The 72,089-nt window shown below is 37.6% G+C and overlaps 1 long non-coding RNA gene across 1 annotated transcript; it reads right to left on the minus strand.

Moving 5' to 3' along the window:
• Positions 1-3,019: 3,019 nt before the first annotated feature.
• Positions 3,020-49,132, minus strand: LOC150077585 (uncharacterized). The gene is made up of 3 exons (XR_016547673.1): positions 49,039-49,132; positions 23,952-24,014; positions 3,020-3,151 (listed from the first exon to the last, which is right to left on the minus strand). It is a non-coding gene; the product is annotated as an uncharacterized LOC150077585 (long non-coding RNA).
• Positions 49,133-72,089: the final 22,957 nt, after the last annotated feature.

The raw sequence follows: 72,089 nt of genomic DNA on the forward strand, positions 1-72,089 counted from the left end.
TTTTTTTTCTCTTTTTCACTCTTAATTTGTATTTATTTATTTATTCATTTTTGCTGGTTCCCTGGGTTTGGACTGCCTGATGGACAGGATTTTATTATCTAGTTTTTATTATTTTCTTAGATATATATATATATATATATATATATTTTTTTTTTTTCCTATTATTTATTTATTTATTTATTTATTTTTTGCTCTGATATTAGGGCAGTAAGAGCTGGTAAACCAGGGAGGTCGCGATACATGCGTAGTTGTGGCCTACCTCCCCGTGGTGTAGACGGACACTGAGCAGGCTTTCCAGGTGATCGCCTGCCTGGTGACAAAACGGCCAGAAACAACTAAACACACACACACACACACACACACTGCACGAACATAATGTTGCATACATTTCTGGCCTTTTACAGTGCTTTCTGTAATCATCACAGTGTACAAAGGAGGAGATGAATTGACTTTCAGGTGCCGTCCTACATAAGATACTATACATGTCTACATCCCTTATATCTGTGTGATACCACGTCTCTGATAACCTAACAATGTTCGCATTTGATGTCTTGACCAGCACTTTAAATTCATCAGATTTATTTACTATTCTCCTAGCATTGGTATACATGCAAGTATACATGTACCTCTTCTTACTCTTAATTATTCTAACAAAGCCCTTGTATTTCCTTGTTCCAAGATGTTCCACAACAGGCCTTTAAATCCCCATTCCTTTGCTTTCCAGGCTGCTCATTCTAACTGAAGTCATGCAAGAATCACTTTCACCTCTGCCTGCAGCTACTATTAATCTATTAGTCTGTGTCTTCCTCCCTCTCAACCTACCTAACACTGCCTCAATAGCATCATCAAATATCCTTGCACCCATTCTGTTTAAGTTTATCCCATCCATGTAAAAACAATCTCATCTGTTAACAAGCACAAACCACATTGAGAAAAATTCTACCCTATGAGTCTTGCACTGTCTCTCTAGGGGTTGTTGTTGTTGTTATTTGGTTTTTAGGAGCATTAGCAACTAAGGCCATATTGCTCCGCTCTCTAGGGGCAAATTGATTGACGAGTCTCTCATCACATACTCCCTCCTATTGTGTCCGAGCAGAATTGTAGACACTTTCAAATATAACCCTAACTCGTGACCTGTACTTGTTAAGGAAGTCCACAGATGTTCTACTCTTAATGTCATTAGTGCCAAAGTATATCACATTTTGTGCCCTTAAAAAGACATCTGCTCTACAACATAATCAACTTTTGCCCCAGGCAAATATACCCTGGTCAATTTTTATATCAGAAGCGGAGGGTAGCAGGATAGATGTGTGGCTATTTTCTCCTAGCCTGGGAGTAACTAACTTTTGGAATAAGCTTCCAGCTGGAGTTGCAGAAATGGTTTGTTTGAATTAATTTCAGGAAAGGCTGGACAAATTATTAGAAAGGATTGCAAACACGATGGATTTTTTTTTTTTCTGATGCCATAAATATATTACAACTACAATCACATCTGATCATACAAGGTCATCATAAAGTCCTGCAATTTAAAATTTTCATAACTTCCCTTCTATACATGATAAGACCAATCTGTAAAAAACGTTAGAAATGTAATTTAGTGAAGTTTAGTATGTACTAAGAGTGACTCATTTATTTTATTATAGTTTAGCAAAAATTTTATTATCATTATATATTGTTTTTTGAAGAATTAGGCTTGACCAAATGGCTTCAATAGAAGAGAAAGTAAATTGGTGCTGTGATTGGCCGAGTCTATAACTGCAGTACAAAAAAGATTTAGAATCCATTACAACAAAGATACACCACACAGGAATTCCATAACTAACTGGATGAAAAAGCTTAAAGAAGCAGGTTCCGTCAATGATAAGCCACGATCTGGAAGGCCAAGCCAAGTGTAAGTGAGGAAAGTGCGGCATCTGTTATTGTTATTTGTTATTGTTATTTGGTTTTTAGGAGCATTAGCAACTAAGGCCATATTGCTCCAGGGATATGTGGTGGTCATTCCCTAACCTTTCCGCATCCTCCGTATTTGGGGGTCACGGGCTCGAACCCTGGTCTAATCAAGAAGCGTGTGCTACGCACTGCTGCTCCTACCCACCTGGCTATGGAGGCACCAGTGTGGCATCTGTAGAACAATCCTTTACTGCAAGTCCAAGGAAATCATTAAATTCCCAAAAATAAATGTATGTATAACTGTAATAAATTCTTTCACTTACCCTTTTTACAGATTGATTTTATCATGTATAGAATGGAAGTTATATAGTATGAACCAGAGCTGTAATGCTCAATACGTTCTCTGTTGATATCGATATTTGTAAAATAAGAGGAGTTTACCTCGATATAGTACGTAGAACACTCCCATATGATACTCTCCAGAAATTAAAACGAAAAAATTGAAAAACTTACATTAGAGTAACAATATAATTAAAAATCAATTTAACACAATTAAAAATAAGAAAATTAATTAAAAGCATTTAATGAAAAAAATTGCAAAACGATTTTCCTTCCTGGAGCTGACAACGACCGTATATCGTGATCACAGGAATGAAAATTCCTGTATTTTCATTCCTGTGATCATGACATACTGTCGAAAAGCGTTGTCAGCTCCAGGGAGGAAAATTGTTTTGCAATTTTTTTCGTTAAATGCTTTTAATTAATTTTCTTATTTTTAATTGTGTTAAATTGATTTTTAATTGTGTTTATTTGTGTTAAATTGATTTTTAATGTAAGTTTTTCAATTTTTTAATTTTAATTTCTGAAGATTATCATATGGAAGTGTTCTACATACTATATTGAGGTAAACTCCTCTTATTATTTTACAAAAAAGAATGGAAGTGATGAAAATTTGCTTAAGGACTTTATAATGACCCTGTTTTTAAATATTACTGTGGCAAATCAGTGAACGGTAATGATGTTTGTATAAAATATTAATTACAGTTAATTAAATATTGATATTATATTAATTATATATATATATATATCTCATTATATATATATAACATAATTAATACCAAAAATATAATCACCTTACTTTGTCAGTTGATTTCTTGAAACAAAGAAGTGACCGTCGTTCATCTTTATATTCTTTCTGAAGGAAATAGGAATATGAGAGACGAGGAGGCTGTCTCTTTCCAGTTTTCTCAACTTCATTTTCCTGATTGATAAAAAGTAAATTTCACAGTTTAAAAGTATTAACAGATTATTACTTCTAATAATAAATACAGTACTATAGCTATTGTTAAATTTTGTATGTGTGTGTGTGAGGGAGGGAGGGAGGGAGGGAGGGAAGATTAAATAGAGAGGGGGAAAGGAGAGAGAGAGCAATTCAAAGCATTCCAATTGTGATATGAAATATAATTTTGCAAAGAAAAACCATAATAAATTTATGCATAATACAGTCAGTCCTCGTATAGCACGATAGCTGTGTTCCTAGAAACTCTCATGCAAAGCAAAATCGTGCAATATAAATAACAGGCCCTATGGGAAAAATAGGGTTAGGTGCTGACCACCCAAGGTTTAACACACATTTGTAACCAAAACATTACCAAACACAATAAAATATGTATTTTATTACAACTATTCCGTAATAAAATATTGCTAATGCTTTTGCTTCTATCATAAGCAAACTTGTTCTTTGTTTGATCTTCTATCCAAACAGACGTTCCATCTCTTCCAATTCTTTGTGTCTTGATCTAATGGATTTTGTTACACTTTGAGTTGTTCCTGCTATGGAAGTTGTTTTCATTTTCTCTGCATTCTTTCTAATTCTCGGCATTGCCTCATTTACGCCTGTAGCACATGCAATATCACATGGTCTTTCATTTCGCTCAAAGTGTTTCACAATTTCATATTTTTTCTCTATCGACAGAGGCAGACTGGCCATAAGCCTTACCGGGGAAATCCCGGTGGGCCGGAGGCCGGTGTGATTTTGGCCATAAATGCTAGTATGAGGCCACTACAAATTTTCCCAGGTAAGGATTTTTGACCTAGTCCGCCTCTGTCTATCAATATTGCTTTTCTTTTTCTCTCTGAATCTGTAGCGTCTTCACCAGGACTTTTCCTTTTCACACCTTTTAAGTATTTTACTCATTTTCAGGGAATAAAGCACAATTATAAAATGAGGAGGCACGCTTGATATACATAAACAAAGCTGCACGTGTGTAGCAACTGAATAAACAACACCATAAAAGCAGAGACACACTATTAACACCTCACTAGCTCACATTTTACTAAAGCACATTTCTGGGAGTTACTACCACAAATCAATAAAAACAATTTCCAATTGCACTTCTGCTAGTGGAATCTGTTATAAACTGGTAGTAAACTCGATCTAATTGCATTTGTGATAATACCAATAGCTGAAATTGTGTGGGTTTTTAGGTTATTATGGTGAAATGTGTTTCCCCTTCACTGATATAAAAAACAAATACATTTTCAGAATCTTCTCTTCATTCTTATCATGTTGCCTTCAGTTCGGGTGATTCCACGTTTGACTGCTATTTCTTGTAAACACAAAGGCGAATCATGCATAAGCAAATTCGGTTCGCGTTACATACGATATCGTTCCCCTTTTTATAAATCGTGTATGATCGAATTCGTGTAATGTAAACACGTGTTATACGAGGACTGACTACTTCTAACATAAGAACAGAAGAGCATTTCTTCAATCATGGTATAATAGTATAATGGTACTTAGTATTAATATCAATAGTGCCAATGATACAAGCTTATACAGCATCAAACAAAAAAAATAAAAACTTCGTTTATCATCCCCTTTAATAATTTGTCTAATTCTTAATGTTTATTCAAATTACTCACTTACTTAACACCAGACTGTAGTTTGTTCCAAAACTCAATTACTGATTACTCTTGAACTGAAAGCAAATGTTTGCACATCTATCCAACTTTTTCAATTTATGTCCCCCTTTTGTGTGTTGTCTGAGAAAGAGTAAGGATTCCATCAACACATAGTTTGCACAATCCATTTAGAACCTTGAACACTTAGTAATGGAAAAAGACACATAAAAGCAAGCTTATACAGCAATATTAAAAAAATCCCATCCTACTTCACCCATAAATCCCCTACAGTAGTTTGTCTAGTTCTTCCTTGAGTTTATTCAAACTTTCCACTTCCAACAACAACAAATGAACTCTTGTTCCAGTAATCAGCTACCCTTGGACTGAAAGTAAACTTCTACACATATTTATTCTGTAACCATCCTTCCTCAATTTGAATTTATGTCTGCTCATAGGGATAGTTCAAGAGAAACAATCCCATCAGCACTGAGTTTGCTCCAACCATTCAAAATATTTCAATGCCTTAAATACCTCAATCAGATCACCTTGCAGGTGTCTTGTCTCCAGATGCTATAATTTGCAAAACTGAAGCCTTTCTTGGTAAAGAGCACCCCTTTATTCCCTCACCAATCTCATTACCCTTCTCTGTAACTATTCCAGGAGCTCTACATCCTTCTTAAAATGAAGCCTCCAGACCTGTATGAAGTACTCAAGATGAAGCTGACCATTCAGATGAAGCTGCCATTGCAGATGAACTCAACAGTTATTTTGCATCGATATTTACAAATGAAAAGCCTTTTGTGGCAATGGGAAATTGTGGGAGCGAAGTTAAAAAATATGTAATTAATGATATTAAAATTTCGCAAGATTATTTAATGAAAACACTTTGAGCCTACAGACCAGTAAGGCTCCTGGAGTTGATGGAATATACCCTATAATCTTAAGGGAGGCGGCAAGCGAGTGCATTGAACCATTGAGGCTAATTATGCGAGCATCACTAGACTCTGGGGAGATTCCCTTGGATTGGAAAAGTGCAAATACATAAGGGTGGCTCTAAAAGTGAAGCTGGAAATTATCGACCAGTCAGTCTGACTTCAGTAGTAGGGAAAATCATGGAGGCAATGATCAAGGGTGGAATTCTGGATCATTTGGATCGAATTGAAATTCTCAAGGATACTCAGCATGGTTTTGTAAAGGGAAAATCATGTTTAACAAATCTGGTTCGCTATTTCGAAAGGGTCACTCACAAGCTGGATTTAGGGAATAATTTCGACATTGTTTATTTAGATTTCAGCAAAGCTTTTGACTCAGTCCCACATGAGCGGTTGCTTTATAAACTGGAACAGGTTGGAATCACTGGGAAAATCCTTACATGGATAGAAGGATGGCTTCAGGGCAGGAGGCAGAGGGTTGTGATAAATGGCTATTCCTCAGATTGGGTTGATGTAAGAAGTGGGGTTCCCCCAAAGATCAGTATTAGGACCACTTGTTTTTAATTTTCATAAAAGACATTGATGAAGGGATAGAGGGCGTGATGTTTAAATTTGCAGATGATGTTAAAATTGGTAGAATAGTTAATAATCACTGTCAAGCTGAGCTTCTTCAGAGAGATCTAAATAGACTTCAGGAATGGTCAAAAAAATGGCAGCTATGCTTTAATCCAACAAAGTGTAAGGTATTACACCTGGGAAACAGTAATCCCAAAATAACTTATTCACTTGGTGGAGTTCAACTAAACCCAGTACTGGAGGAAAGGGACTTGCGTGTTACGATACGGTCAGACATGAAATTCTCTGAGCATTGTAAACAGGTTGCAAGGAAGGCCCATGGTGTCCTATCGATGATCTATAGAACTTTTGCAAGTAGAGATAGGGACGTGATAATCCCATTATATAAGGCTTATGTTAGACCACACTTGGAATACTGTGTTCAAGTATGGAGACTGCACCTAAAGAAAGACATCGAGCTTCTTGAAAGGGTGCAAAGACGGGTAACTCGCCTGGTGAGATCGGCAAAAGGGCGTCCTTATGAAGAAAGACTTCAAATATGTGGGTTGCAGAGTTTGGAAACTAGACACCTTAGAGGAGATTTGATTGAGGTGTTTAAAGCTCTGAGAGGCATCAGTAAAATGAATGAGGACGAAATTTTCAAGATTATTATAAATGATGCTAGAACTAGGGGACATAAATTCAAGTTACGGGGGGAAATGTTTAGATTGGACTGCAGGAAGTTTTATTTTAGCCAGCAAGTTATAAATTACTGGAATAAGTTGCCTTCGTGGGTGGTAGAGGCCAACAGTTTGGGGAAATTCAAAGGTCATCTGGATAGTACTTTCGGATAAGGGAAGCGCATAGGATGATAGGTTTAATTTCCTTTTTTTTTTTATTAATTATTATTATTAATTTTTATTTTTTTTTTATCATTGTTTTGTTTGGATTTTTTTTTTTTTATATAGCCATTATTAAGCTAAAATGTCTGTAATTATTGAAGTCATCATCCTTTCATCTTCCTCTGTGAATTGGGGATATACATTTGCACATTTCCAGTCCACAGGGGTGTTCCCTGAATCCAAAGATACTGTCATAATTATGGCTAAGGTTTTGCTTACCTCCTTTGCTGCCTCCCTTAATATAACTGGATGGATTCCATCCACTCCAGGTGTTTTTTTTATGTTTAACTTCAACAATTCCTCTTCCACTTTCCTCTCACTTATAACAAAATTATTTAGCTCTCTGTTAGAGTTCAATAAACTTCTGGCATCCACTTCCCTAAAAAAATCCTCCTGTGGAAATGTAGAAGAAAAATACCTATTCTGTCAGTATTAGTAGTAGATGCAAAATATCTATTCAGTTAGTATTAGTATTGGCAATGGCCACATGATTCAAGAACGTCTAGGCCCTTAGGTCCTTGAGCTTGTGTCGCAGACATTCTCTCAGATATACCAGACAAGCTGTGCTTGCTACCTGGGAATATAAAATGCTGATGAAACTGATATTTGAGTGACACTCAAGTCAGGTGGACCTACTTTCGGCGAAGTCCAGCCAGGCTGTGACAGCCAAATCCTCTGCTTGCACCTTCACGATGGTGGGACTATTAGTAATCCTAGATATATAACCCCCATGAGCAAGCACACTGTGGGTGACCATCCAAGTGTAAACCAATGTAAGTAGGGGTTGAGGTGTGGTGCCACCACCACACTGTGGAATGCCGCCCCTCTGTGTTACCAGGCGATACTAGGTGGTAGATGACTCTCATCAACCAGTGCAATACCACCACTATGCTTATTGCAGGCTTGAAGAGGTGGAACCCAAGTTTAGTCTCCAGAGCTAAGTTCCGGTCAACCCTTCCCCATCTCTTCCATCATGCAGTATGACTGATGACTTTTCAGATTATGATGAACATCAGGGTGAGATCCAATCTTCCTTACATTTAGAGGGTACAGCTCTAAAACAGTGTTCACAGGCCGACCACTAGTTGTCCCTCAAGGTTCAGTTCTTTCCCCCACTCTTTTCCTCTTGTATGTTAATGACCTTCTTTCATTGACTGGAAATCGATGATAGCCGATGATAGCACATTGCATTCCACTTTCCATTTTGAGAAACCTTTCCCTGCTCAATCAGTTTCAACTTCTCGAAAATCTGCTACCAATTCCTTAAATGCCGATCTTCAGGTAAATCTCCAGCGGGGCAAAGACAACTTAGTTGATTTCAACCCTTCTAAAACTCAGTCTTGTCTTATATCTAGCAAAAAGGATTCTTCTGCTCCTATGCTTATCTTTAGTGACAATCCGATTTCTAGGCAAAATGATATATTTCTTTTGGAGATTACCCTGACTTCTACTCTCTCTCTTGGCACAAGCACATTACAAATATTGCTTCCTCTGCATCTAAAAAACTTGGTTTTCTCTTTCGCTCTCGGCGTTACTTCCAATAAGCTGCTCACTCTGTATAAATCGCAAATTCGCCCTGTCATGGAATATTGTTCCCACATCTGGGGTGGTGCCTCCAAAACCTCTCTCAGGCTTCTTTATTCCATTCAGAAGAGGGCAGTTACATTAATTAATGATTCATCTCTAACAGAGTCTCTCCACTCGCTGTCTCATAGACGTACTGTTTCTGCTGCATGACTCTTCTACAGACACTTCCATGGGCACTGTTCTTCTGAATTGGCTTTAAAAAATTCCCGTTCTCTCTCTCTCTCTTTCAAAATAGTCCAAACACGTGCCACCACCAGCCAACATCCATTTACTGTCCAACTTCAAACTCACAGAACCAACTTTTCATCTTCCTTGTTTATTCATTCAACTGCCGTTTTCTGGAAAAACCTTCCTTCATACGTATTTCCTGAAAATTACAGTCCACAGAAGTTCAAGTCCAATGTCAACAAATATCTTCTTTCGTCTTCTCAACCTCCAACCCAAGCATGGTACTAAGTATTATAGGTTCTAATACCTCTCGTGTTTGGGGTTTAAAAAAAAAGACATAAAAAAAAAAAAAAAAAAAAAAGTCAACTGTACGAAAGAAAAAAATCCTTCACTTTACCCCTGATGGTAGTCACATCGTTGAGTAAATCCCATATCAGTACACTGTGATCACTGCCACCTGGTTCATTTATCTGTATATTTTTAATGCATGAATAATCACTGTTGATAACACTAGACAACAAAAAATATTTTTTTCATACCTCCGCAATGAAAATATGTGATACTGGAGGAAATAAATGCGCTGATTCCGAATATCACCATAAAAATCTCTATCACATCTACATTAAAAGATGTACCAATGTTTAATGGTAAAATAAAGGGATATTATAATATATAAATAATAATTAATAATATAATATTTTTTTCCAGTTGTACTACAACTGTAAAAAACTATTATATGTTCTCTATAACTCACTTACCTTTGGAAAAAACATAATTAATCATTGTGAAATAGTTATATTTCAATAATATATAATCCACATACCTGTAATTGTCCTTAAAAATGTTTGTTACTAAGGGATTTTCCCTTGTATTCTTGCTTATTCTCTCTCACAATGAACTAACAGTAATCCCCCACCATTACAGGATTCCTGTGCCCTTGGTACTGTTTTCATCGTGGAAATATCTTAATGAAACCGCTCCCCTTGTTCATCACTCACACCTCCCAGATTTTCAGGGGAAAATTCAAGATAGGAATGAAGAAAATTAATTTTCAACCACATTTGACAGCCCATGTTTTTGTAGCACTCGAGTAAATTAGACACCAACGTTTCATAGTTTTCTTCTTTCCTATTATCCAAAAAACCATGTACTACTGCCTTAAATGATCACCAAGCTGCCAATTCAACCTCCTTTAAATGGGTTTCAAACATGTTGTTTTTCAGGAGTTTCCTAATTTGGGGTCCTACAAAAATTCCTTCCTTAAGTTTGGCATATGTTAAATTAGGAAACACACTTCTCAAGTATGGAAATCCGTTACTTTCTTTATCTAGTAATATAATAATATAATAGTCCCTTCATGAAATTTGTCATCAATCCAAGTTTGATGTGCAGGGTTGGAAGAAGAACCTTGTTTTATTGCACTAAAGGAATATATTTGATATCACATTGTCCTGGGATCAACTCATCCTGCTTGTCCCAATGTTGCACAACATAATGTTCTTCTGTAGCATGGCTGTCCCACAAACACAAAAAACAACAATATTTTGTGAACCTCCCCCTGCAAACCAATAACTTTAAGGTCACTGCATATGTTCCAACCATAATCCTGGTATTTTATAGCATGTAGAACCTTAAGACGTGTTTTCATGACTAAGTCCAACTGAATGAAACAGAAATTGATGGAAATTTGTTGCCATTATGAAGCAAAACTGCTTTTAAACTTAATTTTGAGGCATCTATGAATAAACACCATTCATCTGACTTATGCACGATCTAGTTCTTCCAGAAGTTCAATAATGTCTTTAAAAAAACATATACTATCCTCTGTAGCAAAATATTTCGAAAACTTTGTCTTTTTCAAAACACTGAAATCTTTGTTCCTGCTGCGAATATATTCCAGTGCTGTAACCTAGAGCCTAAAAGTTCAGATTGTTCTTTCAGCAAATTTAAGTCTCAAACCAAATAATTCAACTCATCTTGTTTGATTAATGTACCTCACTACCTGAACTTACTGGCTGATAGTCCACATCTTGTGAAGTGATAGAGGGCCACACCCTCCTACTCTTGAGGGGCTGTTTATGTTTGGAGGATAGAATTACAACCCTGAGAACATGTCACAATCAGTTAATACTTGAAAAACCTTGGCACAGCCTATGAAAATCCTCACCAAAAATGCTAAGTGTGCTCTCTTCAAACTGTAAATTGCTGCATCACAATTTGAACCTAAGAACCATAGGTAGAACTGTGGTCTGATTGTGTTTATCACAGGCCAAAATCAATTGCTAAAATTAAGAGAATTAGCTTATATTGCTAATTAGAATTTAGAGAATTGCTAAAATTAAGAGAATTAGCTTATATCTGTTAAAACAAATCAGTATGTCAAAATATGCCAATTTCACTAGATTATGTGAAATTGGCATATTTTGTAAAATATAATTCCCTCTATAACTGTGATGTGATGTGAAACTATCATGGTGATTTTCAAAATCTATGCATAAAAATTGCTTAAAAATAGCATTTAGGTTCTTGGAGGTAAAAATCATATTGGCTAGTGTAATCATATCAAGAGATCAAGACATTTATAGCATTGAGTTATCATATACAGTAGGCTGTATATGATAACTCGGCACCCCAAGTAATGGTACATTCAAGAACGGATGTTTACATACAGCGCAGATGTCTTGCAATGCCGAAAAAAAAACGGCAAGTCACATGATTACTTTATTTGTTAAATTTGTCATTTTGAAAGAGTGAATTCTGTACTGATATCACGGATTATACCACCGTTTTATATTTATTTTAAATTAAAATCTCCTCACTATGGCTCCGAAAGTTAATAAACTTCATACAGAGAAGAAAAGAAGAATAATTAAGAACATTAAAGCTTACTGATAAACTTGATATAACAAAGGAAAATAGAATGGGCATAAGTAGGAGTGTATTAATGGCAGAATCTAACAGTGGATTGTCAACATGCTTGTTTTTTATGTGCAGTTAATGAAATTGCATTCTTAATCTCTCTATTTCTTATTTAGCCTCATTATTTCTGCATTAAATATATTAAAAATAAAACTTTCTAGATAATGGAAAAATCAAAATAATGGCATGGTGAATCCTTGAAGGTGCCATTATTCTGAAATTCTATTGTACAATAAACTCTCATTATAGCACTTTTGAAGGGACCAAAAGAATGCTATTAGTAGGACCAACTCTCACTTCATAGCATTAACCATGAGACTAGAAAACAGCACTAAAAGCAAGATAGCAAAGTAGGAATGTTATAATGGGATTTTACTTTAATGTCTTTTATGCTATATGAACTCCAGTTTATAAATGCTATGGGAAACCGTATCACTTAAGAAAATCTCTATCTGTCTACTAACTTCAATCAACAAATTCAATATAATATGATTTTTAACTTGAGCTATTGATCTAATTTTTAAAATGTTCATCACAGTCCTTTTATTATATTTTAACTGCAATCTTTTCCAGCTCGCTGAAAAAATCAAAGTTAAAAAAACTCAACCTGTATTGCATCTTTAGCACATCATAAACTATCATTCATGGGTCTATCATTCATGGGTTAGTTAGACTTCAAAGGAACAAGTATAAAGTTATAGAATTCTTATAGTACCGTGATAATACACTAAATATAAAAATAGCGAAATGCAATTTCACTATTTTTATATTGAATATAATCTGCAAGAGTTTTATGAAAAGACTGATGGCTAAATATAAGGTGGAATGGTTAAGTTAATGCATTAAGGTGGGGTGAGATTTAATTTAACTGAATTTTAAAATAAGCGCAAGGAAGCAGTAGTGCACTACTCCATCTCTGGTTGTCATAAAGTTGAAAATAGTTAATCTGGAACATAAAAGAATTGATATTGCCAATAGTTGTGATGACAGACTTTCGTTAAGTTATAACGTCTTCAGTTGGCGGTGTTAAATGAGAAGTAACGCATGCTGTGTTTTAAGGAAATTTCTATACTCTCGTGATGCTCTTTGGGACACGTGGGAATCTCAGATGTGAGAGATTCCAAGCCGAGGAAAGGTGGAAGGGAAGTTTTGCGTTTAGGATGTTGAGATTAGTGTTGTGCCGAAACCATTCAATAATGAGGGCTTCGTATTGAAGAATTTTGTGGCTGGTTTTAAGTCTTATAATGGTGATAGCGGAGTCAATTAAAGGAGTGTGACTGTGGGTTTGAGCATGAATTGTGAGTTCTGTACTAGCTTGTCCCAATCTAAGACTATTATAGTGGTAGTACAAGCGAGTGTTGGAGATTTTTATATTTAGTCTATTATCATGGTACTATAAGAATTCTATAACTTTATCAAGCTGAATATTCCAGCTTTCTGTTAGATTCTGCAGCCTGATACTAGTAGGCCGAATTGTTCTAGATTTATTTGCATTATGGGTTTTCCATTGAGGATTATGCAACAGTGGCCAAACAGGATGAGTAGGCAGGCGTTTAATTTTAGCTGAGTAGCTCATTAGCAACATCTTTCTTCTGATGCTAAGTGGAGGTTCATGAGCCTCAATATAAAGACTTTGAACTGGTGATGTTCTATATGCACCTAGGGCTATCCTAAGAGAAGAGTGTTGGAATAGGTGCAAAATGGGCCAAGGTGCTCTCCCTAGCTGAGTCATAAACAGGTGCTCTGTAGTCTAGCCGAGATCTAATTAGAGATTTATATAAGTGGAGCAGGGCTAACGATCACCACCCCAAGATGTACAGGAGATGACCTAAAGTATATTCATTTTCTTTGTGCAAGTGGTACTTAGATACTTGGTGTGCTCCTAGAAGTTTAACTTCTTATCAAAAATTAGCCCTGGGAGGCAAATACTGTTCACAATTAGCATTAGCATTTAGCATTAGTAGAGGTATTTGATGCAAGAAAGCAAGCTTATGCAGCATCAGCCAAAAAAAAAAAAATAAAGTAAAATAAATAAATAAAAAATAACCACTTCCACTTCACCCCGCTGTTCGTTCGAAATACCTGTCCAGCTGAGCCTTAAACTTATTTAGGCTATCAACTTCCACGACAAGGGATGGAAGTCTGTTCCACCTACCAACCACCCGCTGGCTAAAGGCAAATTTCCGCACATCTATCCTACATCTGTCTTTCCTCAATTTGAATTTATGCCCTCTCAGGTGATTATTCTGAGCAAGAGGAAGAATCCCATCAGCATTGAGCATGCTCAAACCATTCAAGGCTTTGTACACCTCTATCAGATCACCTCGCTGGCACCTAGTCTCCAGACACTGTAATTCGCAAAACTTAAGCCTTTCTTCGTAAGAGCACCCCTTTGTTCCATTCACTAATCTTGTTGCCCTTCTCTGTACTCGTTCCAGCAGCTCTACATCCTTCTTGAAATGAGGCCTCCAGACCTGTATACAGTACTCTAGGTGTGGCCTGACCATTGCCTTATACAAGGGAATAATCACCTCCTTATCCCTGCTAGAAAAATTCCTATATATCATTAACAATACACCATGAGATATTCTTGCAGCCCGTCTGCACTGCTCAGAGAACTTCATATCTGCCTGCACAACCACCCCCAGGTCCCTTTCATTCTCTACCACTGTCAGTGTAGTACCACAGAGTTGATACATTGCTCTGGGGTTGCTGTTTCCCATATGTAGTACTTTACATTTGTCAATGTTAAACTTCATTTGCCACCTCTCAGCCCATCTGCTCAACCTTTCCAGATCCTGTTGCAGCAGCATAGTGTCAGTAGTGTCCTTGACAACCCTGCCAACCTTCGTATCATCTGCAAACTTGGACATTAAGCTTGATATACCATCATCAATATCATTTATAAATACAGAAAACAATAAAGGACCCAATACTGAACCCTGAGGGACTCCACTAATAACATTAGTCCATGATGAGCAGTGTCCATTAATTACCACTCTCTGTCTTCTCCCCCTCAACCACCCCTTTATCCATAGCAGCAATTTGCCTCCAATGCCACACTGCTCCAATTTGTGCAGCAGTCTTCCATGTGCAACAGTATCAAAAGCCTTTAGGCGCCCCCGTAGCCAGGTGGGAAGGAGCAGCGGTGCGTAGCACACGCTTCTTGATTAGACCGGGGTTCGAGCCCGTCACCACCAAATACGGAGGATGCGGAAAGGTCAGGGAATGACCACCGCACATCCCGGAGCAATATGGCCTTAGTTGCTAATGCTCCTAAAAACCAAATAACAAACAACAAACAATCAAAAGCCTTTCTAAGATCCAAGTACAGTCTGTCCTCGTATAGCACGATAGTTGCGTTCCTAGAAAACCTCGTGCAATGCAAAATCGTGCAATATAAACAACAGGCCCTATGGGAAAAGTGGGGTTAGGTGCCGACCACCCAAGATTGAACACCATTTGGAACCAAAACATTACCAAACACAATAAATAATCGGGTAATTTTAATCGTTATAAAATACTTACGTATTATATAACGATTAAAATACGTAATAAAAATAATATTATATTATAATAAAGTATTTTTAGTATTTTTTAATACTAAAAAAGTATTTTATACGAATAAAATACGTATTTTATTCGTAAAAAATTTATTATATTAAATAAAATAGTCGTAATAAAATACTTACGTATTTTATAATACGTAATACGTAAGTCGTAATAAAATATTGCTAATGCTTTTGCTTCTATCGTAAGCAAACTTGCTTTTTGTTTGATTTTCTATCCAAAGAGATGACATCCGGTCCATCTCTTCCAATTCTTTGTGTCTTAATCTAATGGATTTTAATTACACTGAGTTGTTCCCGCTATGAAAGTTGTTTTTATTTTCTCTGCATTCTTTGTAATTCTCGGCGTTGCCTCATTTAGGTCTGTAGCACGTGCAATATCACATGGTCTTTCATTTCGCTCAAAGCGTTTCACAATTTCATATTTTTTCTCTATCGACAGAAGCGGAATGGCCATAAGCCTTACGGGGGAAACCACGGTGGGCCGGAGGCCGGTGTGATTTTGGCCATAAACCGTAGTATGAGGCCACTATAAATTTTCCCGGGTAAGAATTTTTGAGCCAGTCCGCCTCTGTTTATCCATATTGCTTTTTTTTCTCTCCCTGAATCTGCAGTGTCTTCGCCAGGACACTTCCTTTTCACACCTTTTAAGTATTTTACTAATTTTTAGGGAATAAAGCACAATTACAAAACGAGGAGGCACGCTTGATACACATAAACAAAGCTGCGTGCGTGTAGCAACTGAATAAACAACACTGTAAAACCCGAGATACACTATTAACACCTCACATTTTACTAAAGCACATTTCTAGGGGTTACTACCATAAAACAATAAAAACATTTTCCAGTTGCGTTTCTACTAGTGGAATCTGTTATAAACTGGTAGTAAACTCGATCTAATTGCATTTGCGATTACAGTATATCGATAGCTGGAATTGGGTTGGTTTTTACGTTATTATGGTGAAATTTGTTTCCCCTTCACTGATATAAAACACATAAATACATTTTCAGAATCTCCTTCATTCCTATCGTGTTGCGTTCAGTTGGGGTGATTCCGCGTTCGACTGCCATTTCTTGTAAACACAAAGGCGAATCGTGTATAAGCGAATTCGGTTCGTGTTATATAAGATAACGTTCCCCTATTTATAAATCGTGTATGATCGAATTCGTGTAATGCAAACACGTGTTATACGAGGACCGACTGTATATAATATCAAAGTTATTCCCTGCATCCAGTTCTTTTGTAACTGCATCATAGTATTCAATCAAATAGGTCAGGCAAGACTTCCCCTTAACAAAACGATGCTGTGTCCGAGCTATAACTGAAGTCTTATCTAGATGATCCTGCAGTGCTTCTTTAACCAGTGCCTCCATTAATTTTCCAGGAACAGAAGTTAAACTCACAGGTCTATAATTACTTGTGTCAGCCTTTGATCCTCCCTTGTGAATTGGGGTCACATTTGCACATCTCCAGTCCATGGGTACCTCCCCTGAGTCCAAGGAAGCTCTCATAATTATGGCTAAGGGTTTGCTTACTTCCTTTGCTGCCTCCTTTAATATAACTGTATAGATCCCATCCACCCCAGGTGCCTTTCTTGTGTTTATCTTCAACAATTTCTCCTCCACTTTACTCTCAGTTATTACAAGATTCTTTAGCTTACTGCTAGAGTTGAGTACACCTCTGGCATTCCCCTCGCTGAATAACTCCTCATGTGTGAATGTCGATGCAAAATATTCATTTAGTTTGTTAGCTACCTGAGCAGGGTCATCAACAGTTGACCCATCGATATCAACTGGACCAATCTGATTCATCCCCTTCCTTCTAGAGTTTACATAAGTAAAGAACTCTTTGCTGTTTTTCTTCGCATCCCTTGCCAAGGATCTCTCGTAATCTGCCTTCGCCTGCCTAACCTCCTTTGTAACTTGGTTACAGATCAACTTGTATCTATCATAGGCTTCTGTGTCACGTGTTAATTTGTATGTATCCCATGCATTTTTCTTCTCTGCCATATGCCTCATTAGTTCATCTGACATCCATTTAGGCCTAAACCTTGAATAATATTTCTTAGTTGGTATGTAAAGCCTAGTAGCTTCCAAGATAAGTTCTTTGAATGCTTCCTATTTTGAATTTGCTGTTGGTAACATCATCAGTTGATCCCACTGTATAGAATTTAAATACTGTCTCAGTCCATCGTAGTCGCCTTTACGAAAGCAATACCCCTTCCCTTTACCCCTAATGGTAGTTACCTCTTTGAGTAACTCCCACTTCAGAACACTGTGATCACTGCCACCTAGTGGTTCATTTATCTGCAGATTCTTAATGCATGAAGAATCACTGCTGATAATCAAATCAAGAGTATTACTCCCTCTAGTTGCCTCCCGAACATGCTGATGTAGAAAACAATCATTCAATAAATCCACAAAAGCCTTGCTAGTGTGTGAGTGACCAGCCCCCAAATTCCAGTCAATATCTGGGAAATTAAAATCCCCCATTATAAGACTCTCTGATTTACTGGCCCACTCTATTTCTCTGTATAGTTTCTTATTATACTCATCAGAGTAATTAGGCCTATAGCACACTCCTACTCTCAATTTTGATCTCCCAATGCTTATGTCACACCAAACTGACTCGACACTGCACTGTCCAGCAATGTCGACTGGCTTCACTTCCTTGGATTTTATGTGTTTCTTTACTAATAGCATAACCCCTCCTCCCTTCCTATCCTGTCTATCCTTTCTGTAGACATTGTACTCCCCAAATTCCAGTTCTGCATTCCTTATATCTGTGTGACACCACGTCTCTGAAATCCCAACAATATCTGCCTTTGATGTTTTCAGCAATACCTCAAATTCATCAAATTTATTTACTAAACTCCTAGCATTGGTGTACATGCAAGTATACATGCACCTGCTCTTCCTCTTAGCCACCCTAACACAACCCATGTGTTCACTTGTACCCCCATGATTCCCAGCAGTCTCTGAAATATCCTGCATCTTATTTTCCAGGCTGCTGCTCATTCCAATAGAAGGAGTGCAAGAATCACTTTCTCCTCTGCCAGTGGCTACTGTTAATCTATTAGTCCTTGTATCCCCCCAATCTAGCAGTTTTCCGACCCACCTAACACTGCCTCGATAGCATCAGCAAACATTCTTGCACCCTTTCTATTTAAGTGTATCCCATCCCTGTAGAAGCAGTCTCTCCGGTTAACAAGTACAGACCAGGCTGAAAAAAATTCTACCCCTTGAGCTTTGCACAATCTTTCCAGGGCCCAATTGATCGGCAGGGCTCTCATCATATACTCCCTCCTATTGTGTCTGGACAGAATTGCAGACACTTTCAAATTCAACCCTAATTCACGGCTTTTTTGGTAGAGGATGATTGACCAAGTGCAACTCAGGTTCAGGATGCATTCTGCATTTGGTGCAGAAATGTATAGTTGTAGATTTGTGGCTTGACAGTTTGTATCCATTTTGCACCATCCATAATTCAATGTTATTAATGAATATTTGTAGATACCTCTCAATATAGTTCATATTCTGGGAATGGCAGCATATGGTAAGATCATCTGCACAGAGATACGAGTCAACAGTGTTTGGAATGGTTTGTGATGTTATTTAGTTGTATTGCAAATAGAGTGGCACTAAGACTGAGCCTTGTGGGACTCCTTCTTGAATGTATGTTTGAGATTAAACCTGCTGGTACCTCATTTGGAAAGATCTGTGCTGAAGGAAGCTGTGAATAAAATATGGTAAATGGCCTCTCATATGAACAGAATGGAGATCTCTTAGGATACCATAGCACCATGTGGTATCAAAGGCCTCCTCTATATCAAGGCATATCATGATGAGATGTTGATTTCTGATGAATGCATTTCTTATGTTGGATTTGGCTTTGGTCATGAGGTGTAGAGAAGATCTATTCTTCCAAATGCCAAACTGATTATTATTGATTATGTTTTCGGATTTAAGGTACCAGGTGAGTCAATGGTGAACCATTCTTTCCAAAGTCTTACTCAGGCAGCTGGTTAGAGAAATTGGTCTATAGTTGTCAGGAATCGAATGGTCTTTTCCAGGTTTAGGTATGGCTATTACATAAGAATGTCGCCAGGAAGTAGGGAATATATGTTCTGAGAATATTCTATTGTAAAAGTTCAGCAATGAAATTAGTGATTTCTGATTGAGGTGCTGAGTCATTACATTGTAGATTCCATCAGGGCCAGGAGAGCTATTTCTTGACGTATATATAGATTCTTCCAGTTCAGATATTGTGAGTGGTTGGTTATAGGGAAAAGGATGTGTAGTTTTGAAGTTTAGTTTCCTTTTCTCAGCTTCAGCTTTAATTTTTAAAAAAGATGGTTGATATGCAGTTGAGGTGGACAATTCACAGAACACCATTCCTAAGGCATTGGCAATTTCATCAGCAGATGAGATCTCCTTCCCATTCCAATTAATAATAGGAGAAAGCAACATATGATATTTACCATTTAGTTTCTTTATTTTTTTCCAGATTATTCGGGTATCAGTATCTTTGTTGATTGAGGAGGCAAATTTTATCCATGAGTCTTTTTTCGCTTTCCACCGGATATAACAAGCTTTGGCTCTCGGTCTCTTGAATTTAATAAGGTTGGCGGTGGTGGGATGTTTCCGGAAGGTGTTCCATGCTGCGTTTTTTTTTTCTCTTCGCTTTGTTACAATCATCATTCTACCAGTGATTGGTATGCCGATGGTTTCTTATTTGAGACTGTGGGATGGCAGCTTTTGCAGCTGTTAGTATCTGCATTGTGATATGATTGGTGACAGTGTAAATAGTAGAAGACTGTCTATGATGTCATCATCAAAAGATACATGACTGGTAAATTTCATCCAGTTTGCGTTGGAAAATTCCCATTTTGTTTTTGTTTCAGTTTGTTTGGAATGGGTGGTTTGAATCTACAGATCAGTGAATAGTGTTCACTGTTTAGAGGATTGTCATGTACTGCCCACTCTATAGTTGGCAGTATCGAAGAGCAAATTGAGAGATCTATTGCACTGGTTGACGCAGTAGGAAAATGGATATATGTCGGTAAGCCAGTATTCAATAGTGTCAAATCCTCTCGGTCAAGTAACATTTCAATAAGTTCACCACGTCCGGGCGCCTCCGTAGACAGGTGGGCAGAAGTAGCAGTGCGTAGCACATGCTTCTTGATTAGACCAGGGTTTGAGCCCGTGACCACCAAATACAGAGAATGTGGAAAGGTCAGGGAATGACCAATGCATATCCCAGGAGCAATATGGCCTTAGTTGCTAATGCTCCTAAAAACCAAATAATAAAAACAACCACATCCGTCTGAGACCAGAGATCCCCATAATGGATGATGCCCATTAAAATCTCCTAGTAAACAAACAGGAGGTGGTAAGGAGAAATTAGATTTGGCAGTTGCTGAATTGTACATGCTTGGTTTGGCAGATGATAAACTGAGGCCAATGTTAATGTGATACCGATTACTATATGGGTAGCAACAGATTCTAATGGTGTTTGCAATGGAATGTGCCTGGAGGGGACTTGTGATTCCATTAGTATAGCTACTCCTCCATGGGGGTTGTTAGTTTCAGATCGATCTTTTCTGAAGATATAGTTTTTGACTGAAACGGATATTTTTGTTGTTAGATTCGTTTCTTGCAAGCATATGGCAGCAGGATTGTAACAGTGAATTAGTTCATAGATGTCATCAATATTGCTGCGAAAACCTCTACAATTCCATTGTACAATTTGTTACATTATTTGGTTTTGTGAGCAGAAGAGGAGTCTGTTTGCTTTTTGTGAGTGGCTTGTTTATATCTGTCGTGTTTTGATTTTTCTTTTCTTGAAAAATTTTGGCAGCTTGAGTCATTGCCTTCTTCCATATCATCATTTGCATGTATGTCAAGCAGATCTTCTGAGTTGGTGGTATCATCTGTGTCCATGCTTGATAGGAGAGATTGCATCACCTCAAAAGGATCAGATTTCTGCAACTTATCCACTGCTTGACAACGGGGAACTGTTAGTGGTGTATTACTGCATTGGTCTACTACATTTGGTGGAGATGGATGCTGGACCAAGAGGACTGATCGAGCCCAGTCTGAGATCGATGTGTCTGGAAGGGATGAACACTTCCGTCTGACATGCTACTGCTTGGTGACTGTAAGTAGCAGAAGCATAGGTGCATTTTGCATACTTAATTTTATTTGTTTTCTTGCCTCTTGGCAGGAAACTTTATTTTCAATTTTATACATTTGTATTTTTTTCCCCAACTTCCAGAGGTCGCAGTCTTTGGAATATGCCAGATGGTTGCCCTTGCAATTTGGACACTGAGGGGTTGTAGCCTCACATTCTGTTTGTGTATGAGTTTTACACCCACAGTTTGCACATGTTGCGTCTCCACGGCATGCTGTCTGAGAATGGCCGAATTTCTGATATTTAAAACATCTTATAGGGGGTTCAGGATATATGGCCGAACACGACAGTTTAAATATCCTGCCTTGACTGAAGCTGGTAGGTTTGAAGAACTGAAAGTTAAAATTATACTCTGGGTAGAGACTAAACTGCCATCTTTTCAGATCATGATCCTCTTTGCCTGAGTAACTTTTTGTTCTTTAAGTTCCTGGACTATTTCATCTTCAGGAACGTTCAATAGATCCCATTCAGTGATCACTCCCTTTGAAGAATTGAGGGTGATATGTAGTGTGATTTGAACTGGGATTCCACTCAAGAATGTCAGAAGTAATAATAGTTCAGAGTGTCAAGAATTGGTGGTCTCTATTAATAAATCTCCAGATTGGAGACGTTCCACCATTTTGGGTGCCCTGCACCATTTTCGAGGCATCTCTGAATGATGAAGGGGAAGAGCTTGCTCACAGGTTGTGCTGACAGAGAATGTATTATCAGGAATGCTGGTAATTCCTGTCTGCCAATGTCTTTTTTCATTCCCTTTGAAAGAGAGAAGTCATGGTCAGTGTCATGGTTATCATTTAGTTGAGAGCTCTTTGGCTCTAAACGTGGAAAGTCATTTGTTTCCATCTCTGCTCCTTTTAGCCCTGAAGGTTGGTTTATCCTCCAGGTTTATTTCTTGATCTCCTATTTCTTCTTCACTAGTAACTGCTATCATTGGCAGTTATTAGCATAGTCTTGACACAGGCTTTTTGTCATTGCTTGATGTTTCCAAATTTGATACAGTAACAAATAAATCACTGCATTTTGCAATTAAGATGCTTCTTCTTGTTTCTTTGCCAATTTTTTTCTTTTTTCAGATCCAATAGGATATTTATGATTCTGGTCTCTATCTCTCTTGCCCATTTTACTGTAAATGCAAAAAACTTTTTTTCAATTTTCATATAACATATGCAATAATATTATTAAATATCGTGCAAATGCGTTTTCGATCATCACACTCGTGGTATAGTCATTCGCAGATTAAATAATTTATTAAACATAAAATAACACTTTAACTTACCAAATTATAACAATCTATATATATGGAATATAGGTGGAACGAGGCAGCCATCATAAGAGGAGCCACATTGGTGCAAGAGAAAATTTAAATAAGCACTATGAATAAATAACAAAAGACAGGTATTTATTAAACCAAGTTCAAAAACTTAAGCCACTTTGGAGGAGTTACTTAAGACACAAAAAATTCTTCAAAAGACTTTAACTGAGCCAATGCATGACAAGTATAGACCAATCAGGGCATTGGTTCGTATCAGTAAGCACCAATTAGCAATTACCACATAGCCGACATATCGATCAATCAGAGACTGCCACATCAAACAAGAACAATTCTTTCATTTCTTATTAATTTTGTGCAAAATCATATAATTTATAATAATTACTTCATTAACCATTTTGTTAATGAAGCTCTTGAGCTAGAATTAACCAGTTGAGGGTTACAGGTGTGGAAAGACAGTAATCGTAATCACTATGCCAGCTGCACAGACACATAAAAGGAGTGGAATACATGCTAATCACCAATTCTTATAGCTTTTATTGATTTTTAATTCTAAGCATATATACTACAAATTAAAAGCCAAAATTGAATCAGAAACTGTAAAGATAGCTTCAAACATTACAACAACTTTCACCAAATATAGTAAAAAGGTAAAAAGATAATGGAGCACATGAGAAAACACATCATTATGTATAGTGGAAATGTGTATATTTAAAAAAATGGAAATTTTTTTTAAATATAAAGTAAAAGTAAAGTCTTAATCTAAACTTTACTCTATATTTAAAAGCATTTTACATAATAAACATTCTAATGCAATAATATATACAATGATATATCATCTCACTATGGTAAAAAGAGTCTAACCCTACATTCAGGAAAGATAGCACTTTCAATATTTTTGGTAGCCTTTATTATAATTATACTTAAAATGAAAAATAAAACTAAAAATATATTGTGGGCCACGTCTTTTGAATCAACTTAGCTTGATAAGATTAATAAGAATGAAGGATCCATATAAAGTTTAAGGTATTTCAATTAATAAGTTTAATGCATTCAACATACCTTTGCTACATCAGTGACGATATTTGCTATTTCTAAGGTTACATCATCCAAAATAAGTCTATCCTAAAATGAGAAAAAAATATGAAATTAACATTAAAATAAATGAAATTTATATCAGAAATTAAATTATACTATATGGTCACTTTCCTACAAAATATTTTGATTTTTTTTTTTTTATATGAATACCCCCCAAAAGAGGTATTGGAACCTATAGTACTTATACCATGCATGGGTTAAAGGTTGAGAAAATGCAAGCAGATACTTTTTGATATTAGACTTGATTTGCTTGTAATTTTCAGGAAATCCATATGAAGGGAGGTTGTTCCAGAAATCAGAAGTTGAAGGGATGAATGAGGAAAAAGAAATGTTGGTTCTGTGAGTTTGAAGTTGGACAATAAAAGGATGCTGACTGGTTGCAGCATTTAAAGTTGATAATTATTTTATCATTATCAACTTTAAATGTTGGATAATGTTAATTTTCATTATATTAATGCTGGAGGTAGGTATAATTCTTTAATATTTTCTTTTATGTAATTCTGTAGGTGTATAATTAATTTATATATATATTTTTATTAAATTTAATATAACACAATATATACTGATAGTAATTACACAATTACATTAATGTATCCCACAGAAATTAATGTGATCTCACAACTGTGGTCCTACAATTGCTTTATACATAATACCATTGTACTTGGAGACCACACCAAAAATAAGACAAGTGCTGGGCTTACATTTGTTTTAGAAACACATTTTTATCCATGAGTCAACCAAAAATTACCAATTTCATCAAATAACATTACCAAAAGAGACAAATTCATTATTCATTAAAACATTTTAAGGTTTGGTATTTTAATGTTTACTGACTTTAATTCTTACTGGAATCTAAGCAAGTGGTGCAATGAGCAACTTAACGCTGAACGGTGAATAATAATTCAAGTCTAAGTCAGCAGCCAAGTAGTGTGTGGAAGAAAAACTTCTATTTAACCCATAACTAGTTGTGGGAAAATTTGAAATTCCTTTGTGCGATCGAAAATTGAAAAAAATCAGAAAAAAGAGACTCAAAATTATTCATTTTTTTGATACCACCTATATTTTCAATATTTTCTGAACCCAATTGGGAAAAATCCATGTTCTATATTAAAAACATATATTTTAATTAATCTCTCTCTCTCTCTATAATACAAGAATTTTTTTTTGGCTGGTGCAGCATAAGCCTCACGCTTCCTTGCACCATATGGCTAATAATAATAACATGTACATATAATTACGTTTAAATTAATTATGAATTTTTTTTCTAATTGTGCAATAATTAACAGATATTTCTAGAATTTTCTGTGGAGAATTCAAAGAAAATATTTTCAAAAACAGCTATTAGGAGTTTCAGCTATGTGAATGGAGTAGCACAACTTTCTGAAATATTGTCAGGACTGAACTGACTACGTACAACTGATTGTAGGTTAAACAAGTAATAAAAATTACTTGTGAATATAACCTCTAGTACTGCATTAGTCCAAAACAGCAAATTAGCAGAGGAGTGGAATTTTTTATTTCAATACAGAAGTTTGAAATAATTCAATAATTAATGCTACTTCTGTATTATAATTCTGTCTTGCTGTCTGGGCGATGATGCATTCTCTCTCCTGAGAGGACAGCAGGTTTCGGTTCAACATAAATTAGCATTTTCTTGTTTTAGAAATTACATCAATCACTAGTCAACCTAAAATTACTAATTTCATTTTTAATCAAATAGCATCACCAAACAAGGCCAAACCATTATTCATTAAAAACTCCAAGGCATCATTATAATGCAGAGATAGTGTTAATTATCAAATTATTTTACTCCTGCAGTGAAATAAAAACTTGCTCCTTTATTAATCTATTGCCTAGCGCCAACACAGCTCCATAGAAATGAGTTATACTACCTCGTAAGTTTTGTTTACTTGTTTAATTGGAAGTTTTTCTTTTACATTCCACTTGGCTACTCACTTAGACTCAACTTATTATTCACTGTTTGGCATGAATTTGCTAAGCGAGACCACTTGCTATTTGATGGGATTTCAGTGAGAATCAGAACAGTCTCAGAGCAATGTTGATGCTTTTTGTTGATGCTATTCCATTGAAAACAAAATTACTAATTTTAGGTCAACTCATAGATAGCATATGTCGTCTGGAATGTATGCGAGCCTAAGCTTGTTGTCACAGGACAGCAAGACAGAATTATAGTGTAGAGGTAGTGTTAATTATAAAATTGTGCTGTACTATTATTGCTGGGAAGACTAATTGTGTGTTACAAATCTTGGTTAGGTATTTTCTGTAAGACAGGTGATTGATTCTGGGCTCAAGACATGCCCAAAGGTTCAAAACTGAGATAATGCCATATTTCTATTTCTCACCTGTTAGAGCTTACAGAGATCTAGGTATTGTTTCAACTCAACAGTCTGGACAGCTTAAGCCTGTATACTGGAAGCTGTTCAGGTGTTTTGTGAAAAGTACTAGTCTCGAGAAAAAACACCGTGGCTAATGACAAGGAAGTTTTGTGGAAGGCAATTCACAGCCTGGGCAGGTACCAGTTGAGGGTGGATAATTGGCTTGAATGCACATAGCAATCATCCAGTTAGAGCAAATAAGAAAAAAATTTAGGGATATAATTAGTGATGGTTTATACATATATAATTAGTGATGGTTTATACATATACTGTAGGATCAGAGAAACTAAGGAGCATGCATTCTATTAGTGTCCCATTGCTAAGTTGATCTGGAGTAACTTAAAGCAACACTTCCCAAGAACACAGTTATTCCTGACTCAAATTTTGTTCTCCCAGTTTCCAACTCTGTTTATTAGGAAGGACAGTATTATATATATCTAATAGGAGAATTGATATATTATATCTAAAAAGTAAGCAGGTGTTCTAGGGAAAGGCTAGTTTGGGAGGCTTATGAAACCCAGGGTCCTGAGCTGAATATCATCATTCTTCTCTCTCTCTCTCTCTCTCTCTCTCTCTCTCTCTCTCTCTCTCTCTCTCTCTCTCTCTCTCAGGGTAATGTGGATTTTGTTTTTTTTTTTTCCGCTGGTGCAGCATAAGCCTCAGGCTTCCTTGCACCATATGGCTAATAATAATAATAATAATATAGTGAGGTCTGTGCTGTCTTCAATTTAGTGCTTTTGATGGACAGAAAGAGAAAGAATAGTTGCTCCAAGGTTTTAGAAGTTATGATGTGTACTACCTATTTTGTGTCAAAATTATTAATTAGATTTTAAGAGAGAGTAGTTTTTAGCAGTTTAGGTTATTTTAGATGTTTTAGGCAGGAAACAAATCATGTTTTAGGTTCTTGGAGTTTTAGAGTATAAGTTGGGGGGTCGCTTATCTGTGGAGTGTGAGTCATAGGCTAGTAATCCCTGGTCTAATCAGATAGGCAGCCTAGAGAATGAAAGAGGCATATGGTTCATGGACTGGGAAATAAGCCAGACCTACTCCAAGCAGCTATTTCTGTGCAGTCTTCTCAAGACAAGCACCCCATAGAGTGGTAGGCATGTGAAATCAATCTGGGCATTAAGACCCAGTCTGTGAGGGCTGTGCCTGCTAACTTCAGGAATGTGAGAATTGTGTGTGTGTGGCCTCTTCCATTTCAGATGGCTTCTTCACATCTCATGTCTGTCTTTCCTTTCTGCAAACTTTGTGCTTTTGTCTGTCTGAGACCTTCTAAGCCTTGGAGTCATTTTCATTCCAAAATCAAAACGATGCTGTCTGGGTGGTGGTCAGTGGCGTAGCTACCCTTTTTCGGGCCCGGAGGCAAAGAACACGTTCGGACCCCTACATAATTAATGAAAATTGCAAAAACAGGAGTAAAAACACGAGAAGATTAAAAAAAATTGAAACCATCATAATTCCTCCTCTGCCTCTGTAGACACCGTAATAAATACAATGAATACATTTTTTAAGGTACTGTATAAATGATGTATTAAAAAATAAATATCGAATTATTTATGTCAAACCCTATTTTTTTATTATTGTAAAACAAAACCCAATAGCTTTAATTTCAGATTAAGATCAACAGAAATACATACAAAATGATCGGTGAGAAAAATTTACTGTATATTTACGAAGTAAATAATGCTAACTAGGCAGTAAGCAATCTTTATTCACATTAACAAAAATTCAAGCCTTAAGTAAATGAATAATATCTATAAATAATAAGATTTGAATTAAAATATGCATGAAAATGAAACCTCAGTAACAATAATAAATATATACATATCATGTACTACATGCAGATATAAATGACAAAAAAAAAATACATAATAAAATATACAGAAAAGTAAATAAACACCACAGGAAAAAAAATACACATACACACATATAATAGTTTTGGAGTAATTTTAAAACAAATCATTGTAATAAGTAACCAACTCTTAAATCTAGTCTATTTACACAAAAAAAGTTTTATAACAAATATTTTAAACTTTAATGAAAATTTTGTCTCCTAGCCTTTTTAGTTGAAAAAATATCTATAACTTCGTTGAAATCGACAGAATTCGCTACACCGTTTTCTATGCTTACGACGGACAAATCGCTAAGTCGATCTTGACCTACTGTGTTCCTTATATATGTTTTAATTTGTTTTAATTTTGAAAAACTCCTTTCAGCACCAGACACAGTAACTGGCAAGGTCAAGAATATAAAACATGCCGTTATAACGTCTGTAACAAATGCAGATAACACCGTGGTTTTAATTAAAATAAGGTTGCACAAGTCCCAAATTGAATTAATTTTTGAAATTTCTTTCCTAAAGATGGTCTTAAATTTAATAGCTGCTGTGGGAAGTAATCAGAAATATCTTTATTGTATCGGTTTTGAAATTCTACAGCCGCTTGTTGCAGAGCTTCATCGCTAAACGATAAGAGTGTTTCTGGTTGCAAAATTTTAAAACTATCTACAACATTTTTTGTATTAAGAAATCTAGATTTTAATTGATGTATCACAATGTCTATTGTTGCATGGTATATATCAACTTTAAACCGTCTTTCAGAATCTTGAAGTCGTTCGTCTTGAGCTAAATCTTCAAACATTTTTTTTTAACTTTCCTATTGCGTTTGTCACTAAAATTTAAATTTATTCCCCAAGATCTTGCTAAAGAAAACGCAAAACTTTTACTTTCTTCATAATTATCTCTTAGCAAAACCATAGAATTTAAAGACGCCTCTAAATGATACATTGCCTGGCAGAGATATAGATTTTTTTGTTGCAGTGACTTTGAAGTTAAATTAATTGATTGCAATATTTTGTAATTTAATACCAAAAGGAAAACAAATTCTAACATTTCCATTTTTTTTTTGCTAGCCAATTGCCTGGCATATTTCGTCTTTTTATTTTAGACACATATTATTTCTGTTAACGTTTTTAGGACATCGGTAAATCTATAGCGCAAAGCTAGTAAACAATCAAATCTTGATGACCAACGCGTTGTACACAATTTCTTTAGAGTAATTGCTGATATAGCACTAGCGCTATCATTTGCATCTACATTCTCTTTCTGATTCTATCGATCCCATCGTACAATACTATCCACAAAAAATGAGTAAATATTTTCAATTATGTCATAAAATAAAGACACGTCAGCTACTTTTTTCAGAGCATCATTAATTACTAAGTTTAAGTTATGTGCCGTGCAATGAACATAATAGGCATTTGGAACTTTTTGTAATATTCTTGATTGCACACCGCTATATGCCCCACTCATTGTTGTGGCACCATCATATCCTTGACCTTGGCAGTTCTGTAAATCTAGCCCTTTGGATTCGATACAGTAAATAATGTCACTTTCAATTTTGCTAGCTAATTGATCTTTTATACTATAAAATCCCAAAAATCGCTCATTTATAATGATTTCTGTTGGTATATAATTTTCTGTTTTTACAGTAACATAACGAAATATTTGACTCATCTGATCAGTTTTTGTGACATCCAGGGTAGTGTCCATGATTAAAGAGAAAAACGGCGCAGACTTTATTTCATCAATAATAACATTTTTGACTTTCTCAGATAAAAGACAAATAATTTCATTTTGAATAGTTGGACTCAAATATGTTGACCAGTAATTACATTCTGAAATTAATTCCTTTAATATGGGATCACAGTTTGATAGAAACTCAATTATAGACAAAAAAATTCCACTTTTTATCATTCAGATTTTCTCGGTGACCTCTGAATGTAACATGAATAATGCATTTCAAAACTTGTCTCCAAAATTTTTTTTTAGTTATACTGGTTACTAAATCAGCATCAATTGTTTTATTTGTGCACCAAAATCGTATGTTATACAAGCAGAAATGTGAACAGAGGAAGCTTCGTGCAGATAATTGTCTTTTAATTTTATTAAATAAATTTTTCCAGTCAGATATGCCGTTTATCCAAGATTTTTTTAAATCTGCATTAGAGCGATCTCCAAATAACCAACATGGTTCACAATACACGAAATCTGATTTTTGAGAATAACATAGCCATGTAACTTGTACTTTAAGACCAGCTTTTGTTGTTTTACTATAATAAAATTCAGACTTTTAAAATTCAGAATTAAAATAAAATTCAAAATAAAATTATTTTGTACAGTAATCGGAAAGGGCCCTTTAAGCTGGCATGGAACTGAAGCTATTAGTATTAGTAATGGCCACACAGTGAAAGGAAGCCTATAGCTTATGCTGCACCAGCCTAAATATAATAATAACAAAAAAAAAATACAAAAAATAAAATAACAAAAAATGCATAAAATAAAATAAAAAGAATAAAAACAAATTAATAATAATAATAATAAAAATTAATAAGTGCAAAGGAAATGGACAACCTATGCATTTCCCTCCTCCCTTAGGTAATTATCCAGCTGACCTTCGAAATTCCCCAGACTGTAAGCCTTTACCACCCATGTACGTAACTTATTCCACTAATTTATAACTTGCTGGCTAAAATAAAACTTCCTGCAATCAAGTCTAAATAACTCCCCCATAACTTGAAATTATGGCCCCTAGTTCTGGAATCATTTATAACCGTGAAAATTTCGTCCTTATTCATTTTGCTTATGCCTCTCAGAGCCTTAAACACCTCAATCAAATCTTCTCTAAGGTGCCTAGTTTCCAACCCACATATTCGAAGTCTTTCCTCACATGGATGCCCTTTTGCCGATCTCACCGGGTGAGTTACCCGTCTTTGGACCCTTTCAAGAAGGATGTCTTTCTTTAGGTGGGTCTCCATACTTGATCATAGGCAATGCTTCGAGACTGTAGTATTCATGCAAGATGGTGCACCTTCCCGCACTGGTCAACAAGTGAAGGTACTACTCTGTTCAACATTCAGAAATGATTGCATCATTTCTAGGGACTTTCTGCAGTTCTGGCCAGTCCTATTACCAGATCTCAATCCCAGTGATTTTTGGCTATGCGGACACCTGAAAGATAGAGTTTAACGTGGTGGCATACAGACACTTGTCAATTTGAAAGCAAGCATTGAGCAGCATGTAGCAAACAACATGATGGTGGGACTGTTAGTAATCCTGACTATAACCCCTATGCGCAAGCACACTGCAGATGACCACCCAGGTGTGAACCAATGTAAGCAAGGGTCGAAGTACCCACAAGTGCCCACACAACATGGAGGAATGCCACCCCTCTGTGTTACCAGGCAATACTAGGTGGTAGATGACTCTCATCAACAGGTGCAATACCACCACTTTGCTTATTGGAGGCTTGAAATGGTGGAATCCTTGTTAGTCTCCAGAGCCAAGTTCCGATCAACCCTTCCCCATCTCTTCCATCATGCAGTATGACTGATAAGACTTTTCAGGTTATGATGGACATCATGTCAAGATCCAATCTTCCTTACATTTCGAGGGGGACAGCTCTAAAATGGTGTTCGCAGGCCGGCCGCTAATTAATACACCGGGCCGGGGTAGTCCTCTTTTCTCCTTCCCTCTCTTCATCTTATACAAGTTTTTCTTTCCTCCCTGGGAAACTTGTTCCCCAAGGGAGGAGGGCACTGATCACTGCTTCCAGGTAGCCAAAAGGCCAAAACACATCACACTACAGAACACACACATAAGCTCACAAACACAGTTTTTCTTTCCTGTCACTTTCTCCCGTGCGGGACAAAATTTTTTTTTTTTCTCTCACTCTCTCTTGGCTTCCTTTTTCGTCTGTCTTCATCCAGCATGGGATATTCCTATGTGCTATGTGGAATGAATTTTTTTATTTTTATTTTTATTTTACATGACACACACTGCCTTACCTTGACAGAGTCTGTAAAAACTGAACAGAGCAATGAAGTGGAGATGAACTTTTGTTCTAGGAGCCGCCCATACAAAAACACAAAAATAAAAATAATAAAAAAAAATTAGCATTATAGCTCTAAGTCAGCTTCATCCTAAGATGCCGAAGTTCTAATAAGGCCGATTTTGGTCAGGTGCAAATTTGAGAAAAAAATCCACTTTGCTTTACTGTAATTGTTTCAGGGAACAATATTTAGCATTTTTACTTTCTAACAATATTTTACATTATTGCTCTGTTACAATATTTTGCTTTGTTGCTTTATGTAATTGCTGTAGCCAACAATGTCGGTATGCAGGACGTTTCATCACAGATGTTGAAGTTCTAATTAGTCAGTTCATCCTAGGATGCGGAAGTACTAATAAGTCCGATTTTGGTCTGGTGTGAATTTGAATGCAAATAACTATGCGGTTACTTTCTTTTGAGTGACCACATGTTTTTGTCTTGTACAGATACTTTATTGTGGATACTTCCTTCCAGTAAAATCATTAGTAGTAGTGCTTTATTGTACTAAAGTAATTCCTTATGTTTGGGGAAACGGTTTTTGCTCCTAATTGATGTAACACTTTCAAATTCTCGCAAAGTGGATCATCTGAACACAATGTAAATTAGAAGGACAGTAAAAGAGTTGATAATTGGTGCCATTGGTGGGCAGCATTTCAACAAACAAATTTTCTGTTTATACTCCGGGACGACCCTGATCAGAGGAGATCCCAAAATAGAGAGAATACAAGAAACTGCACCATGTTTAGCAGTCACGGATTGATTGTGTGAAATTATACAATGTGCCAAAAACCACAGTAAAACAAGAGAAGTGATGGGGAGAAAATCTATTTTTCAGCGGGGTTTTTCTTTTTATTACAGCTCAGAACAGCATATGACCTTGGATTTATTCGGCTTCTGTACTAAAACTGAATTTATCCCTTTGTGATGACATCAAAGCGTAACAGGCAAATATTTTCTAATGATACTTTTTGAGCAGCTGTTAGTCGCAATCTGTTAGCTTTGTATTGTTAGAAAATATTGCAGTTTTGTGAAGAAGACACATTTCAAGAAACAATCCGTTATTCATAGCGGATGATTTTTTTTTCTTCTTTTGCACACAAGTTTTCGAAGTTTATAATGCAGCTATAAATACAAATATTAAATATTTTCTTGAAATTTCGTTAGAAGATCAAATATACATCCAAGGAAACTGCTGTTCCAATATTGTTCCCTAAAAACAATTACAATAAAGCAAACTTTTTTTTTGATTAAATGCACATTGCAGTGTTATCAGTTTTACACCAGTTTTTTTCCCATTTCCAGTGTGGCTTCCAGTAGATGAATTTACTTGATTTTCTGTTAAATACCTTTCCTATTTGTTTTCCACACACAAACACATAACTAAGGAGGTCACAAATTAATATGAAAACAATTAAATAAAATTAGTCAAAGATGCCGGGCCCCCAAACAGCCCGGGCCTGGAGCTTTGCCTTGCCTGCCTACATGGTAGCTACGCCACTGGTGGTGGTGATGGTCATGGTCATGGTGGTAATGAAAGTACTCTATTGAGAATAAGTAACAGCAGATTGACTTCTCTAACAGGGATGCATTTCTTATTCAAAGTGTATGGGGAAGGAATCTCATTGTGAAGGATTTGACATGATATGTTAAAATAATGATGCTTAAAGTACAAACTCTGGTTTATCTTAAAATTCATCTATGTAGTAATGATTGAAATTGTACTAAGCAATGTCAGAGTTTGAATGTTACATAGTTTGAGGCTTTCTGCCCAAAAATTTATTAGTTCAAGAAGTACACCTTTTGGCATCTCTCACAACTGGGTTGTCAGCCACCTGCTCACTAATAAGAAACAAATATTTTGAAACAGTACCATTGGGTGGTGACAGTATTCAACTGACAACAAACTGCTCTAATGGAGAAGTGTTACTTATTTGAAGTATAAGTGGAAGGCAAGTTGTTGTGTTGGACCATCACAATATGAGATTTTATAATAATGATGTCTAACCTACAAACTTGGTTTGTTTTAAAATTCAGCTATGTTGTGCACTACACAATGTTGCAATTGCACTAAATGATGTCATTCCTCTCAATAATTATATAAAATATATAATCATATAAAATATAAATATCAAAATGCCAACAACCCACAAAACACATGTAATGATGTGAGAAAAAGGAAGCACTGAAGAGGATAAACCCCCTTTGTTCAGTCTCTTGTTCTCTTTGCATGCAAGTAGTTCTAGCTGTCTTGGGCACCAAATATTTAAATTTGAAAAACATTCTTTTTGCTTTGATTTGAAGAACACTGATGTGCCATTTCTAGAGCCACAATATGCCATGAGTGGCACATGTGCTGCATGTTGAGCACCCCTGCGGCAGACAAAAGATATCCTACATCTAGTAAGCCACCAATACTAATTGCTTCAAATGCAGCTGGGTGTTCTGTAGAGGCAGTGGCAAATTCAGGGTAGGGGCACCAGGGCACGTGCCTCCCCTGTTGTTTTTCGGAAAATATTTACCAATCTTTTAAATTCCCTTTATCTACAAAAAAAATATATTTTTTTTCATTGTTAACATAGGATTTTATCTATTTTTGCATTGTGGCTCAGCTATTTTCAACTGACTACAGTTGGCAACACTGATGCCATTGCCATTCTAGTTCGAGGTGTCACGCAGTTTGGCCGTGCGTGATATTTACTTCAAAGTAATTCAGACTTTAGCTGTGTGCCTGTGTCTGCCAGTCACATTATGTTTGAGTGTCATATTTGTTTTATTCTCTGCATTATTTTGTGCCTTGTTTGTGCACAAACAAGGCACAAAATAGTGCTCTCCTGTCACAAATGGTGCCCTTCCTGTCAATTTTTTCTGAATCTGCCACTATGTAGAGGAATACCTTTCTTATTGAGGGAATAAAAAAATCTGCTTTGGCAGTTTTCTAGCACACCTCATTGTAGAAATGCAACAGGAAATTGTGATCAACAGTATGCAATTTTTTTTCTAAAATTTATAATACCAGCAAATGCAGCACCTTTTATAACTGTAAATTATGAATAAAAACTTCATTGAATCCTAGTGTGACAATGGTAGTGCAGATGCATTTGGACCCAAAATGAACAAAATTGATAACTAACCAATGCTGATCAACAAGCATGTTGTTTGCTAATAGGTAAATTTTTTCTGCCCACCTTGATCAGCAAAGAGAGTGAATAGAGGAGAGCTGGCCAAGTGGGCAGTATTACAAATACTACAAAGACAACACAGTAAATAGCTGAGAAGAATAAACAGTGACAAAAAACATTATGCAAGGCTGAACCTTAACCTTTAAAATGACTGCCTCAGTAGATTATGAAGTGGCTGGCTAGTGTAATGCAAAAATGTAATCCATTAAAGAAATTCATGCTGCCTAGTTAGTGACAACCATGTCAGGTTTTAATGAAAAAGTTAAAAACATAAAATTATAATTCATGTAAAATTAAAATATATTGAAAATGGAATCAATGTATTTTACCAGAAAGCAATGTATTTTACTATAATTTTGATTTAAAAAGAAAAAAAAAGTGGAAATTCTGTTCCTCATGATTTTAAACATTTCTAAATGCAATGGAGTTCTCTTGCTGGTCAGCTAGATGGTCATTTCTAAGAAGACAAAAAATACACAACCAATGAAAAAGTTCAGTCCCTTAACCTTATTTCACAATAAAACATATTTTAAAAAGTTAAAACTTTTACAGCAAATTACTATGTTTATAAATAATATCCATCCAGGAACTTTCATTCAATTGTATGAAGTTGGAGGATTTCCTTGTTTTATATCTTTTAGCAGAACAAACTCTGCCTTCAGAAACAGTTGCCCTAGTTAAAAGGTTAATCTGACAGTTAGTTAAAAGAGACCACATGCTACCTAATCTAAATCCTGAAATAGGCTGTCATTTTTTTAAGCAAATGGCAGGTTTACTTTTTTGGCAATGTCATTTGTGTGAAAGTAATGCAATACTGAGCCAATTCATTATGAAAGCAAAGTATATTCTACTGTGAGTGATAAGACCAGTGTATTAGCTAGGCAGCTGAAATAGTACGGGCTGCAAAAAATACATGATGATTAAAAAATTAGACTGCTTTTTTTTCACATTCCAATTTGTCCTTGGTTAAACCCTCTATTGATGTGGAGAGGTTTGTTAATGGTTTTGCTTACTGTTCTATGCTTACATAAAACATTTTTGAGTTAAAATTCAAAAAATTGCAATATATGTATGTATGTAACAACTTTGTAAGCTACTGTGGGGGGGGGGGGTATTTATTTATTTCTTTATATTTTTTATTTTTTATAGATTATTTTAGACCTTATTTTAATCTATCCCTTAGCTATTTCTTTCCCCCTTTTCCTTGGAACCATAAAGGCTGTTGTTGTTATTTTCTTTATTCCTTTGAACAGGGGGGGTCCTCACTTCCCTTCCAAGACCCACAAGCTATCTGCTGCGCAGTTAATCGGCACCCTTCTTACTCACTCCTTTGTCATTAAGGTTTTTTTTGTATCAGAAGATCCAAGTTGGAGGAAATACTAATTTTCTCTTATTTGTGTTATTATCTCCCCGTGCTAGAATAGTTCCCGTGACTTACAGTTAATGCTTGGTGTCAATATCACACATAAAGCTCATGATAAAACAAACTAGATTTATTTACTTGTTTATACAAGATATTTACACACACTATATAATTCATAATATCCAAATTCTTACAACTAATTATTAATATACAAGGGGTGATTCAATTAAGTTTCACCTTCATCCTATATACTCTAGAGAGGAATGTTCTACAGAATAAATATTATACACTGTTATTACTAGTTATACATTCCATAAACTTGGCCCTTTTCAGGTTTAACAACTTTCCTTATTTCTCAGATACTTCTAATCACAGATGAGTAACACTCACACACTTTCTTTCTCTCTTTTTCCCTAGTTAGTGACTCTAATTTCTATCACTTACGATAGTGTTCATCTGGTTTCAGTTCTTTACTGACTGTCCTGTCCATTACTTTTTCTTTCGTTTATTTCTTTATAACACCGTTTCTGTTAATAAATATTCTACATAAACTTACTTGCTTTCCTTTTCTACCACCTGGATGAGTTTTCCTTCTTTGCTTCTTCAGCTATTTCCTCGCTGGACTTGGCCACCGCAAACTCGCTAAGATGTGCTCCCGGCTCAACCTCAGACGTTCCTATTGCGCACAGGATCTTCCTCCAGGACTGTTGTTTTTTTTCCTCAGTGGATAACTCGAACGACCTTCCTTACTCTGACCCTTCCGCTTTTTTTTTGCTATTATTCTACCCACTATACTTCCATTTTTTCGGAACTTTCTATATGCGCTTCCCGCACTCCCAAAAATATCTTTCCGCCACTCTCATGCCTCTCCCCGGAATTTCCTCCGGATCCTCCTTCCAGGCTTCGGGACTCTGACTTTCGGGCTCTCTCCCGTCTTCTTCCTGCATCCGAGTTTTGTTTCCAACTCTCCCTTATTTTTCGTCCAATCATATTTTTCTCTCTCTCTTCATCTTTAATTTCATTCGCTTATTTTTTTTTCTCGTCGTCCGGACCCGCGTCTGGTAGGTCGAGCTCCCTTCTTTGTGTCGAGAACATCCGGGCACTAAGCAATCTATAGAACTATCTTTGGGATGCCCACTACCACTTATCTCTTCCGTCACGCTTCCTTCCAAGACACCGCCTGTGAAATTTGTGAGAGTGCCTCCCGTGTCGGCCTGCTTGTACTTTGTTTACAGCACGGACACGGTGAGCTCTCTGATCTGGGTCTTCCCTTTGGATGGAGTACCGAAACCACTTTAGGGGTGTGGCCGTTCTTTTGTCCCCCGTTACCGTCAGCAGGCCACAGCCCTTTTTCTGTACACACGAACTGTGTCAAACTGGCCTACCTATTGTATCACCGTTCGGTCAGCGCTCCCCCTGCTGTTAAGCTAATCTCTCAGTATTGAAAAGTGCACCGCACAAGCAAATCTGCTGAGTGCTTATCTGTTAAAAACATTAGATATTGTAAATTATAAATTCCAAAAAAAATATATGTAAGAATAGTTCTTACACTACAATTTTTCATACTTGTAAAACACCTCTTTCCTCATCTGTCTTGGGATCCAAATATTGTTTGTACACGCCATATATATTTTATATGGCTAATCATAATTGAAGTACATGTATTATGCTTCTACTACTACTATTATTACTACGGTGTATTTCAATAAGGTCAAATAGTATAATGTATTTTAAAATTTGGAAGTTCTTTGTATAGTTCATTTTAAAAAATTAAGTAACCTTACATAAAACTGTACCTTTACAGTTTTGTCTTTATGATTTTATTGTACAAAATAATAAATACATGAAATATAAAATAAATAGCATACAGAAGAGCAAAACTCCATTTTTTTTTTCTCTCTTTAATGCTGGCAGTTTAAATTTTTGCATCAAACTTGGCCAGCCACTAATATGAAAAAACCTAATATATTTATTGTCACTTGTTGGTTCATTAATCACCAGCATTTTCTGTGTTGCTCTTTGTAGCATTTTTAATATTGCCCTTCTCCTCTATTTCATTTCCTTTTGCTATTCAATGTGGGCAGTAAAAATTGATCTCTTAGAAAACAATACAAACGTTGATGCACCAGATAATATCAATTTTGCTCATTTTGGGTATGATCTACCAAACATATGCAGTGTCTTCAGCTGTCCTACCATTGCCCCTAATGTAAAAGTTTGATGAATTTCAATAGTCCTATGTAATGGCTTCAGTACAATGTGTTAAGGAAATTTGAAAAAAAGGCCATAATGAACAACCAGATACACAATGAATTTGTAAAGTAATGGCGGCATCATTACATTGCAACTTTAGACTCTATTAGTAATAAATAGATTTTATGGGCAACTGATGAGAGACATCTATTACAGAGTCACATTATAAACAAACCTTCCAATAACATAATGTGAGTCTGATTGACATCAGCAAACTTAAGTACTTAAGTCACAAAAAAACTCACTTTCCTGTTGCAGTTGATGATAAATTCCATTTAGTAGCTCGTCAGGAGTTCCAACAATACATCGAGGCAACAGCTACAAGCAGGCCAGTGGTTCCAGAGGGATTCTGGACAACGTGGTGGGCTAGCATGGCCGTGTCAAGATGTACCATTCATATTGTATAGAAATATACTACAAATGCTGAGCTTGCCCTGGGACAAATAATGAGACAGTTATAGGGACTTACAGTAGACTGTAAAGAAACAGGGGCTTAGAGGGGAACAGGTACCCTGTGTGTTATCAGACACTCAGTCTAAAACACTGATGGATCCAATATCTTTCTATTACAGAAGATTTAGGAGAAGTCCGGTTGGCCTGCCTCCCTAAAATCCACTCATGCACACCTTCTCGATGGTAAGCCCTGTTACATCACTTAGGTGGCAACAAACGTGAAGAGTGGTTCTCTTCAAGATGCCTGGTCAGCGTGAAGAGGAAAAGACCAAACCCTCCAGCATATGACAGCACGACAAAACAAATGGCCCTCAGTCACCAGCGGCTTTCACTCCCCCTCTTACGGCAGTGAGAGGATCAGAGTGGAAGCAGAGGGTGGTAAGAATCTCTGAGTATGACCAGGCTGCCATGCACAGAAACTGAACTTGACCTGTTACAACGTAAGATCACTCATCGGTGAAGACAGGATATTAGAGCTGGAAAAGGAATTAGAAAATGTGAATTGGAATATCATCGGTTTGGCTGAAACAAGAAGAAGAAATGAATCACTTATAAGTTTATCAAGTGGAAATCTGCTGTACACCAATGGAAACAGTGAAAGGAGTGAAGGTGGAGTTGGGTTTCTGGTCCATAAAGATTTAAAAAACATTTTGGAATTCAAAAGTACATCACCAAGGGTGTCAAGATTAATACTCAAGATTACTAAGAGGTACAAGCTAAAGGTTATAATGATTTATGCACCAACATCGAGCCATGATGACGAAGAGGTTGAAGATATATAAGATATATACACCGAAATTGAGAGTCTTCTAGATGAGCAGAAAACCCACTACACTATTATTATGGGGCACTTCAATGCTAAGGTGGGAAAAAGACAAAACAGTGCAGAAAGGGGAACTATAGGAAATTTTGGAATTGGTGAAAGAAATGAAAGAGGTGAAAGACTTGTGGAATTTGCAGAATCTCAAAAATTGTCAGTAATGAACACTTTTTTCAAGAAAAGGGTGAACAAAAAGTGACATGGAAGAGTTCAAATGGATTAACAACTAATGAAATAGACTTCATCCTCACTAACAGAAGATATATTGTGAATGATGTTACCGTCCTGAATAAGGTAAATGTTGGAAGTGATCACAGAATGGTAAGATGTACACTTGATACAGATGTAGGAAAGGAAAGGAAAAAACTGATTTGAGTAAATAATACAAAGGTCTTTGAGATAACAGAAGAGGAGAAAACGCAGTATGTACTGGAACTTGTGATCAAGTTTGAGCTTCTGCAGACTGCTCAGGACCAAGATATCGACGAGGAATATTACAACTTTCTGAAAGTGATAAAGCCCAAGAAACCTATAGGGAAAAAGAAATCCAAAGAAGAAAAAATTAGTCAAGAAACACTTGTTATGATGAACCGAAGGCGAAAAATGAAGAGCAAGATAAACACTGACAAGGTAAAAATTGAGTATACTGAGTTATGCAAAGCCATTAGAAAGAGACTCAGAGAGGACATAAGAAGATTTAACACAAGAAAAGTAGAATAAGCATTAAGGGAAAACAAAGGATTTAAATCAGCAGCCATGAGCAGTAATTAGCATTAGCATTAGTAGAGGCATTTGATGCAAGAAAGCAAGCTTATGCAGCATCACCCAAAAAAAAAATAAAGTAAAATAAATAAATAAAAAATAACCACTTCCACTTCACCCCTCTGTTCGTTCAAAATACCTGTCCAGCTGAGCCTTAAACTTATTTAGGCTATCAACTTCCACGACAAGGGATGGAAGTCTGTTCCACCTACCAACCACCCGCTGGCTAAAGGCACATTTCCGCACATCTATCCTATCTGTCTTTCCTCAATTTATATTTATGCCCTCTCAGGTGATTATTCTGAACAAGAGGAAGAATCCCATCAGCATTGAGCATGCTCAAACCATTCAAGGCTTTGTACACCTCAATCAGATCACCTCGCTGGTGCCTAGTCTCCAGACACTGTAATTCGCAAAATTTAAGCCTTTCTTCGTATGAGCACCCCTTTGTTCCATTTACTAATCTTGTTGCCCTTCTCTGTACTCATTCCAGCAGCTCTACATCCTTCTTGAAATGAGGCCTCCAGGTCTGTATACAGTACTCTAGGTGTGGCCTGACCATTGCCTTATACAAGGAAATAATCACCTCCTTATCCCTGCTAGAAAAATTCCTATATATCATTGACAATACACCATGAGCTACTCTTGCAGCCCGTCTGCACTGCTCAGAGAACTTCATATGTGCGTGCACAACCACCCCCAGTTCCCTTTCATTCTCTACCACTGTCAGTGTAGTACCACAGAATTGATACGTTGCTCTGGGGTTGCTGTTTCCCATATGTAGTACTTTACATTTGTCAATGTTAAACTTCATTTGCCACCTCTCAGCCCATCTGCTCATCCTTTCCAGATCCTATTGCAGCAGCATAGTGTCAGTGGTGTCCTTGACAACCCTGCCAACCTTCGTATCATCTGCAAACTTGGACATTAAGCTTGATATACCATCATCAATATCATTTATAAATACAGAAAACAATAAAGGACCCAATACTGAACCCCGAGGGACTCCACTAATAACATTAGTCCACGATGAGCAGTGTCTATTGATTACCACTCTCTGTCTTCTCCCCCTCAACCACCCCTTTATCCATAGCAGCAATTTGCCTCCAATGCCACACTGCTCCAATTTGTGCAGCAGTTTTCCACGTGCAACAGTATCAAAAGCCTTTCTAAGATCCAAGTATATAATATCAAAGTTATTCCCTGCATCCAGTTCTTTTGTGACTGCATCATAGTATCCAATCAAATTGGTCAGACAAGACTTCCCCTTAACAAAACCATGCTGTGTCCGAGCTATAAATGAAGTCTTGTCTAGATGATCCTGCAGTGCTTTTTTAACCAGTGCCTCCATTAATTTTCCAGGAACAGAAGTTAAACTCACAGGTCGATACTTGTGTCAGCCTTTGATCCTCCCTTGTGAATTGGGGTCACGTTTGCACATCTCCAGTCCATGGGTACCTCCCCTGAGTCCAAGGAAGCTCTCATAATTATGGCTAAGGGTTTGCTTACTTCCTTTGCTGCCTCCTTTAATATAACTGGATAGATCCCATCCACCCCAGGTGCCTTTCTAGTGTTTATCTTCAACAATTTCTCCTCCACTTTACCCTCAGTTATTACAAGATTCTCTAGCTTACTGCTAGAGTTGAATACACGTCTGGCATTTCCCTCGCTGAATAACTCCTCATGTGTGAATGTCGATGCAAAATATTCAATTAGTTTGTTAGCTACCTGAGCAGGGTCATCAACAGTTGACCCATCGATATCAAGTGGACCAATCTGATTCATCCCCTTCCTTCTAGAGTTTACATAAGTAAAGAATTCTTTGCTGTTTTTCTTCGCATCCCTTGCCAAGGATCTCTCGTAATCTGCCTTCGCCTGCCTAACCTCCTTTGTAACTTGGTTACAGATCAACTTGTATCTATCATAGGCTTCTGTGTCACGTGTTAATTTGTATGTAGCCCATGCATTTTTCTTCTCTGCCATATGCCTCATTAGTTCATCTGACATCCATTTAGGCCTAAACCTTGAACAATATTTCTTAGTTGGTATGTAAAATCTAGTAGCTTGCAAGATAAGTTCTTTGAATGCTTCCCATTTTGAATTTGCTGTTGGTAACATCATCAGTTCATCCCACTGTATAGAATTTAAATACTGTCTCAGTCCATCGTAGTTGCCTTTATGAAAGCAATACCCCTTCCCTTTGCCCCTAATGGTAGTTACCTCTTTGAGTAACTCCCACTTCAGAACACTGTGACAAGTAGAATAAGCATTAAGGGAAAACAAAGGATTTAAATCAGCAGCCATGAGCAGTAATACAGAAAGACAAATGATACTGAAACTGAAGAATAGCGATGGTGTACTTATAAACAGCAGAGAAGGCATAATTCAAATAGCAGAAGACTACTATAGAGAATTATACAAGGAGCAAAAGAATGATGCCAGCAATGGGGAAGATGGATTGCAAATTAGCAACACATACGACATACCCGATATCCTTCCTGATGAGGTAGAACATGCATTGAAGAAAATGAAGAATCAGAAAGCCCTGGGGAAGATGAATTTACTGTAGAGTTGTTAAAATTGGGAGGAAGAGACATAACACAAAAATTGGCAAGGCTCTTCACAAAGTGCATTAGAAAAGGTGTGACTCCTAAGCAGTGGAATAATGCAATCATAGTTTTGCTGCATAAGAAAGGAGATAAATCAGAAATTGGAAATTATGGACCAATTAGCTTGTTATCCCACATCTACAAGTTGTTCACAAGGGTCATTACTAACAGATTAGAAAGAATACTTGATGAGAATCAACCAAAAGTGCAAGCTGGCTTTAGGACAGGATTCTCAACTATGGATCAAGTTCACGTAATATCACAGTTAATGGAGAAAGCAAATGAATATAAAACACCATTATGCCTGTCATTTGTGGTTTATGAAAAGCCATTTGACTCCATACAGCATAATGTTTCGGGCACTGAAAAGACAAGGCATAGATACCCCACATTTATGATTTTGAAGAAAATATATGAAAATGTTACCTCCTTTATTAGACTAGACAAAGACAGTAGAAAATTTAAAATCGAGAAAGGAGTTCGACAAGGAGACACAACATCTCCAAAGCTGTTTACTGCTGCCCTTGAGGAAGGTTTCAGAAGATTAGACTGGTTGCAGAAAGGAGTTAATGTGAACGGAGAGTACCTAAACCATTTACGATTTGCAGATGACATTGTGGTCATAAGCCACGATCCCAAAGAATTAGAGGAAAATCTTAATCAGTTATGCACAGTTAGTAAGGATTTTGGACTAAAGATGAATAGGGCTAAAACAAAAGTAATGATTATCAAGTATGCCACAGAAAGGGAAATAATGATTGAAGGAGCAGTAATTAAAAAGGTGGAGTCATATACTTATCCGGGACAAGTTATTAGCTGTAATAATGGTAAATGGATGAAAGTCAAGAGAAGAATAAATTTTGGATGGATAGCATTCAGGAAATATAGTCACATACTGAAGAGCAATATCCCAGTTTGTCTGAAACATAAAACAATGAACCAATGTACACTCCCCACCATGACTTATGGAAGTGAAACTTGGGCACTCACCAAAAGAATGAAAAGAAGCTGAGAACTACACAGCGAAGAATGGAGCAAATTGTATTGGGAATCAGACTGTTAGATAAGAAGAGAAACACATGGATTAGGCAGCAAACTCAAGTAAAGGACATTCTTATCAAAACTAAAGAACTAAAATGGTCTTGGGCAGGACACATAGCTCAAAGACATGATGACATATGGACTAAGAAAATAACAGAATGGTACCCAAGAGGAGCTAGAAGAAAACCTGGAAGACAAAGGCGGAGATGGATAGATGAAATTCATGAGTTTGTGGGTAGTAAATGGATGGCCAGTGCTCAAAACAGAAGGAACTGGAAAGTTGCTGGAGAGGCCTTCATCCTGCAGTGGATTGAAAATGGCTGATGATGATGATGATTATGATGATAAAGAAACATGCATTTAGAAAATTATATTTCTAATATGAAACCGACATTACTGACACAAGTAGTAAAAAACTAAGTACAAACAACTGGCATGACTTGGCTAGCACCAAATTCTCATGGTGTACACATAGTTAATGCAGAGAAATGCAGTTGATGAGTACATGAAACCCAGAGGTACTTGATATGGGGAAAGTGTGTGATCACATGGACATCTAAACTGTAAAGTCAGGATGAAAGGAGAGGAAAGATGTAATATTATGGTTATTTTTAGTTTGGTTGAGATTCCTTAGTATAAGTTTAGCCATTTGTGACAGGAGAGTTTGCTTTGATCTATTCAGATAGGGTCTAGATTCAGTACGTTAATAAAGAACAGAGCGTTGAATGGAAAGTGCTTTTTGATTAAACTGAGTCATATTAGTAGAGGGACCAGTGTTGATTTGGATCTTGCAGCTTTCCTAGGAATTCTCCAAGCTATGACTTCCCACATCTCTGGTTAATCAATGTCAGAGTTGTACAGTTTTGCAAAGAAGGAAAGGTTGTTGTACCAAATTGAAAGTGAAAAATCAGAGTAGTTTAGTCAGTCAACTATGAAAGTCCGGGAAGTGACAGGTTCATAGCTGGACTTTTAAAAAAGTCCATTTAAGTTTTTCAGTATTCAAGAGAAGAGATGTTTTTGAAATTTGTGTTGGCCATGCTAGTCCAAACAGGGGAAGCATAAAGAATATTTGGCTTGATGAATTTGGAGAAGAATTGGATTATAATATGGACAGAGTGGATATGTTGGAAGATTTTGTTTTGCCAGCCAAATGGCTCTTATGAGTTTTTTGGCCAGGTAGTTTAGATGAGTAGAGAAATTGAATTTGGAGTCGTAGAAAATTCCCAGATCCATATGGTGTGATACAACAGAAATTGTTTGCACATTCAGCGAGGTGGTTATCAGAAAGATGCTTTTTTTTGCGAGATTTTTAGGGGTTCCATGAGAGATTGAAGGATCTGAGGTACGAGGCAAATTCTTGGAGGGTGCTACAGATCAGCTCTTGAGTGTAGGTAGCTGATTGACTTGACTCATGTGGCAATGATTTTAATATCTTCTGCATAAGACATTACATTAAGATGTAATGTTATTAAGGGTTAGTAAGAATGGTTGGAGGATTGCAGAGAACATTAATGCCGATAGTGTCCCACCCTGGGGGATTCCAGATGCGCAAATGGAATGATAGGATTTGTTTTTGAAATTTTCTACAAGGAGCCTTTCTTTGAGGAGGTTGACAAAGAGATTTAACAGGTTACCATTGATGAGATAAAACTGTTCGAGGAGATTCAGCAGAGAGTATGTTGAGACTGCACTGAATGCGGAGCTGACGTCGATTTGATTTTTATAATTAAGGGCCTTCAGAATTATTTGGTTTGCTGCGAGATGGTTGGTCAATGTGGATCTGTCAATAATTCTGTAGTGGATCCGACTGTGATGTACTGGGAAGAGTTGTTTCCTAATTGTTGGTAGGATAGATCTTTTTAGTAGTTTTAGGACAGAGAATGAGATTGAAATTGGCCTGATATCTTTGTTGCTTTTAACGTTTTTGCATTTTGATAGTGGAAATATTTTGTAGTGAGCCCATTTGGAGGGGATAAAGTTATTATTTATGGCCTGATCGAAAAATAAGACAAGAAGGTCTACAGTGTAGGAACTAGTGATTTTGATCATGAAGATCGGTATATTGTCATGTCCAAGAGTACCTTTGGAGGGGAGATTTTTGATTGCATATTATCACCTCTTTCAAGATAGAAACACTGCTTAATTTGTTGATGGACAGCATACATTCTTTAAATTCTGGCAAGGATTTTTTTCGCTGTTGAAGTGAGTTATGTGTTCCAACCAGCAGCTGAAATTGAAATTTGATGCTAATGAGTGGGATATTTTGGGGTATATTGTAGAATTTTTCTTCATCCTATTAGATGTGAATTGTTGGATTTCTTTCCTCTTTTTTTTTTCAAACTTATTACGGTGATCTAAGAAATTTAGATAGTCATTTCCATAATTAGATTTTTTAAAGTTCCTGAAAGCCTTTTGTTTTAATTTGAAAAGGAACTCAAGTTGTGGTGTCCACAACATGATTGAGGCCAAGTCGAGAAGAAAGCACGTGCCAACTCTGTAGGACAGTTGGCAAAACTATTTCAGGGGTACAGATTTAAGAGCTCCACACAGATGTCTTGCTTCAAATGTTTGAGGTTAAAGGATCTCTTTTTGTAGACTGGGTTCTTATCAGACTGGAATGGAATATTAAAGGACAGTTGTTTTGATATTGGATCATGGTCAGGTTCAAATGCAATCTGATAGTGGGAGTTTGGGGGACATAGCAGCGTTAGAGAAGATTTGGTCGAGTGTGTTTTTATCCCGAGTGTGTTGTAGGCCATGAGATTAAAGGCTTTAAACCTAAGCTTTCAAACTGTGATGTTACAAATTTAAACAGATCATTAGATGGTAGCAGTAAATTAAAGTCTCCACCAATAATAATGGAGTTGTTTTTTGAGATTTTAGTGATAGCCCAGTTTACAAATTCAGAAAATCTTTCCACAGAGGACTTAGGCGGCATATAGACAGAGATGATATCCAAAAAATTATTTGTTAGATTAGTTCTGATGTGGATTGCTTCGAAATTAGATGAAGGGCATTTGGATTCTGACACTATCACAAATGAGTTCTTCAGGAAGATGGCAGTTCCTCCACCTTTTTTGTAGCTCTAGATGCCATTGAAGTTGGCGATGAAGGGTTAATGAAATCTTCTTGTTTGGAAGAAGTCCAGGTTTCATGAGTAGGATGAGATCATAGAATTTAGACAGGGTTATGGTTTCCAGAGACTTCTGAGGTTCTGAAGGAGAGTTTTAACCTACAGAGGTGACTTATTTAATTGGATTTCTCTTAGGTATGTTTCCTGGATTTTTTAATAATTTCCCTCTGCTTTCTATGGTCCACCGCAATGTCATTCATCTTAACTGTTTTAGTTGGATTTGCATATGGATTCTGGGGTGTAATTCTGACAGGTATTCCATTACAATCAGCCTCAACAGCAAATGGTGAGGCTGCTTCCATTACAATCAGCCTCGCCATTTGCTGTTGTCAAGCAAAGCGATGAGATCCTTTGGTTTATTTCTAGTGCATTATCGCCTATCAAAGTAGTGCACGATTTAATGCTGTGGTTACGATTTCCTCTTTTCCGGATTTTTTGCCTCTGAGGCATTTAATAATTCCGTACAAAATGAGCTTATTAAATATACAAGGCTGGAGCCAGCAGTTCTTCTTCAGCTCTAAGAGGGTTGATTTTGAGTATGACATTTCCATTAAGAAATACACTTTGTTAGTTAGCAACAAGGGCGTTTTCACAGAGCTGTTGTCAGTTGTGAGCTTGAGGAGTATTGCCAAGTAAGATTTGTTAGCATATATGTTAGGCCTATCTGCTACCACGTGGCACGAAGCAAATAGGTTTTGATGTTTGGGGATGAGCATTACTTTATATTTCAAATTCAGTACTTACTTTTTTTTTTTTTTTTTACTTACATTACATTGACAGCACGTAACAGGGACAAAGAACCCTTTTGGCTGCGCTCTTCGATATGATTGGAATTTAAACATAAATCCCATATACATGTGAAAACTGGAAACATTAACACTATGAGACACCGCACAGAAAAAAAGGCAGCCATACCAAACTAGCACCACCACCATTTTCAAAATCTTACTGGTATTGGGAACTATCAACAAGCTATAAGTTACATATGCCAATAAGTTCAATAACTGATAATGCTGTATTTAAAACTAACAAAAAAATTAGTTAAAAATTCACATAGAAATCTCAGGAAAACTTGGGTAGCTTAAAGTAAACACCCCAATTTCAAAATAGAAATAATAAAAAGATTTTAAAATAAAGTTTAATACTGGAACCTTTTTACAGTCGGTGGTCATTTCAAATGCACATTTATGTCTCCGCCTTCAATTTTCTGTCTTTACTGCACCTTGAAATGCTCTTCAAAAAAAAACCTACCTGAAATATAGTACTTTAAAATTAGTAAAATAGCTAACTGAGAAGGAGGGGAGAAGAAAAGTTAACTAAACTGTTACCCATTGTTTTACTTTATTTTTTGCTTTGTACTCCACATCATAATCACCCAATACATCCATAACAATAACTTGAAAAAAGTGTACATTTCCTTTATCACATATATAAAAAATCATATTACAGTACAGAAAACTGAGTTACACACACAAAAAAAAATAATGATAATAAATAAACGCTTATTTTTAAAAAGAAAATATGAAATTTGCCATTAATTTTATGACAATACTAAACTAATATTATGTCAGTAATACTGTCATAATATTTATGACAATAATAATAATAATAATAATAATAATAATTACAATAATATAATAGGGAAATAGTGAGCCAGTAAATCAGAGAGCCTTTATAATGGGAGATTTCAATTTCCCGAATATTGACTGGAATTTGTGGGTTAGTCACTCACAACACTAGCAAGGCTTTTGTGGATTTATTGGATGATTGTTTTCTATATCAGCACGCTAGGGAGGCAACTACAGGGAGCAATACTCTTGATCTGATTATCAGTAGTGATTCTTCATGCATTAAGAATCTGCAGATAAAGGAACCACTAGGTGGCAGTGATCACAGTGTGCTGTGATCAAAGTGTATGCTGTGATTTACTCAAAGAGGTAACTATCATCAGGGGTAAAGGAAAGGGTTTTTGTTTTCGTAAAGGCAACTATGGTGGTCTGAGACAGTATTTAAATTCTATACAGTAGGCCAACTGATGATGTTACCAACAGCAAATTCAAAATGGGAGGCATTCAAAGAATTAATCTAGGAAGCTACTAGGCTTTACATACCAACTAAGAAATATTGTTCAAGGATTAGGCCTAAATGGATGTCAGATGAACTAATGAGACATATGGCAGAGAAGAAAAATGCATGGGATACATATAAATTAATGGGTGACATGGAAGCCTATGATAGATATAAGCTGATCTGTAACCAAGTCACAAAGGAGATTAGGCAGGCAAAGGCGGATTATGATAAATCTTTGGTAAACTCTAGAAGGAAAGGGATGAATCAGATTGATCCATTGGATATTGATGGTTCAACGGTTGATGATCCTGCTCAGGGGGCTAACAAACTAAATGATTATTTTGCATCTACATTCACACATGAGGAGTTATTCAGGGAGGGGAATGCCAGAGGTGAGTTAAACTCTGGCAGTGAGCTGGATGAATTTGTAATAACTGAGAGGAAACTGGAGGAGAAATTGTTGAAGATAAACATAAAAGAGGCACCCGGGGTGGACGGGATCTATCCAATTATATTAAAGGAGGCAGCAAAGGAAGTAAGCAAACCCTTAGCCATAATTATGAGAGCTTCCTTGGACTCAGGGGAGGTACCCATGGACTGGAGAAGTGCAAATGTGACCCCAGTTCACAAAGGAGGATCAAAGGGCAGCACAAGTAGTTATAGATCTGTTAGTTTAACTTCTGTTTCAGGCAAATTAATGATCGCACTGGTTAAAGAAGCACTGCAGGATCATCTAGGCAGGACTTCGGTTATAGCTCGGACACGGCATGGTTTTGTTAAGGGGAAGTCTTGTCTGACCAATTTGATTGGATACTATGATGTGGTCACAAAGGAACTGGATGCAGGAAATAACTTTCATATCATATATTTGGATCTTAGAAAGGTTTTTGATACTGTTGCACATGAAATACTGCTGCACAAATTGGAGCAGTGTGGCATTGGAGGCAAATTGCTGCTATGGATAAAGGGATGGTTGAGCAGGAGAAGAGAGAGAGTGGTAATCAATGGGTACTGCTCTTTGTGGACTAATGTTATTAGTGGAGTCCCTCAGGGTCCAGTGTTGGGTCCATTGTTGTTTTCTGTATTTATAAATAATATTGATCATGGTATATCAGGCTTAACATCCATGTTTGCAGACGATACGAAGGTTGACAGGGTAAGGACACTAATCGCAGTACGCTGCTGCAACAGGATCTAGAAAAGTTGAGCAGATGGGCTGAGAGGTGGCAAATGAAGTTTAACATTGACAAATGTAAAGTACTACATATGGGATGCAGTAACCCCAGAGTAACGTATCAACTCTGTGGTACTACATTGACAGTGGTAGAGAATGAAAAGGACCTGGGGGTAATTGTGCAGGCAGATATAAAGTTTTCTGAGCAGTGCAGATGGTCTTCAAGAGTAGCTCATGGTGTCTTGTCAATGATATACAGGAATGTTGCTAGCAGGGATAAGGAGGTGATTATCTCCTTGTATAAGGCAATGATCAGACCACACCTTGAGTACTGTATGCAAGTCTGGAGGCTTCATTTTAAGAAGGATGTAGAGCTGTTGGAACGAGTACAGAGAAGCACAACAAGATTAGTGAATGGAACAAAGGGTTGCTCTTACGAAGAAAGGCTTAAGTTTTGCAGATTATAGTGTTTGAAGACTAGGCAACTGCGAGGTGATATGATTGAGGTGTATAAAACCTTGAATGGTTTGAGCATGCTCAATGCTGATGGGATTCTTCCTCTTGCTCAGAATAATCGCCTGAGAGGGCATAAATTCAAATTGAGGAAAGACAGTTGTAGGATAGATGTGCGGAAGTTTGCCTTTATCCAGCGGGTACTTGATAGGTGGAACAGAATTCGAGGTTTCACTGTGGAAGTTGATAGCCTAAATAAATTTAAGGCTGAGCTGGATAGGTATTTGGAACAAACGGAGGGATGAAATGGGTGCGGGGTTTTTTTTGGCTGATGCTACATAAGCTTGCTTTCTTGCTCTGCTAATGCTAATAATAATTATTACAATAATACAATGGGCATTTGAAAAGTTCATGGCCTGAGAATGAAGGATTTATTTGAGGAGTCTGGTAACATGTTACTTTTCATAGTTCCCTTTGGAGTCAATACACATTTGTCACCAATGGTGCAATGTGCTGATACCAACTGCAAAGAAAAAATTTTTCTTTTGGCCTTATAGAAATGCATCCACTGCAGCAATGATGCCACTGTTAGTCAGAAAATGGATGTCATCCAGGTATTTTTAAAATTAGAAAATAGGTGAAAGTCTAATGCTGCTCGACCTGATGAATATGAGGGATTGTCCAAGATTTCGAAGCCGCACTCAGCAGTGCAGCCATAGCAATGAAAAACTTGTCAGCAAGTGCATTGTCTTGGTGGAATAAGACTCCTTTGGTGAGTTTATCTTTAATGTTTTCATGTGTTCTCACAAGGTCTTTGTAACATGCCCCTGTGACTGTCTACCCTTTAGCCATACTAGCAACACTCCAACAGTATCCCAAACACCAATGCCATCATCTTGCCAGCAGAAGGAAGTGATTTGACTTCCCTTACATGGGTAGAAGAGCTGTGTTTCTACTATTTGGACTGCTCCTTTGTCTCTGGCTGAAAGTGATGGACCCATATCAAATCCATCGTCACAAACCATACAAGGAAATTTGCTGGATCTACTTGAAAATAATGCAAATGTTCACTTGACTTGACAACTCTTTTTATCTGCTGTCAACAACTTTGGGACCCATCGTGCTGACACCTTTTTCATAGCAATTAGGTACCACATAACAACAGAGGTTGTTCTGTAACTAGGTACTTAGGTACGGTACCACATAACAACCTCTGTTGTTATGTGGTACCTAAGTACCTAGTTACGTTTTTTGCAGTGCTAGCATTAGCATTATTAGTGGCATATGATGAAGAAAGGAAGATTATACAGCATCAACAAAAAAAAAAAACAAAAAAAACTACCCATTTTCCCTATTATTTAAAACTATAAACTTCCACAACAACAGATGGAAGTTCATTCCAGTAATCAATCACCCACTGGGTAAAGGCAAATTTCCACACATCTATTCTGCAGCAGTCCTTACTCAATTTGAATTTATGCCCTGAGCAAGAAGAAGAATCCCGTCAGCATTGATGCTTGCTCAAACCATTCAAAGCCTTAAACACCCCAAGACATTGCAATTTGCAGAACTGGTAAGAGCACCCCTTTTTGTTCTCCCTCATCAATCTCGTTGCATTTCTCTGCACTCATTCCAGCATCTCTACATCCTTCCTAAAATAATGCCTCCAGACCTGTACACAGTACTCAAGGTGTGGCCTGACCATTGCCTTATACAAGGAAATAATCACTTCCTTATCTCTGCTTGCAAAATTCCTGTATATCATTGACAAGACCCCATGACCTGCTCTGGCAGCCTGCCTGCACTGCTCAGAAAACTTCATATCTGAGTGCGCAATTATCCCCAGGTCTCTTTCATTCTCCACTACCCTGAGTGTAACACCACACAGTTGATATACTTCTTTGGGTTACTGCTACCCATATGCAGCACTTTGCATTTGTCAATGTTAAACTTCAGTTGGCACCTCTCAGCTCATCTACTCAATTATTCTAGATTCTGTTGCAGTAGCGTACCACTCTTACTGTCATTAACAACCCTACCAACTGTCGTATCATCTGCAAACGTGGAAATTTTGCATGATATACCTTCATCAATATCATTGATAAATACAGAAAACAACAATGGACCCAACATCAAACTTAGGGGATTCCACCCTAAGTTTGATGTTGGGTCTGGACTAACATTAGTCCAGAAAGAGCAGTGTCCATTGATTACCACTCAACTATCCCTTTATTCATAGCAGCAATTTGACCTTAGTGCCACACTATTCCAGTTTGTACAGCAGTCTTTTATGTGCAACAGTATCAAAATCCTTCCTGAAATCCAAGTATATTATGTCAAAATTATGTTTTGCATCCAGTTCCTTAGTCACTGCATCATAGTAACCTATCAGTTTTAGACAACCTATTAGACAAGACCACCCCTTGCCAAATCCATGCTGTGATTACAGTATAATTGCATGCCTGCCGAAATGGTCCTGCATTACTTCTTTAACCAGTGACATAATTATTTAGCCTGAAGAGGCAAATAATAATTGAATCACAGATAAAATTTAGCCTGTTATCCTTACAGGTAGAATATCCAAAAACCAGTGATCTCAGGACTTGGCAACTACCAGTTTTTGGATTTTCTTCCTTTTTTTTTTTTTTATTTTCATTTTTGGTTTATAAGCAAATAAAGCAAATTTGGTTTATCGTGGTTTAACAACCACGAGTTGTCAAATTAATCAAATTAGTGAAAAGGCAAGCTGCCAAATGAACATTCAGAATCTTTAAGTTAAATAATATTTAACTTTAACTTGAATATAATAACATTAGGAAAACCAGTTAATCACCCAACAGCACTAATCAGAAAACAAGTTTCACAACTGCTGAGCCACAACTCAGGCAGTTGTGGCTCATCATCTCCCCTTCCATCTGTCAAATCCCCAAACTGGCCTGCCCTCTCAGCAGTATCATGTGACTCACTCATTACAGTTGTTCAAAAAAAAAGAACAAATCAATGGTTGATTCCGACAGTTTCTCCCTGTTCATTATCAAGGCTTGTAGTGCTTTCACCACTTACACGCTCCTTTGCTTCATATCTTTCAGCATATTATTAGGTGTGTGTCCAGAACACCAATATCTAGAACAACTACATTGTCACATATGTTCCCAAAGCCAAAAATTCAAGGATACTGAAGGATTTTTAGCCAAGTTCAAAAGAATTTTCTCTTCTTAAAATATTCAAGAAGGTGATTCATGCAACACTGATCAACCATTGTTTCAGCCGCAGACCGCCATACTTGCAAAGAAGTGTTAGCACATGACAGCACAACGAAACAAATGGCCCTCAGTCTCCAGTGACTTTCACTCCCACCTCTTATGGCAGCGAGAGGATCAGAGTGGAAGCAGAGGGTGCTAAGAATCTCTGGGTACGACCAGGCTGCCATGCACGGAAAATGAACTTGGACTGTTACAACGTAAGATCGCTCATCAGTGAAGACAGGATATTAAAACTGGAAAAGGAACTAGAAAATGTGAATTGGAATATCATCGGTTTGGCTGAAACAAGAAGAAAAAATGAGTTACCTATAAGTTTATCAAGTGGAAATCTGCTGTACACCAATGGAAACAGTGAAAGGAGCAAAGGTGTAGTTGGGTTTCTGGTCTATAAAGATATCAAAAACAACATTTTGGAATTCAAAAGTACATCAAGGGTGTCAAACTAATAAGATTTCTAAGCGGTACAAGCTAAAGGTTATAATGATTTATGCACCAACATTGAGCCATGATGAAAAGGTTGAAGAAATGTACACTGAAATTGAGAGTCTTCTACATGAGCAGAAAACCCACTACACTATTATTATGGGGGACTTCAATGTTAAGGTTGGAAAAAGACAAAACAGCACAGAAAGGGGAACTATAGGAAATTTTGGAATTGGTGAAAGAAATGAAAGAGGTGAAAGACTTGTGGAATTTGAAGAATCTCAAGGATTGTCAGAAATGAACACTTTTTTCAAGAAAAGGGTGAACAGAAAGGACACGGAAGAGTCCAAATGGATTAAAAACTAATGAAACCGACTTCATCCTCACTAACAGAAGATATATCGTGAATGATGTTACCATCCTGAATAAGGTAAATGTTGGAAGTGATCATAGAATGGTAAGATGCACACTTGATATAGATCTAGGAAAAGAAAGGAAAAAACTGAATCAAGTAAATAATACAAATGTCTTTGAGATAACAGAAGAAGAGGAAAAGCAGTATGTACTGGAACTTAAGAACAAGTTTGAGTTTCTGCAGACTTCTCAGGACCAAGGTATTAATGAGCAATAGCATTAGCATTAGTAGAGGCATTTGATGCAAGAAAGCAAGATTATGCAGCATCAGCCAAAAAAAAAAAAAAACCCACATCCACTTCACCCCTCGTTCAAAATAATTGTCCAGCTGAGCCTTAAACTTATTTAGGCTATCAACCTCCACTACAAGGGATGGAAGTCTGTTCCACCAACCAACCACCCGCTGGCTAAAGGCAAATTTCCGCACGTCTATCCTACATCTGTCTTTCCTCAATTTGAATTTATGCCCTCTCAGGTGATTATACTGAGCTAGAGGAAGGATCCCATCAGCATTGAGCATGCTCAAACCATTCAAGGCTTTATACACCTCTATCAGATCACCTCGCTGGTGCCTAGTCTCCAGATACTGTAATTTGCAAAACTTAAGCCTTTCTTCGTAAGAGCACCCCTTTGTTCCATTCACTAATCTTGTTGCCCTTCTCTGTACTTGTTCCAGCAGCTCTACGTCCTTCTTGAAATGAGGCCTCCAGACCTGTATACAGTACTCTAGGTGTGGTCTGACCATCGCCTTATACAATGGAATAATCACCTCCTTATCCCTGCTGGAAAAATTCCTGTATATCATTGACAATACTCCATGAGCTACTCTTGCAGCCCGTCTGCACTGCTCAGAGAACTTCATATCTGCCTGAAAAACCACCCCCAAGTCCCTTTTATTCTCTACCACTGTCAGTGTAGTACCACAGAATTGATACGTTGCTCTGGGGTTGCTGTTTCCCATATGTAGTACTTTACATTTGTCAATGTTAAACTTCATTTGCCACCTCTCAGCCCATCTGCTCAACCTTTCCATATCCTGGTGCAGCAGCATAGTGTCAGTAGTGTCCTTGACAACCCTGCCAACCTTTGTATCGTCTGCAAACTTGGACATTAAGCTTGATATACCATCATCAATATCATTTATAAATACAGAAAACAATAAAGGACCCAACACTGAGGGACTCCACTAATAACATTAGTCCACGATGAGCAGTGTCCATTGATTACCACTCTCTGTCTTCTCCCCCTCAACCACCCCTTTATCCATAGCAACAATTTTCCTCCAATGTCACACTGCTCCAATTTGTGTAGCAGTCTTCCATGTGCAACAGTATCAAAAGCCTTTCTAAGATCCAAGTATATAATATCAAAGCTATTCCCTGCATCCAGTTCTTTTGTGACGGCATCATAGTATCCAATCAAATTGGTCAGACAAGACTTCCCTTTAACAAAACCATGCTGTGTCCGAGCTATAACTGAAGTCTTGTCTAAATGATCCTGCAGTGCTTCTTTAACCAGTGCCTCCATTAATTTTCCTGGAACAGAAGTTAAGCTCACAGGTCTATAATTACTTGTGTCAGCCTTTGATCCTCCCTTGTGAATTGGGGTCACGTTTGCACATCTCCAGTCCATGGGTACCTCCCCTGGGTCCAAGGAAGCTCTCATAATTATGGCTAAGGGTTTGCTTACTTCCTTTGCTGCCTCCTTTAATATAACTGGATAGATCCCATCCACCCCGGGTGCCTTTCTTGTGTTTATCTTCAACAGTTTCTCCTCCACTTTACTCCCAGTTATTTCAAGATTCTGTAGCTTACTGTTAGAGTTGAATACACCTCTGGCATTCCCCTCACTGAATAACTCCTCATGCGTGAATGTCGATGCAAAATATTCATTTAGTTTGTTAGCTACCTGAGCAGGATCATCAACAGTTGACCCATCAATATCAAGGGGACCAATCTGATTCATCCTCTTCCTTCTAGAGTTTACATAAGTAAAGAACTCTTTGCTGTTTTTCTTTGCATCCCTTGCCAAGGATTTCTCGTAATCTGCCTTTGCCTGCCTAACCTCCTTTGTAACTTGGTTAGATATCAACTTGTATCTATCATAGGCTTCTGTGTCATGTGTTAATTTGTAAGTATCCCATGCATTTTTCTTCTCTGCTATATGCCTCATTAGTTCATCTGACATCCATTTTGGCCTAAACCTTGAACAATATTTCTTAGTTGGTATGTAAAGCCTAGTAGCTTCCAAGATAAGTTCTTTGAATGCTTCCCATTTTGAATTTGCTGTTGGTAACATCAACAGTTGGTCCCACTGTATAGAATTTAAATACTGTCTCAGTCCATCGTAGTCGCCTTTACGGATGCAATAACCCTTCCCTTTACCCCTAATGGTAGTTACCTCTTTGAGTAAATCCCACTTCAGCACACTGTGATCACTGCCACCTAGTGGTTCATTTATCTGCAGATTCTTAATGCATGAAGAATCACTGCTGATAATCAAATAAAGAGTATTACTCCCTCTAGTTGCCTCCCGAACATGCTGATGTAGAAAACAATCTTCCAATAAATCCACAAAAGCCCTGCTAGTGTGTGAGTGACCAGCCCCCAAATTCCAGTCAATATCTGGGAAATTAAAATCTCCCATTATAAGACTCTCTGATTTACTGGCCCACTCTATTTCCCTGTACAGTTTCATATTATACTCATCAGAGTCATTAGGCCTATAGCACACTCCTACTCTCAATTTTGATCTCCCAATGCTTATGTCAGACCAAACTGACTCAACACTGCACTGTCCAGCGATGTCGACTGGCTTCACTTCCTTGGTTTTTATGTGTTTCTTAACTAATAGCATAACCCCTCCCCCCCTTCCTATCCTGTCTATCCTTTCTGTAGATGTTGTACTCCCCAAATTCCAGTTCTGCATCCCTTATATCTGTGTGACACCACGTCTCTGATATCCCAACAATATCTGCCTTTGATGTTTTGAGCAATACCTCAAATTCATCAAATTTATTTACTAAACTCCTAGCATTGGTGTACACGCAAGTATACCTGCACCTGTTTCTATTCTTAGCTACCCTAACACAACCCATGTGTTTACTTGTACCACAATGGCTCCCAGCAGTCTCTGAAATATCATGCATCTTGTTTTTCAGGCTTCTGCTCATTCTAATAGAAGCAGTGCAAGAATCTCTTTCACCTCTGCCAGTGGCTACTGTCAATCTATTGGTCTTTGTCTCCCCCCAAGCTAGCAGTTTTCCGACCCACCTAACACTGCCTCGATAGCATCAGCAAATATTCTTGTACCCTTTCTATTTAAGTGTATCTATTAGATACACTTAAACAGAAAGTGCGTCTAATAGATACACTTTCTATTTAAGTATCTAATAGAAACCTATAGGGAAAAAGAAATCCAAAGAAGAAAAATTAGTCAAGAAACACTTGTTATGATGAACTAAAGGTGAAAAATGAAGAGCAAGATAAACACTGACAAGGAGAAAAATTTAGTATACTGAGTTATGCAAAGCCATTAGAAAGAGACTCAGAGAGGACATAAGAAGATTTAACACAAGAAAAGTAGAACAAGCATTAAGGGAAAACAAAGGACTTAAATCAGCAGCCATGAGCAGTAATACAGAAAGACAAATGATACTGAAACTGAAGAATAGCGATGGTGCACTTATAAATAGCAGAAAAGGCATAATTCAAATAGCAAAAGACTACTATAGAGAATTATACAAGGAGTGAGGGAATGATGTCAGCTGTGGGGAAGATGGATCACAAATTAGCAACACATACAACATACTCAATATTCTTCCTGATGAGGTTGAACATGCATTGAAGAAAATGAAGAATAAGAAAGCCCCTGGGGAAGATGAAGTTACTGTAGAGTTGTTAAAATTGGGAGGAAGAGACATAACACAAAAACTGGCAAGGCTCTTCACAAAGTGCATTAGAAAAGGTGTGACGCCAAAGCAGTGGAATAATGCAATCATAATTTTGCTGCTTAAGAAAGGAGATAAATCAGAAATTGAAAATTATAGACCAATTAGCTTGTTATCCCACATCTACAAGTTGTTCACAAGGGTCATCACTAACAGATTAGAAAGAATACTTGATGAGAATCAACCAAAAGAGCAAGCTGACTTTAGGACAGGATTCTCAACTATGGATCACCTTCACGTAATATCACCACTAATGGAGAAAGCAAATGAATATAAAACACCATTATGTCTGGCATTTGTGGATTATGAAAAGGCATTTGACTCACAGCATAAGGCAATGGAGGCAAGTTTCCAGCACTGGAAAGACAAGGCATAGATACCCCACATATTATGATTTTGAAGAAAATATATGAAAATGCTAGCTCCTTTATTAGACTAGACAAAGACATTAGGAAATTTAAAATCAAGAAAGGAGTTCGACAAGGAGACACAACATCTCCGAAGCTGTTTACTGCTGCCCTTGAGGAACCTTTCAGAAGATTAGACTGGTTGCAGAAAGGAGTCAATGTGAATGTTGAGTACCTAAACCATTTACGATTTGCAGATGACATTGTGGTCATAAGCCACAATCCCAAAAAATTAGTGGAAAATCTTAATTAGATTTTCCTCTAATTCTTTGCACAGTTATGCACAGTTAGTAAGGATTTGGAACTAAAGATGAATATGGCTAAAACAAAAGTAATGATGAACAAGTATGCCACAGAAAAGCACATAATGATTTAATTAGCAGTAATTGAAAAGGTGTAGTCATATATCTGGGACAAGTTATTAGCTGTAATAATGATAAATGGCTGGAAGTCAAGAAAAGAATAAATTTTGGATGGATAGCATTCAGGAAATATAGTCACATACTGAGGAGCAATATCCCAGTTTGTCTGAAACATAAAATAATGAACCAATGTATACTCTCCCACCATGACTTATGGAAGTGAAACTTTGGCACTCACCAAAAGAGTGGAAGAGAAGCTGAGAACTAGACAGCAAAGAATGGAACGAATTATATTTGAAATCAGACTGTTAGATAAGAAGAGAAACACATGGATTAGGCAGCAAACTCAAGTAAAGGACATTCTTATCAAAACTAAAGAACTAAAATGGTCTTGGGCAAGACACATAGCTCGAAGACATGATGACAGATGGACTAAGAAAATAGCAGAATGGTACCCAAGAGGAGCTAGAAGAAAACCTGGAAGACAATGGCAGAGATGGATAGATGAAATTCATGAGTTTGTGGGTGGCCATTTCACAAAATGGAAGGAACTGGAAAGTTGCTGGAGAGGCCTTCATCCTGCAGTGGATTGAAAATGGCTGATGATGATGTTAAATGGGAGGTCAACGATCACCAAATCTTCTGGACATCCTTCACAATATTAAAAAATCTTTTAGTAGCAAGCCACAAATAGATAATGTTCCATGATGTGAGGTCAGCATTTGACTGGTTATCACCTCTCTGCTTTGCTCCATATTCTGTAATCATACATCAACATAACCCAAGGCCTCTTTGATGTAATCTCTGCAATCTTTCAGTGCAGACACCTCACAGTTATTCACCAGAATTTTCCACACATAATTAAATGCCTATCGGCCCAAGAAGAAGCCTTTGTTGGGTCAACAAAGGACCCTTCCTGAGCCGATAGGCATGAAGACCACACTCTGAAAGTCATCTTTGGAGAGTTCATGCACTTGTTTCAACACCAGAGGCCATCCCAAAGTCCAGTTTTAGATCAGGAGCACCATTATGGCAATTATGAAGGCATAGCCATTTCAAATATCGATTCTCGGAAAGCATAATCGCTCTCTTATGGCCTGATCCAGGTCTTTTCTTCACATCACTGTTTCATGCTTTAATTTCAGCACCCGGGATACTGTTGATTTGTGGAAGCCTATTTTATCAGCGATAGCACGCATAGAAAGCCCTTCCTGGGACAGAGCAACAGCTACACTTTTTTTTCTTGTTTTCAACTGAACATATGAAGCCATGCTTACACCTCCACAAAACAGGTTACTAACGAGTATGTATACCCTTCCAACACCATATTTATATAAATGACTGATGTAATACCTTGCAATTACTATCTGTTGCAATAACTTTGTTTTGCGACAAACAAAATGACTGTAATCAAACAATATCTTATACGTTTCACTACAAATGTTACTTTTTTTAAGGTGATGCAGTTTTTTGTCCACCACTATATACAGGGTGTTTCAAAAGTGATGGTCAATAATTTAAAGGTGAACTGTAGACTACAATATGCAAAAAAACCTAGTAAACAGGTGCTTAAGTGAATCATTTTCGAGATATTGCCCCATTTCTAGTTGGAATCCACTACTGACAAGGTGAACTGTACAGAGTTAGGATCCACCACTGACTTGTTTGTTTGGTTTATGTTACGCTCATTCGCTCCCTTTCCCCCTCTCTTAATGCTCTGAAATGTAGCAGGTATACTAGTACTTGTCAAAGGATAATTAACATGGAAAGAGATTACAGCAACGAAGAATATGCGGACATGCACTTCACATATGGTAAAGCCAATGGCAGTGCACTCGAGGTTGTACGTTTGTACCAAGAAGCATTTCCCCACCGAAGGCAGACCAATAGGCACGCGCACATTCATCAGAGTACATCAAAGCCTTAGAGAACATGGGCGCTTCGCACATAGAGTATGAGCAGGTAGGCCTAGTAGCATAACACCTGATGTTGAGTAAAGAGTGTTAGAAAGAACAGAACAAAATCCAGGAATTTTGACATGGAGGGTTGCTCTGCAAGAACACGTACTGAGTCATAGCAGTGTGTGGCGAATTTTACATTGCTAATTACTATACCCCTACCATATCCAGCATGTTTCAAGGCCTCAGAAATACAGACTACCCTCCCAGAGTGAACTTCTGCCGGTGGATGCAACAACAGTGTGTCCTGAACCCCTAATTTTTAAACAACATTTTGTTCACTGACGAAGCTGGGTTTACTCATGATGGTATTTTTAATTTTCTTAACTGTCACGTTTGGTCCAACAAAAATCCTAATACAATTCACAAGTCACAACATCAACAACGTTTCTCGTTGAATATCTGGGCAGAACTACTAGGAGACCATCTAATTGGACCACACTTTCTGCCAAACAGGCTAACAGGAGAGCTGTACATTCAGTTCCTGCAGAATGTTCTTCCGGACCTCTTGATGATGATAATGTTTCACTTCGGCAATGCCAGAACATGTGGTTTATGCATGATGGTGCTCTGGCACATTTTGCTCAAGTTGTGACTCCGTATCTAACTAGAAGGTATGTTCAACAGGGGATAGGTAGAGGTAGGCCTGTAATGTAGCCTCCCAGATCACCAGAATTAAATCCTATGGATTTTTGTATCTGAGGTCATATAAAAAGCTTGGTGTACACTTTGACATTAACACAGTTGAGGAACTGCAGCGTTGGATTGAAAGAGCCTTTCAGCAAATCAGAAATGACCCAGGAATGCCTGAGAGGATTAGCAACTCAATGCAGAGAAGACTACAAAGCTGCATACAGATGCAAGGACAGCATTTTAAATACACCTTTTGTAACATCTTGTAACATCTAATATCTGTAAAATCCTGTGGTGTTGAACCCAAATGTTAAAAATGTATTATCTTATATTTAATAAAAGCACCCTTAGCAAAGGCTTCACAGCTGCACGCACACACACACACACACACACACACACACACACACACACACACACACACACACACACACAGATGAGCCAAAATGACCACCTACCTAATATGATGCTGGTCCTCCATAAGCAGCCAAAACAGCTCATACCCAGCAAGGCATGGACGCTACAAGATTTTTAAATGTGCCTTGTGGTATCCGGTACCAACACATAACCAGCAGATCCTTTAACTCCTGTAAGGTCCATGGTTGAGACCCCACAGATTGGAGCTGCTGTTCCAACACAAACCACAGATGCTGGATGGAATTGATGTCTGGGGCATTTGGAGGCCAGAGCAATACCTGGAAGTCTTCCTCATGTTCCGCAAACCAGTCTCAAACAATCTGGGTGGTGTGGCATTGCCCTGCTGAAACACAGCAGGATAATGTGCAATGCCAGCACCACCAGAGGGAAAGACCGGTGCCATGAAAGGGTGTACCTGGTCAGCAGTGATGTTTGGTAGGTGGTTAACGTCAGAGTGCCCAGCACATGAATGACTGGACCCAGGGTATTCCAGCAGAACATTGCCCAAAGCATGACATCGCCGCCATCAGTTGTTTTCATCCCACGTTGCTTCCAGGCACCATCACTTCCCCAGGTAAACAATGCACACATACCCGGCCGTCCACATGGTGCAACAGGAAACGTGATTCATCGGACCAGACAACCTTCTTCCAATCACTCAAGCTCTGGTTTCAATGCTCACATGCCCATTGTAGGCGCCGTCAACAGTGAAATGTGGTTAGCATGGGTGCTCGAAGCAGTCTACGACTATGCAGTCCCATTTTCAGCAGGATTCCATGTACTGTGTGTTGTGACACATTACTCCCTTCACCAGCATTCCAATATACCGGCGAGTTGCGCCACAGTCACCCTTCTGTTACCATGTACCATCCGGGAGAGCCTTCACTAACCTCAAGCATCGATGAGCTGTGGTCTTCCAACACCTCGCCGGCAGTTCACGGGTTTCCCCTCCTCTGACCACTTTTGGTAGGTACTAACCATGGCTGACCATGAGCACCCCACATGGCAGCCTGTCCGCATTGCTCAGAAAACTTCATATCTGACTGTACAATTACTCCCAGGTCTTTTTCATTTTCTACCACCTTAAGTGTAGTACCACATACTTGGTATGTTCCTCTGGGGTTACTTCTACACATATGCAGTACTTTGCATTTGTCAATATTAAACTTCAGTTGCCACTTCTCAGCCCATCTTCCATTTTCTAGTTCCTGTTGCAGTAGCACACCGCCATTACTGTCATTAACAACCCTGCCAACCTTTGTATCATCTACAAAATTCAACACTAAGCCTGATATACCTTCATCAATATCATTGATAAATATACAAAACAACAGTGGACCGAAAACCAAACCCTGAGGGACACCATTAATAACATTAGTCCACGAAGAGCAGCACCCATTAATTACCACCCTCTGTCTTCTCCTACTCAACCATCCTTTTATCCATTGTAGCAACTTACCCTTAATACCATTCTGCTCCAATTTGTACAGTAGTCTTCCATGAGCAAAAGTGTCAAAAGCTTTCCTGAAATCCAAATATATGACATCAAAATTATTTTTTGCATCCAGTTCCTTTGTAACCACATCATAATAACCAATCAAATTTGTCAGACAAGACTTTCCCTTAACAAACCCATGCTGTGTCTGAATTATTGCTGCAGTCTTGTCTAGATGATCCTGCAATGCATCTTTAACCAGTGACTCCATTATTTTCCCCAGAACAGAAGTCAAACTATCTGGTCTGCAATTATTCGTGTCACCCTTCGATTCCCCTTTGTGAATTGGGGATACATTTGCACATCTCCAGTACGTGGGATCTCCCCTGAGTCCAAGGATGCTCTCATAATTATGGGTAAGGGTTTGCTTACTTCCTTTGCTGCCTCCTTTAATATAACTGGATAGGTCCCATCCACCCCAGGTGCCTTTCTTATGTTTAACTTCAACAATTTCTCCTCCACTTTGCTCTCAGTTTCAAAATCACTTAGCTCTCTCTTAAGAGTTTGATAACCTTCTGGCAATCCCCTCATTGAATAAATCCTCATGTGTGAATGTAGATGCAAAATACTCATTCAGTTTATCAGCTACCTGAATATGATCATCAACAGTCAACCTATCTATGTTAAGTGGTCCAATCTGTTTATCCCTATCCTTCTAGAATTTACATCAGTAAAGAACTTTTTGAAATTTTTGCATCCTTTGCCAAAGATTTCTCATAATTTGTCTTCGCCTGCCTAACCTCCTTTATGACTTGATTACAGACAAGCTTATATCTGCCATAGGCATCTGTGTCAGCTGATAATTTATATTCATCTCTTACATTTTTCTTCTCTGCCAAGAGCCTCATTAATTCATCTGACATCCATTTAGGACTGAACCTTGAACAGTATTTCTTAGGTGGAATGTAAAAGCCTAGTAACCTCCAAGATTAAGTCCCTGAAGGTTTCCCACTTAGCAATCAACATTGGTAACATCGTCAGTTGATTCCACTGTACAGCATTTAAAAACTGTCTGAGACTCCTGTAGTCACCTTTACGAAAGCAAAAGCCCTTCCCTTTAGCCTTGATGGTAGTTACATCTTTATGTAATTCCCATATCAGTACATTGTGATCACTGTCACCCAGTGGTTCCTTTATCTGCAAATTCTTAATGCATAAATAATCACTGCTGCTAATCAGATCAAGAGTAATACTCATTCTGGTTGCCTCTCGAACATGCTGCTGTAGAAAACAGATCCAATAAATCCAAAAAAATCTTGCTAGTGTGTGCGAGTGGGCAATCCACAAGTTCCAGTCAATATCTGGAAAGTTAAAATCCCCCATTATAAGACATTCTGATTTACTGGCCCACTCTATTTCTCTGCACAATTGCTCATTATATTCATCAGGCCTATTAGACACACCTACTCTCATTTTTCCTTTCCCAGTGCTAATGTCACACCAAACAGACTCAATATTGCATTGTCCACCAACATCAATTGGATGCACTTCCTTAGGGAGGAGAAGTTTTCAAATTGTAACAGGGAGCTAAAGGTTTGTAATAACTGAGAGCAAAGTGGAATTTGTAATAACTGAGAGAAATTGTTGGAAGTTAAACATAAGGAAGGCACCTGGGATTGATAGGATCTATCCAGTTATATTAAAGGAGGCAGCAAAGGAAGTAAGCAGACCCTTAGCCATGATTATGAGGGAGTCCTTGGACTCAGTAAAGATCCCCATGGACTGGAGATGTGCAAATGTATCTCCAATTCACAAAAGGGGATCGAAAGGTGACACAAGTAATTACAGGCTGTTAGTTTAACTTCTATTCCAGCGAAAATGATGGAGTCACTGGTTAAAGAATCGCTGCTGGATCATCTAGACAAGACTGCAGTTATAGTTCAGACAGACCACGAATTTATTAAGGGTAAGTCTTGTCTGATCAATTTGATTGTATACTATGATTTGGTCATAAATGAACTGGATGCAAAAACTAATTTTGATATCATATACTTGGATTTTAGGAAAGTTTTTGATACTGTTGTACATTAGCAATAGCATTAGTAGAGGCATATGATGCAAGAAAGCAAGCTTATTCAGCATCAGCCAAAAAAAAAAAAAAAAAAAAACACACCACTCCCATTTCACCCCTCCGTTCGCTCGAAATACCTGTCCAGTTGAGCCTTAAATTTGTTTAGGCTATCAACTTCAACAAGTGATGGAAGTCAGTTCCACCAACCAACCACCCGCTGGCCAAAGGCAAATTTCCGCACATCTATCCGACATCCGTCCTTCCTCAATTTGAATTTATGGCCTCTGAGCTGATTATTCTGAGCAAGATGAAGAATCCCATTGGCATTGAGCATGCCAATGGGATACATGGAAAACTACTGTACAAGTTGGAGCAGTTTGGCATTAAGGGCAAGTTGCTGCTATGGATAAAGGGTTGGTTGAGTGGGAGAAGACGGAGAGTGGTAATCAATGAACACTTCTCTTCATGGATTAAATGTTATTAATGGTGTCCCCCTAGGGATCCGTATTGGGATTATTGCTATCTCCTGTATTTACAATATTGATAAAGGTATATCAGGCTTAACAACCAAGCTTGCAGACAATACAAAGGTTGATAGAGTTGTTTATGACAGTAAGGACAGTATGCACTGCAACAGGATATGGAAAAGTTGAGCAGATGGGCTGAGAGGTGGCAACTGAAGTTTAACACTGACAAATGCAAAGTGCTGCATATTGGTAGCAGTAACCCCAGAGTAACATATCAACTGTGTGGTACTACACTCAGGGTAGTGGAGAATGAAAAAGATCTGGGGGTAATTGTGAAGTCAGATATGTTCTGAGTGTTCTGAGCTGTGGAAAAATGCTATCCAAGTGCCAAAAAGACTTGGATATCATATATCTATATGATATCCAAGAGTAGCTCATAGGGTCTTGTCAATGATATATAGGAATTTTTCTACCAGGGACAAGGAGGTGATTATCCTCTTGTATAAGGCAATGGTCAGGCCACATCTTGATACTGCATACAGGTCTGGAGGCCTCATTTTAGGAAAGATTTAGAGCTGCTGGAACGAGTACAGCGAAGGGCAACGAGATTAATGAGTGGAACAAAGGGTCGTTGTTACCAAGAAAGGCTTAAGTTTTGCAAATTGCAGTCTGGAGACAAGTCACCTGCAAGGTAACTTTATACACATCTCATTGAGGTGTACAAGGCTTTGAATGGTTTGAGTAGGCTCATTGCTGCTGGGATACTTCCACTTGCTGAGATTAAGAACCTGAGGGGGCATCGATTCAAATTGAGGAAAGACAGTTGTAGAATAGATGTGCAGAAATTGGCCTTTACCCAGTGGGTGGTTGATTACTGGAACAAACTTCCAACTGTCGTTGTGAAAGTTGACAGCTTAAATAAATTCAAGGCTAAACTAGACAAACTTTTGGAATGAATGGAAGGTTTTTTTTTTTGGCTGATGCTATATGAGCTTGCTTTCTTGCATCATATGGCTCTACTAATGCTTGGAAGAACGTTTCACAATTGCAGAGCTGAGAGCCGCTTTAGATAGGATGCACAAGTGCCACAGCCCAACCTCACCGAGGTCAAGGTCTTCAAGATTTACTTCATGCCCCCCCCCCCCCAAACCATCTTCTCAAGCTATATAACAAATGCCTCTATGTAGAGTCTTCCCGACCCCTTGGAAGAATGCCAATGTGTGCCTGATCCTGAAAAGTCCAGATAAATCACCACACCTACCCAGATCTTACCACCCAATAGCACTTCTCTTTTTCTTTGGGAATGTCTGCAAGCATCTATTCCTACTTTGACTCACATCTCACAATAATTCCAAGAATCTGCAATTACCCAAGCAGTTTGGTTTTAAAACTGGTGCTGCACCACAGATGCATCATGAAATGAGAAGTACCTCTTAGCAATCACCATTGACTTCTGCAATGCCTTCAATTATCTCTGTTGGTCTTCCATTCTCAAGTACCTTCACAAGCTCAGCTCCCCAGAAGTCTTTACCTGGAGGTAGTGCTTGATGCAGAAGTTATCTGTTACAACTGCCTACCACCCAACATATCACCAAGGGCTGTCTACAAGGTTTTATTCTGGGTCCCATCCTGTGGTCCATTGTCTTAGATGGTTTCCTCACCTTGGATCTGGGTATTTTTTAAAACTAAACTATTATTATTTTTTGGGGTCACCTGGAAATTTACTTTCAACTACCCATGTGTATTGTGTCTGTAAATTGTGTGTTCTCTGGTCGATTTCCCTGCTTTTCTGGACGAAAAATGTTACTGATCTACACCTGAGACTGACTAACTCAGTCACGGAGTGAAAAAAAGCCCATAAAGGTTCCTTGCATCATTGATGGGATTCGAATCTAGGCCTTTTCGACCAGGTGTGGTAGGACAGTGATGATACCACTGTGCTACCTGTGTAGACTTGGATCTGGGTATTTTTAAAAACTATTATATTAGGGTCACCTAGAAAATCATTTTTAACTACCCGTGTGTATTGTGTCTGTGAATTGCCTACTTTGCTGGACAAAAAACTCCAGTTTTTTTTTTCAGGGGAAATCCTTCCTATCTACACCTGACACCTGGATCTGGGTATGTCTGATTGTATCACCTGTGTGGACAATTTGATCATCACTGTGCCTGCAAACTCCAAAGCCATCCTGGAAGATTGAGCCAACACCGCCATTGGTGTACTTCACTTCTGGACCCAGAAAAATAAACTAAATTATTTCCCCAGACAAGACCAAGGCTATTCTACTCAAAGGAAAACTGAACATCGATATACTGCCTGTGATCAAAACTGGACCAAGTTCCATTGGCCTTTTCACTGAAATAAAATAACTTGGGATAATAATCGACAGCAAACTTACCTTCACCCCCTCACCTGACCTACCTTACCACCAGGATTAGGAAGTATGCTGCAATGCTTAAGCACACCACTCACACTGACTGGGGCAAAAGTCTGACACTTCTATACAAAGTTGCTTTTCTCCTTATTGTATGCTATGGTGCTGGTGCCTGGGCCCACAGGGCTGTCCTAGCAAATACTCCAGAAAGCCTTTCCCGGGAATGCTGCACAGTCAGCACCCCAGTATAATCCTGGTACATAATGATATATTCCTTATGCCCTTGTTTGAGTATTTAAGTAAATATTGTTTTTTAGTTTCAAGTGTTATGTATATATTTTTGTGGAAAAAACACAAAGAATGAAAAAGAAAATCTGTTGTCGTTTAACCAGATATTTTATAAATTACATTTTAGCTCCGACCACTGACTGAACCTATGACTTGAACCTATTATTCTGACACAGCATGAGTGTCGCCCACTCTATTTGTTCTATGCTTGGAATTTTACCATGTACATTCAGTTACTAAGGATGAATTTTTAAAAACGTATTTTTTTATACTCTTAACATTTTCATTTTATTTGCCGTCTCTGTGCTAGAATTTACGATGTACTTTCAGTAATTAAGAAAACGATTACCATAAAGGTAATCCAGCAAAGGTAAAAAAAGCCAACACGAGAAACTCCGCAAACTACACAAAACTTACTGGAAAAACTGGTTTGCCACTATGTACCACAGTTTCTCACTGCATTCTCAGTAAACAGATGGTTCTTATAACAGATGGTGCATGTTATGGGTAGCACCAGTAGAAGTCAAGAATTATATACTGATTGACACATAGGTGTGACAGATGATGTACTGATTGGTGTGTGTGAACACAACAGAGGATAACATCATAGCATTAAGTGATTGATTGGCACTATGATACATATATATATAAAAAAATTTTTCTTTCTAATCTTTTTTTCCTAATCTAACCTTTAAAGTTATGTTATTGTTATTGTTATTTTGGTTTTTAGGAGCATTAGCAACTATGGCCGTATTGCTACGGGGATATATGGTGGTCATTCCCTGACCTTTCCGCATCCTCCGTATTTGGTGGTCACGGGCTCGAACCCAGACTAATCAAGAAGCGCATGCTACACTGCTGCTCCTGCCCACCTGGCTACAGAAGCACCCCTAAAGTTAGGTTATGAAATAAGGTTTCCTCATTGGTCAGGCCACACCTAGAGTACTGTGTACGGTCTGGAGGCCTCATTTTAGGGAGGATGTAGAGTTGCTAGAATGAGTACAAAGAAGGGCAACAAGATTGGTGAGAGAGGGGGAAAGGGGTGCTCTTACCAAGAAAGGCTTAAGTTCTGCAAACTGCAGCAGCTGGAGAATAGGCACCTGCGAGGTGATCTAACTGAGGTGTATAAGGCCTTGAATGGGTCGAGCAAGCTCAATGCTGATGGGATTCTTCCTCTTGCTCAGATTAAGAACCTGAGGGGGCAGATATTCAAATTGAGGAAAGACAGTTGTAGAATAGTTGTGCAGAAATTTGCATTTAGCTGGCGGGTAGTTGATTGGTGGAACAGACTTCCATCTTTTGTTGTGGAAGTTGATAGCCTAAATAAATTTAAGGCTGAGCTAGCAGGCATTTGGAATGAATGGAGGGGTGAAATGGGAAGGTTTTTTTTTTTTTTTTTGGTTGATGCTGCATAAGCTTGCTTTCTTGCATCGTATGCCTCTACTAATATTAATACTAAAAACATACAAAGAAATCAGTAATATGGTGTTTTTTTTAATAGCAAAAACACTCATGAACTCCAATAATAACTCCAAGCTTGCTTTCTTGCATCGTATGCCTCTACTAATATTAATACTAAAAACATACAAAGAAATCAGTAATATGGTGTTTTTTTTAATAGCAAAAACACTCATGAACTCCAATAATCTGCTTTTAATAATGAGAAAAAACTAATCATTACATCGTCTGTCATGCCCATGTGTCAATCAATATATCGTTCTTGACTTCTACTGCCGCTACCAATAACATGCACCGCCTATTTACCGAGAATGCAGGAAGAAACTGCAGTAGTGGCAACCAGTTTGTCTGGTAAGTTTACTGTAGTTAGCCGTGGTTCTTGTGTTGGGTGTCTTTACTTTAGCCGATAATTCTTTAATAGATTTCTGGGGCCGTGAATGAAACCCAAAAATTTTATTACTTTAATTGGAAAAGTTACAAAAATATTACTAAGAGGGAAAATTATAACTTAACATTTACTACATTAAAAAAATATATAATAAAAAGACTGACTGCTAAATATGGTCAATCTGACAACCCACAATGGAC

The sequence above is a fragment of the Mastigoproctus giganteus genome, chromosome 12, assembly GCF_048544385.1.
Source record: "Mastigoproctus giganteus isolate SK-2022 chromosome 12, ASM4854438v1, whole genome shotgun sequence".
NCBI lineage: Eukaryota > Metazoa > Arthropoda > Arachnida > Uropygi > Thelyphonidae > Mastigoproctus > Mastigoproctus giganteus.